This window comes from Lycium ferocissimum, chromosome 7 (assembly GCF_029784015.1).
Source record: "Lycium ferocissimum isolate CSIRO_LF1 chromosome 7, AGI_CSIRO_Lferr_CH_V1, whole genome shotgun sequence".
NCBI classification, from domain to species: domain Eukaryota; kingdom Viridiplantae; phylum Streptophyta; class Magnoliopsida; order Solanales; family Solanaceae; genus Lycium; species Lycium ferocissimum.
The window spans coordinates 54,951,284-55,020,150 of NC_081348.1; the positions used below are offsets into that span (position 1 = coordinate 54,951,284).

General features: G+C 37.7%; 4 protein-coding genes and 1 pseudogene across 4 annotated transcripts in view; all 5 read right to left on the reverse strand.

Moving 5' to 3' along the window:
* The window catches only part of LOC132062346 (uncharacterized), a 5,961-nt gene extending 2,703 nt beyond the window's left edge, over positions 1-3,258 (reverse strand). Inside the window, exon 1 of the mRNA XM_059454931.1 lies at positions 3,247-3,258. Coding sequence (XP_059310914.1) covers positions 3,247-3,258 — 12 coding nt within the window. The remainder of the gene's footprint in view (positions 1-3,246) is intronic.
* A 4,037-nt stretch (positions 3,259-7,295) lies between these two features.
* LOC132062347 (uncharacterized) lies at positions 7,296-10,739 on the reverse strand (annotated as a pseudogene).
* A 26,406-nt stretch (positions 10,740-37,145) lies between these two features.
* Positions 37,146-38,210, reverse strand: LOC132062994 (chitinase 2-like). The gene has a single exon (XM_059455446.1). It carries the CDS (start codon positions 38,167-38,169, stop codon positions 37,252-37,254), a length of 918 nt encoding a protein of 305 aa, XP_059311429.1. The 5' UTR covers positions 38,170-38,210; the 3' UTR covers positions 37,146-37,251.
* A 1,763-nt stretch (positions 38,211-39,973) lies between these two features.
* LOC132065689 (calcium-transporting ATPase 4, endoplasmic reticulum-type-like) lies at positions 39,974-47,698 on the reverse strand. The gene is made up of 9 exons (XM_059459196.1): positions 47,461-47,698; positions 44,663-46,146; positions 44,116-44,188; positions 43,902-44,023; positions 42,892-43,173; positions 42,405-42,782; positions 41,911-42,020; positions 40,919-41,147; positions 39,974-40,812 (listed from the first exon to the last, which is right to left on the reverse strand). The coding sequence occupies exons 2-9, from the start codon at positions 46,076-46,078 to the stop codon at positions 40,234-40,236; spliced, it is 3,189 nt and encodes a 1,062-aa protein (XP_059315179.1). The 5' UTR covers positions 46,079-46,146; positions 47,461-47,698; the 3' UTR covers positions 39,974-40,233.
* A 14,140-nt stretch (positions 47,699-61,838) lies between these two features.
* On the reverse strand, positions 61,839-63,521 carry LOC132062348 (uncharacterized). Its single transcript, XM_059454932.1, has one exon. It carries the CDS (start codon positions 63,519-63,521, stop codon positions 61,839-61,841), a length of 1,683 nt encoding a protein of 560 aa, XP_059310915.1.
* Positions 63,522-68,867: the final 5,346 nt, after the last annotated feature.

The following is a 68,867-nucleotide window of genomic DNA, read 5'->3' on the forward strand; positions in this document are numbered from 1 at the left end:
AGAAGAATGGTGATATCAACGTGCAAGAGATTTGTTCGAGCTGCTAATATGACCGATTTATTCTACTCAAGTCTATACCAACCGCAACCAAGTCTATAGCAACCGCAACTCTCAAGTGAAGATGTGAAGATTCAAGTTTTTGGATTGAAGTTCTCATCGTGGGGAGTTAATACGCGTTGTACTCTCTTTTTCCCTTTCAAGGTTTTTGTCCCACTCGGGTTTTTCCTTGTAAGTTTTAATGAGGCAACCAAATAGCGTATTATTAGAAATGTGTACTCTTTTTCCTTCACTAGATTTTTTCCCACTGGGTTTTTTCTAGTAAGGTTTTAATGAGGCATATTATCTATCGAAATAGACATCAAGGGGGAGTGTTATAAATATTATTATAATATTGTGATGTCTATCTTTAGGAGAAATTTTAGGGTTGGCTAGGTTTGTGACTTTGGCACCAAGTCAATTCTCTCCTATAAATAGAGAGGTTCTCTTCATTGTATTTCATCCCTCATAAGAAATAAGAACTCTCTTCTCTCTTCTTCTACAAATATTCTTGCTTTAGTTTATTATTTCATAACAGCATTATTATTATAGTATTAGTTAGTTCGCGATATTAAAATCAATTATATTAATATTTGCATAACTCATGCGAGTATTTGTGTAAGGATATTATATTTTAATGAGATTAAATATCAAACAAGAGTATAGCTAAGAAGTGAATTATAGAAACCGTTTGGATTAGTTGATTTGAAGTGGTTGATGTTTATTTGAAGTGGTTGATAAACATCTAAGTGATGAAAAACACTTATAGTTTTAGGTACTGAATTAATTTATTTATGAATAAGTAATTATGTGCTTGGATAAATATGATGAAACATTTAAATAAGCTATTAGTGTGTTTGGTATGACTAAAATATTCAAAAGTTAGTTACAAAAATATAAAAGTTAAAAGTATTTTTGTATAAAAAAGATAAATGAAGAAATAAAATATAGAGATAATTAAAAGTTAGTAGGCGTTTGGCCATAGAAATAAAAAAATAATTCACTTTTTTTGGAATTTTTTAAGTTGGAGTTGTGTTTGACCATAGTATTTGACAATAATATTTTGTTGTTGAAATGTACTTTTTCAACAAGGTTTGGTTGTGGAAAAAAGTGAAAAACAAGATTTTGGTTGTTTTTCAACCCCCAAATACAACTTGAAGTTGTATCCGGAATTTTATGGCCAAACACCGATTTCTTGAAAAAGAAAAAATATTGCAAAAAAAAGTAAATAATTCTTATGGTCAAACAGGTCCGTAACGTATGTTTTTGGAAGAGTATTTTGGAGATTACCAAAAATAATAGGGATAAAATCGTAAAAGATTTAGTAAATCAAAAGTGCTTATATAAGCGCTACTGTATAAGCACTTTTGGTGTTCAACGAAGGCGCAAATGAAATGAAAAGTGCTTATGACCAACTTATAAGTTATAACCTAGTATGATGCTAGGTATAATAACGTTACATTATTATTTTCTCTAGAACAGTTCTTATGTTATTATTTATCAATAATAATTTGTACATTATAATCGTGCACAAGTAGTTTATGAACCAAACAACTCAAAGATCGACAAATAGCTAGAAAGCTTCCCAATTTGAATGAAATGCTACTATTTTTACAAACCGTGATGCAACTCCAATTATGTTCAATGTCATTTTGATAGAATCTAATATTCACCTCTACCCGAGTTTAAAATGAAATACATACTAAATCGTATGCTCAGAAAATTTCGCTATTTGACGTCTCCAAATTTCGCCGACGAACTTAGGAATAACTTCTACATTACACAACTTGTCAAAAAATTGATGTAATTTTTTTTCTTTATAAAGATATGGTGTGCTTCAATCTGGTTGCTCGCGTATTTTTGTGAGATACAAAAGCTTCCACCGAACCGACGTTTTCAACAACGATGGAAATGAAACAGCAGACCACAGCGCTCCTCCAGAGTATCAATTTCATATCTTGCCTCCACTTGTGAGATCGAAAAAAAAGAGTGTTCAAATGTTTATAAAAACAAAAGAAAATATGTAACTACATCGCACCTAAGAAAACAGAAATAAATGCAAGTAGTTAGATCCTAGCACGCACAGAGCAACCAAGTGCATGAGGAGCACAAGGATTCAAAACCAGGCAGAGGCTAAACAAATAAAAAGAAGGTTATTTTCATCTGCCTAAACTTGATGGCAGAAAGTAGGAGATAGCAAGTACTTGGTGAAATAGTTGAGTTGTGCCCAAGCTGGCCCAGCCACCACTATGATTAAAAGAAAAGTCGTACCCAAAATCAAGAAGGGGCTGGTGTGTCCAAGCAGAACTGAAGAGAATCTGCTAAACAACCAGCTCTCGGGCTAGAGTCGAAAGGCAACACCTGTGAGAGTGTTGATTTGGTATTAATGATTAAGACTGAGATGTTGATTTGATATTGATGATTAAAGATTGATAGCTAATTTTTAGGAATATATTGTATCGATGTAAATGATTAGGAATTGATTGTGTAATATTGTCTCTTCCTTATTTAGTCTTAGAACCTCATGTATAAGTATCCATTCTTAGCGATCAGCATATTCATTGCAAATACAATTCTTCTTGCTAAAAATCTTCACAGATTCGCAGCCATTGTCGCCTTTTTGAGGTAAGTTTTCTCCTCGCAGCACTAGGGTTTCGTGTTTTATCAAAGAGGTCGAGTTTTCTCTCTTTGTGGCTGTCCGCACAAAAAAACTCCTCCCGTTCGCCCGTTTCCGGGATTATTTTTCTCCGGGGGTCGCCGGAACATTTTGAGCCTATCCCTATCGATTTTGATTTTTTTCGATCACCGGAATTAGATTCGGCGTGGCACCAACTTTCCTGCCGATTTTTTCTGGAATTTTTTTTCCAGTTCTCGGGTCGTAGGCCTATTCTAACCCTTCCCATCTAAATAATATGGGTGACACTACTTCTGGAGAGACTTTGTCTCAAGATGAAGTTCAACATCTTCGCCGTCTTCTCAACAAACTTCGACTCTTCTAGCGCGTTAGCCCCAATTATGCGCAATGTATTGCTTTTAATGCTCGCCTAATTGTTGGATTATTGATTCTCGCCGCGACAGACACATGATGTGCCTCTTCAAAGGCCTTCAAAATTACTCTCCTAATCCCAAAAATGATTACGTCGAATAGCCAATGGCTCCCTAACCCCCCTCTCGGGAACAAAGTTCAATCTTTTGTACTCCCGATATTACCTTATCATCCATTCTTCATGTGCTCGATTTTCCTATTAACCTATTATCGTTAGCGCTATCACCAAAGAACTAAATTGTAGTGTCGCATTCTTTCCGATTATCGTGTTTTTGAAGACCTCTCACACGGAAGAAGATTGCGTGGTAGATTGCATGATGGCTTATATTTGATCGATGCAACTCGAGAGACTGTAAGGCCTTTTTGTAGGAAATAAGGATGTCAACCGAGAAATAATACAAAGGGTATAGACTGTTGGGGACACCTATCTTTTTTAAGTTTTAAAAAAAGTTATATCCCGGTTTATTTTCTAGAACGAGTTTGAATCTTTGTCTTGTGATGCATGTGAATATGCCAAGCACACTAAAAACTCTTATCTCCGAGTGACAATAAAAGCACAATTCCCTTTTTCGACTATTCATTTTGATGCCCTGGGTCCTACTCAAACACTTTCTTTGTCCGGTAGTCGATGGTTTGTTACTTTTATCGATTGTTGCACTAGAATGACATGGGTATATCGTTAAAAAGCCAAAAGTGAAGTTTTCTCTGTTTTAAGTAATTTGATAAGATGATTTTGTACTCTAGTTTGAGGCTAAGATAAAGATATTTCGAATCGACAATGGCACGCAATACATGGATAAAACTTTTGGAGCTTACTTGGAGTCTTTTGGGATAATCCATCAAACTAGTTGTCCTTATACTAGTGCACCAAATGGGTTCTTCGAAAGAAAAATAGGCATTTGTTAAGTAGCAAGATCCTTTTGTTTACTCATGAATCTGTACTGCCCTTTATCGGGGGATGCCATTCTAGTAGCCGCCTATATCATCAATAGAATGCCACTTAAAACTCTTAATTTCCGGAGTCCTTTAGAAGCTTTAAAGGGTAAAAATGACTATACTGTTCCTCCAAAGATATTTGGGTGTGTTTGCTTTGTTCACGCTAGGAACTCTGGGAAACTTGAACCTAGAGCTCTTAAATGTGTCTTTATTGGGTATTCTCCAACACAGAAAGGGTACAAATGTTATCACCCTCCTTCTAGAGAGATTCTTTGTCGATATGGATGTTACCTTTCGGGGAATCGAGCCTATTTCGGTATTACACCATCATCTCTTCGGGGGGAGAATTATAAGGAAGAAGAGATGTTTTTTCCTAGTTCTATTGTTGAAACTACGCCGAGGAAAGTGAAATTGGAGAAAGAATTCGGGGAGACTATTGGAAACTACGCCGTAAGAGAAAGTGAAATTGGAAAAAGAATTAGAGACTGTGGGCGTTTGGATAGGCACGATTTGATAACTTACTCAAGGAAAAATAGAACAGAAGAAGCCATCATGCAACCTGCCGAAGCCGAACCTTCTTCTTCTGGTGAGTTATCTATACTTCTTAATGAGTTAGATTTGCCTATTGCTCACAGGAAAGAAGTCAGATCTTGCACTAAACACCCTTTATCTAACTTTGTTTCCTATAATTCTTTATCGCCCTCCTATAGAGCCTTTGCCTTGTCTATTTCTTCTGTGTCTATTCCCCAGAATTGGAGGGAAACTTTTGTAGATTCTAAGTGGAAGCAAGCTATGATGGAAGAAATGAAGGCCTTATCAAAGAATGAGACTTGGGAACTTGTCGCATCACCACCAGACAAAGAAGTTGGTTAGTTAGCGCAAATGGATCTTCACCGTAAAACATAAAGCCGATGGTTCCATTGAAAGGTTCAAAGCAAGATTGGTGGCTAAAGGATTCACTCGGACTTATGGAGTGGATTATCAAGGGACATTTGCTCCTCGTTGCAAAAATGAATACTATTAGAATTCTTATCTTGTGCGGCTAATCTTGGTCCGGGACTTGCAACGAGCTTTGATGTGAAGAATACATTTCTTCATGGAGACTTAGAAGAAGAGGTGTACATGGAGATTCCTCCTGATTTTGGTACTGAACAAAGTCAAGGAAAGGTATGCAGACTGAAGAAAGCCTTGTACGGATTGAAGCAATCTCCTAGAGCTTGGTTTGATAGATTCTATAAAGCAATGATCTCCTTTGGTTACCAACAAAGCAATGCGGATCACACCCTCTTTATAAGACATTTAAAGGGTAAACTCACTCTTCTCATAGTTTATGTTGATGACATAGTAATGACGGGGAGATGACAAAGAGGAGATGACCGATTGAAGAAGTTGTTGGCACGGGAATTTGAGATCGAGGATCTAGGAAAATTAAAAGTATTCTTGGGAATTGAAGTTGCTAGATCAAAAAGAGGAATCTTTATTTCTCAAAGAAAGTATATTCGGATCTCTTGAAAGAAACGTGTATGACAAAGTTGCAAACCCGAGAATCACCCATTGAAAGCAATCACAAACTACAAAGCAGAGTTGGAAAGTCAGTTGATAAAGAGAGATATCAGAGGCTGGTTGGAAGACTCATTTATCTCTCTCACACTAGACCAGACATAGCCTATTCAGTCAGCCTAGTGAGTCAGTTTATGCATGATCCTCGAGATCCTCATATGCAAGTCTGCTCTTCACATTTTGTCAGATGAAGTCCGCTCCGGGGAAAAGGTCTACTTTACTCCGGACATGGTCACCTCCAATAGAAGCCTTTACCGACGCGATTGGGATGGATCTTTAGATGACAGAAGGTCTACATCCGGTTACTGTACACTCGTAGGAGGAAACTTGGTCACTTGGAGAAGCAAGAAGCAAAGTGTAGTTGCTAGATCAAGTGCGGAGGCAGAATATAGAGCTATGGCCCAGGGTGTTTGTGAACTTTTGTGGTTACAAAAGATACTAGAAGAATTGAGATTGTCGAAAAAAAGGAAACTTTCCTTGTATTGTGACAACAAGGTGCAATCGCATAGCTCGAAATCCGGTCCAACATGACCGAACAAAGCACGTTGAAATTGATCGACACTTCATCAAAGAAAAAGTCACGGGTGATGTCTTGAATTTATTCCACGTGTCATCGAAAAACAACTAGGCGATGTGTTTACTAAAGGCCTCAACAAATGGACTTTTCATACCTTTGGTTTGCAAGTTGGGCATGTGCGACATCTTTGCACCAACTTGAGGGGAGTGTTGATTTGGTATTAATGATTAAGATTGAGATGTTGATTTGATATTGATGATTAAGATTGATAGCTTAACTTTAGGAATATATTGTATTGATGTAAATGATTAGGAATTGATTGTGTAATATTGTCTTTCCTTATTTAGTCTTAGAACTCATGTATAAGTATCCATTCTTATGGATTGTATATTCATTCGTAAATACAAAAGCTCTTTCTTCTTGCTAAAAATCTTCAAGGTCGGAATCGACATTAGCCCCTCAAGCTCTTGCTGCAGACAGAGTTTGGAGAAAGAAGAAGCCTCATAAGGAGCGGAAATTAATGTCATTCACATCTCGAATGCCTTCTTGTTTTTCTTGTGTAATTTTTGGAGTTAACGGGATAGGAGTGTAGATACTTAAAAGAGACAGTGGATAAACTAACAGTTCTATAGTCGTGACATGTAAACTTTGTTTACACCTTGTATAAGAGTATTTATTCCCTTACCACTGATATTTAATACTCCCCCAGTCCCAATTTACGCGAAGTCGTTTGACTGGGCACGGAGGACTTTTGAAACTTGTGGTCTAAAATAAGTCATAGATATTTGTGTGGCCATAAATCATCTCATTAAGGGTAAATTGAGAAGTTTAAACTTAAATTGTTACCTAAATTTAGAAAGGAATCATTATTATTGGGACTGACTAAAAAAAAAAAAAGAGAGTGTCACCTAAATTGGGCGGAGGGAGTATTACTTATCAAATAGAGGTTCTTTTACCTTCAAAATGAGAGCCAACAGGAAAATGCACCAATGGAAACATTAAAAACAAGCCATAGTTCACCCAGATATCAAGGCCCTCGACCTTTGTCATTTTATCATGCAGAGAATTCCAAAAATGTGTGAAAGGGCAGGAATCTTGTGGATCCTGTAGCATCATTCCTAATCAAACTTTGTTTTCTTCTAAATTGGTTTGGCAATAACCTAATAAGTTTAAACAGAAGAGCTTAGAAAGAGGCGGCAATTAACACTGACCTGAACATCCGAACTTGCTAGTGTTCGTCGTGCGTCTTGGCTGGACTGCCAAAGAGACATCTCTAATGTAGATTTTTTCAGAGTTTTTGCCAGAAAATGCTTTATACGCAGAATCAGTGTGTATCGTCTCCATGACTGAACCAAAAAATTTTGGTTTCAGAATAAAGATCACTACAGATAATTATCTCAGTCTACTTTTTCATGTCTTCTCTTTTCAATTTACCAGTTTCAAAAAAAAAAAATAAGATCACCACAGGCTAATTAGTTTGTTGGTGTATATATACATCAGTTTAGATTACCAAGATCAAATTCCCCCTCCCAAAAATTTGACTACAACAAATAGGTAATTGTTTTTCAGAAATACTATATCAGATAATCATCCAAATTAAAACAGCTTATCGAAATTTGTCAGTCTCGATTTCAATTTTGAACATAAAAAGGAATAAGCATTTGTAAAATTCTATGCTATTTGGACCAGTTTTTTAATACTTTATTTCTACATACTAAAGCAAGTTTTCTGACCCCAGTTAACCCTCACGGTAAGTAACTAAAAGAAATAAAGTGCACGGCATTTAGATGAAGAGGAAGCCCCTGTCAAACTCACTTTTTGCCAACTATGTTGGAAATTTCTTCTACTACTACTACAAAACCATCATACAAGTCACATTAACATATTAAACTTCTTACCCAATCAACTGTACATAAAATGGACCAAAGAAGTGCAAGTTTTCCTTTAATCTAGTTTATCCTATCTCCACTAAGTCCTTTACTTTTCTCTTTCTTTCTTTCTTTATTCCTTTTCGTTGAGTTTTCTTTCCATTTGTTTCCTTTTTTCTTCAGGGGAGGGATGGTAAGGTTGCATTGCATAGAAACAAACAAAAAAATATTAACTTTGTACCTCTTCTAGTCCGCGAGGGTATAGAACTGTTCGATAATAGGCAGTTGACATCAGCGTATTTGGACTATATGAACTGAAAAGACTGCACCAGGAAAAAATATAAGAGATTCTATCAAAAAGAATGCACATTGACAAACAGACAGTTTGGAACAACGTTCAAAACACATATCATCTTCTGAATAAGACAGGGCCAAGAGAGGGAAAAAACGGACGATAGGCATGCAGAAGTTCTAGAACCGATGAGGCATAATCAATGCAATAGCAGGTGTGACCAGCAGTCAAGCACCCAGTGAAAACTCCTTTTCAGACTAGACCAGGTTTTTTTTTTTTTTTGGGTCATTTGCACTTTTACCCTTATTTTGTGCTGGTCTTTAATTTTTACCCTTCAAATGGGCTGATCTTTAATTTTTGCCCTTCAAATCAAACTTATGCCCAAAGGGGCATAAGTTACGCATCATAATATTCACAAGTTATGCCAGCGCTCTTAAGGCATAAGTTCGATTTAAAGGGCAAAACTTAAAGTCCAGCCCATTTGAAGGGCAAAAATTAAAAACCAGAATTAGTTCTTTAGATACTTCAAAAATAATAATAGGACAATGGACCAACATTGGTACGTTACACTGAATTCTTGCTATGGTAACTGATATGGACTAACTATTTTGGGATGCTGCAAGAATATGTGGTAGCAAAGTGTCATTGAACATTTTGTTAGAATAGCATGACATTAGTGAAAAAAGGCAAAAGTTACCTGAGAGAAAAGAGTAGCAGCTTGGCAAGTATCAACCATTATTAGCAGCTCCTTGAATCTGAAATTGAACAATGAAGATATGATAAAGCATCATCATGGAGGACCAGCAAAGAAACAATCCATAAATATGATATAATCAACAAGGAGTCATTTGCATAAATGCCAGAGAACAAACAGAGTGCTAAGATTCACAGCAGACATCCAGCAGGTCCTTATCAGTTTCAAATGGGAGACGAAAATTCTATATGATTCCTAAGACAATGTTGCTTCATAATCAACGTTATTTTTCAACAAGACCACGTTAACAAACAACGTAAAATCAAGGCCAGTTTCTTTACCTACGCTTTTCTTTCATTTGTTTCACTGCATCGGCTAAATCATGACTTTGAAGCTCTTCCGAATCCTGAAACTTTAAAAACTCGTCTCCACCATGCCCTGTCATGTACAGCAGTACGTGGCTTCCTTCATCACTAAGAAGCCGTTTTGATCTTGGGACAGCTGTTTCATGACCACCAGTCAACACCCTCAAGAAGTTTTCAACTGTTACTTCATAACCTCGATAATCTACCTGACGTTTAGAAGCTTGTAAAATTAAACCACTACATTAAATAGATAACAAAACAACCTTAAGACAGTGAAATTCATATGCAAACCAGTCTGAAGATATATATTGAAGTGTACTTAGGAGAGTATTTAGCTCAAACATTTAATATACAAAGGTCCCAGGAAAGAGATATCAACTTAACCCGATTAAAAATTGTTTAAAATACTGACGCATCTCTTTTTCACAAGTCACAGAATTACATTGATAAACACCGCACTGGTCTCAAAAAATATGTACATGATGTGTATGTGACTCTGCTTGAGTCATTTAATATCTTCCACCAAATTTGACCAACTATCCATACAACATGGTATTTTCTCCTTACACCAAAACAAAAATTATTAGTCAAAAAAAAGATCTATTAATGTTTTTTACATCTTTCTCATTATTATGAAACATTCTCCTATTCGTTTCATTCCATATACGCCAGAAAAGATACGACAGTACGATCTTCCATGTTGCCTTCCTTTCACATTGTCAATCCTTATTTGATAATGCTAAATTAAAAGTCAATAAAACTGAATGTCTCACAGAACTAACATTTGATTCGCAGCACTATAGAAATCAGACGAAAGAGGAAGAAACTTTACACACCTCAACGTTATCTCCGTAAAGGTTTAGCCTGTGGTTTTCATTGTTGAAAACCTGTGCAGGGTATTTATTCCGAGCATTGCAAGCCATATCATCAGCCAACATCAGAATAATTCTTTCATCAGGTATGCCTATCGTTTTACGGTTCTAATTTCAAAGAACAAATAAAAAAGAAATTAGAGTACAGATAATGAATCTCAGAAATGGGAAACACATAAGGTAAAAACAAAGATAATCAATGATGATAATAGTGGTGCTTAAAAACAAGATTCCTACCTGTATAAAGACAAAGTGTTAGCCATGTATCTGTAGTTAAACCTGAAGAATACAAACAAATAAGTCAAGTAAAATTCATGATTAACATTACCACACATAATAAGAACTGACATGGCTCCATCATACACATATTTTCTTCTTTGAACATGCATACAAATTTACTCCTTTTTTTTATGTAGCAAGTAAGATATATCATAGAAAGCAACAAGAAGATTCTTGTTTAAAGATGCAATATTTGATGTGGATTTCATCCAATCCATTTTCAACCACCTTATTGTTCCATCTCACATTTTTCAAACTTTTTGGGGGAATTGTTGATTGGGAAAGAGGAAGGGACTGCCCATTTTTAAATAAATTTTTTCTAGTGTAAATTTAGTTTCTAATTTTTATGTGGAAACCCACTTTAAAATTTTAATAATTAAAATATCTAATTTGTTTTTTTAAAAAAAAAAAAATTACGTTTAATTTTATTGATAGGTTTAGATACTTTTTAATACATAGTCTGTCACTTAAACTTGTCACGATATTTCATTTAAACACTCGAACTAAATGTTATTTCATCTCAACTCCTAATAAAGTATTCCAATTAGACACTTTCGATTTAAATTTTGAAAAAACTTTTGCTCATATTTTATTTATTTATTAAGTAATTAAGTTAATCACAATGTAACAAATTAAAAGAAATTTGAAACTCTATTATTGAAGTGGATTCTTTTGTTCGAAAAAAAAAGGGTAGATTCTTTTGAATATTGGGTTTGTCTTGCTTGTTGAGAGTGGACAACCGATGCATATTAATTTTATTATTTTCATCTTATGTATTGTTCCTTTCTTAGAACCTAGGTATTTTGTTCACCACACGCTGCGATATCATCGTGTGAATCAGTGGCGGAGCCAGAAATTTTGGTAAGGTTGTTCAAATGTTGACGATTATATTATATAATTTTTTTTTCCTGATGAATGAGTGCAATGAAATTTTTTTTACATCATCACTGCACACCCGCATAAAAATTTATGGTCCATTTGAGTTCGCAAGTTGTTCTTGATAAATTTCATTGCTAGAAAACTCTTACGGTGATTACAGTATCAAATGACAGCAACAACAAACAACAACATACCCAATGTACGTAATCCCACGAGTGGAGAACAATGAGGGGCATTCCGAGAATGTTACAAAGCGAGAGATAACGACTAATCAATTTTCTTTGAAAAAAAAAAGAAAAGAAAAAAGAAAGAGAACAAACTTAGATAATTAAAATGTTTACAGAAGCAATTAAAAAAGAAAAGAGAACAAAATAAGTGGTAGCTAATTTGCTATTAGATCTCATTGTCTTCTTTTTAACAATACGTCTTCTTTTCTAGGAAATAGGATGGAAAGAAGAAAGACTAAAGGAGCTTCAACAAATGAGTCCAACGTAACTCCAAACAAACATAGTAATAAACTAAATGCAAATAATAACTCAAACACAAATAAGTTTAGTCGCAGCATGGAAGAAAATAAGTGCAAATACAAATCAATCAAGTAGCTTCAAACATTGTTTGTATGCTTTCTTTTAATGAAAGAAGATGATCAGCGTTTGACGCAAGTTTTAAACCGTAGCTTTTAGGTAAAATTGAACACCTTTTACCTCTAAGCTATCTATCGCAATTTATTTTAAGGTTGTTCAAAATTTAATTTAAATCCAGTTAAATATAATATCTAATCCATATACTAGTACCATTTTCCAGCCAAGGGTGTGCAGGTGACTACCCTTGGCCATGAGTGGCTCCGCCACTAATGTGAATAACTATGTACGCGGATCAAGGTACTTGGAAAATTCAAATAACCAACAACAACAACATACCCAGTGTAATTTCTCAAGTGGAGTTTGGGCAGGGTCAAGTGTACGCAGACCTTACTTGTTACACCTCCCGTTTTTGTCGCAAGAAAGTTTTTGGCTTATTGCTGGTATATGCCCTTAGTATGGAAATCTGCACCCGAGTTTTGAGCTACTAATTGCTTCACCTCGCGTGCACCAAAGTATTGGTAAGTGTCCTTCGCAACATAATAGGATTGAGAGTTAAACGGATCGAATCATTGCAGTTGGGGGACTCAGGGAACTGGCAGGAACCAGTCCCCTTCGACGGACCGTCGACGTGTCGACGGTGGCGTCAACCCACGCCGTCGACACGCTGCCGTATCTAAATCTCAGGTGGAGCAGGGACGGTGCAAGTTGACGGAATGTCAACGTGTCGACGGGACCGTCGACCTGCTCCTCGACCCGCTAGCGCTGGGGTTGTTTTGCCCCACCTATATATATGGAGCCCTCACATTTTATTTCATTACTTTCCACTCCCAAATCAGAGAAAGACCTAGAATATTTCCTCTGTATGATTTCTATCGTATTAGTGGGGATTTGGTAAGATCCGAGTCCCGTAAACCCTAGCTTGTGAAGAAGAAGGTGGTTCCTACGGTTTCATTAAAGTTGTGAAGCTTGGGAAGTTAGAGGTGAAGTTTATCCTTGGAAGCTTAGACCCCTCAAGGTATGTAAATGATTCCTACCTTTGTACTTAAGTTAATTACTAAGAGTTTTAGTGGTTTTAAGTAAAGAGAAGATAGCTATGAAAGTAGTAAGTTGATGAAGGATAAGACGGTGATTAGGGGCTGTTTTAAGAGATGATTGGGAATGGATTTGAGTATATCTTGATATGTAAATGTTTTCATTGTTGTTTTTGATATTGTGGTTGATGTTGGATTGAACTGGAAGTTGAAGGATTGTTAAGTTTACAAGGGGAATGTTGTCCACAATTCGTTAAGCTCTTTTTATATTTAAAATGGTTAGTAAGTGAGGTAAATAAGTCTAATTAAGGCCTATGTTATCTTGATTGTAGACTTACGAGTTCGAGAAGTAGAAGTTGGACGATTAGATACACTTCAAGGTATGTTAAGGCTATTCCTTCTTCATTTTGGCATGATCCTATGTTATGAGCCAATAAGCGATTGAACGAGCTTCCATATTATTCTACTCTTAGAAGCACTAGGAGTACTTCAGTCTTTGATGTTCTTATACCCCGTATGATTGTTCCATCTGTTCATGGGTCTTGAGATTTCTTATGTTGATGATGTTAGCTCAAAAGTTGTCCATCGGAGGTAATATGACCTCATGTCACTCTGAGAGTTCTATGTGTTCATTTCAGTTATGCACTGTATTCATATACATATGCATATTGACCCATGACCAGAAGGCGTTATATACGCGTATATTATATGTAGATGGGGTTATGGGAAAATGGACAGACGTTATACACGCGTTACTACCTGATCAGCTGGTGCACCTTGATGATGACATATGGATCGGGCCGTATATTTCTCGGCAATATTACATGATATATGGATCGGGACGTACGTTCCTCGGTACTATTATATGGGATATGGATCGGGCTGAACGTTCCTCAGCACTATGACCTATATTTATGTACATGAGCATGATTATCATTGAGAGCATGCATATTATACGCCCACAGAGGAAATGTCAGTTATACAGACTTATGCAAATACTTACAGATACTCGTTCATACAAATGCATGCAGAGTTGTATAGATATGATCAGATATTTGGTCATACAGATTCAGTCAGACAGTCATTTCAGCTTATGAGTTTCAGATTTCATTCATAATTCTTATGTTTATACTTACGTTATTCTTATGCTTTACATACTCAGTACATTATCCATACTGACTCCCCCATTGCTCGGGGGGCTTCGTTCATGCCTGCTGGTTCAGGTAGACAGAGAGGCGGTCCAGCTTAGTGGGACCTCTATCCAGCGGTGGTTAGTGTGCTCCATTTGATCCGGAGCTGCAGTCTATTTTGGTATGCCATTCTTTTGAGATGTATATGCACATAGGTATGAAGGGGTCCTGTCTCGTCCTTTCTACAGCTTTATTTTAGTAGAGGTCTGTAAACTGTTGTATGTATTTGTCAGATGATGTGGCCTTGTCGGCTTCTATTCTTTTGTGTACAGTATATGTAGCGGCCTAGTCGGCCTGCATTGTTCTTTCCAGTTCACATGTGTGTGTATATATATATATATATATATATATATATATATATATATATATATATATATATATATATATATAGTAGATCATGATGTCCTACTTTCTTGAGTCAGTATAGCCCAAGTTGAGTTATTTATGGGTCCTTGTTAGATAGTGTTGTTCAGATACGAGCGTAGGGGTGTTTGGTCACTAGAGATCAGGCACTCGTTGCGACTCATCGGTTTGGATCGTGACAGAAGTGGTATCAGAGCAGTTCTGTCCTAGGGTTGTCTACAGACCGTGTATAGTAGAGTCTTGTTTATGGGTGTGTTGTGCACCACACTCATAAACAGGAAGCTACAGGACATTTAGGATGATGTCATTCTTTCACTCCTAGATCGTGCGATAGGCCATGAGTTAAGAGTTTGCCTTCTGATGATTTGTTCTGATTTCAGTGATGCCCCGCAAGAAAGCTACAGCCGCCTAGAAGGGCAAGAGAGTGTCTGGTGAGGCCACTAGCCGTACCCAGCGGGCTACTAGGACTCGGGATGAGATTCAGAGTGAGAGCCTATCTCAGACTTCACATACCCCGCCTCCAGCACCTGTCCCAGTTCCTCAGCCAAATGCATCGAGCCAGGATGTGCGGGTGCTATACAGTTATTGACTAGATTGGTAGCCGCCCAGGCTCAACGGCAGGGGATTGGTGTTGAGCAGGCAGATAGGGCTGGTAGCTCGAGGGTTAAGGCTTTTCTCGAATTATACCCTCCAGAGTTTTCGGTGATAAAGTAAAATATGGACCCTCAGGATTTCATTGATGGTATACAGAGGACCTTGAGGGTTATGCACGCGGATCAGGTTGAGTCTGTGGAGTTGGCTTCGTATAGGTTTCATGATATTGCAGTACAGTGGTATCAGACTTGGGAGCTATCTAGGGGAGAGAATGCCCCTCCAGCTGTTTGGCGAGAGTTTTCAGATGCTTTTATTCACCATTATTTACCTCCAGAAGTCAAATGGGCCCGAGCAGATAGGTTTCTATGTATCGAGCAGGGCAGTATGAGTGTCCAGAAGTATTGTGTGTATTTTGATTCTATGGTTAGATATGCCCCAGCCATGGTGGCTGAGATGGAAGACAGAGTTCATCGTTTTGTGGCGGGATTAGGGACGCATTTGATGGATGCTTGTACGACTATAGCATTACAGCCGGGCATGGATATCTCTCATAAATAGGCATATGCACAGAATTTGGAGTACCGCAAGCGTCAGCGGAGGACAGAGCGTGACCGTTACCAGGGCCATGGCAAGAGGGTCAGATCTTTAGATATCGGGGGTGAGTCCATGAGAGGAAATAGATAGGAATATCCCCGATACCTATTCCATTTGGCAAGGAGTGCACCTCCGTGGTTTTCAGGTCCGAGATTTGATCGGTCTTTTTATTTCGGAGCGGGTCAGAGTTCTAGAGCTTCGGGTTCTCAGCATAGACCGGAGTCAGGCCAGATGAGACCCCCTTTGCCACGGTGTGCCCAGTGTGGCAAGTTACATATGAGTCGGTGTCGTGGGATCGGATGTTTGTTATCTTTTGTGGCGGCCAGTCATAGGATGCGGCAGTGTCCGATGAGAGAGAGTGGGAGTATGGTTCAGCCTACAGGGTCTGTAGCTGGTTCTTCTTTTGCAGTACGCCCTTTAAGGAACGTTTCTCCGATACTAGCAGGACGTGGTAGATAAAGGAGTGGAGCATCTAGCTCGAGTAGGCCTCAGCATCGCGTTTATACATTGGCTGGTAGACAGGATCGTGAGTCGTCTCCTGATGTCGTCACAGGTATATTATCAGTTTCCTCCTATGATGTGTATGCATTGATAGATCCAGGATCTACTTTATCATATGTTACTCCCTTTGTTGCTAGAAAGTTTGGGAAAGAGCCTGACTTGATTGAACCGTTTGAGGTGTCTACACCGGTTGGTGATCCAGTTATAGCTAGACGAGTATACCGAGGATGTGTAGTGATAGCTTGCAATCACCGTACCTTAGCAGATTTAATAGAGCTAGACATGATGGATTTCGATGTGATCATGGGTATGGATTGGTTGGCTTCCTGTTATGCTAATGTTGATTGCAGAACGAAGATAGTTTGATTCCAGTTTTTGGGCGAGCCAGTTCTTGAGTGGAAGGGCAAGGCTTTTTCGCCGAGGGGTAGGTTTATTTCCTACCTTAAGGCAAGGAATATGATTAGAAAGGGGTACATTTATCACTTGATTCGCGTTCAGGACGTACAAGCAGAGTCACCGACTCTTCAGTCTGTCCCTATGGTTAATGAGTTCCTAGAAGTGTTTCCAGATGAGCTTCCAGGCATTCTGCCTGAGCGAGAGATTGATTTCACTATCGATTTATTTCCAGATACTCAGCCAATATCTATTCCTCCTTATAGGATAGCACCTGCGGAGTTGAAAGAGTTGAATGAGCAGTTGAAGGATCTACTTGAAAAGGGCTTTGTTAGGCCCAGTGCATCGCCATGAGGAGCACCGGTATTGTTTATAAGGAAGAAGGATGGCTCCTTGCTAATGTGTATCGATTACCGGCAATTGAATAAAGTGACTGTGAAGAATAAATATCCACTCCGAGGATTGATGACTTGTTTGATCAACTACAAGGCGGTAAATACTTCTCGAAGATAGACTTGAGATCGGGGTACCACCAGGTTAGGGTGAAGGATGAAGACATTCCAAAGACGGCATTCCGGACTAGATATTGCCACTATGAATTTCATGTTACGCCGTTCGGGATAACTAATGCTCCAGCTGAGTTCATGGACTTGATGAATTGTGTATTCAGGCCATTCCTAAATCTGTTCATGATTGTGTTTATAGATGATATTCTGGTTTATTCACCGTCGGAGGTTGATCATGCAGAACATCTACGAGCAGTGCTTGGAGTTCTTCGAGGTAGAGAGTGGTATGCCAAGTTCTCTAAATGTGAGTTCTGGTTGAACTCTGTGGCTTTTCTGGGTCACATTATTTCAGATGAAGGCATTACAATGGATACTCAAACGATTGAGGCTGTGAAGAATTGGCCAAGACCCACGACACCAACAGAGATACATAGTTTCTTGGGTTTGGCTGGTTATTAAAGAAGGTTCGTAGAAGGATTTTCTTCTCTTTCAGCCCCATAGACTAAGCTAACTCAGAAATCAACTAAATTTCAGTGGATGGATGCGTGTGAGCAGAGTTTTCAGGTATTGAAAGACAAGTTGATGTCAGCACCCGTTTTGAGTCTTCCAGAGGGAACAGATGGCTATGTGGTATATTATTATGCTTCAGGTATTTGTTCGGGCTGTGTATTAATGCAACACGACAAGGTTGTTGCTTATGCTTCAAGACGTTCTGAAGCAGCATGAGAAGAATTATCCAACCCATGATCTTGAGTTAGCTGCAGTGATTCATGCCTTGAAAATGTGAAAGCACTATTTATACGGTGTTCATGTTGATATCTATACTGATCATAAGAGCCTCCAGTACATCTTTAAGTAGAAAGACCTGAATTTACGCCAGAGACGAGGGCTAGAGTTGCTGAAAGATTATAATGTTGACATTTTGTACCATCCTGGGAAGGCCAATGTAGTAGTCGACGCTCTTAGCCGTAAGTCTATGGGTAGCCTGTCATATTTGCAGCTAGAGAAGAGGGAGCTAGCTCGTGATGTTTGTCGGTTAGCTAGTCTGGGAGTCCGGTTGATAGACTCAGGTGATGCAGGAGTTACAGTTCAGAATACAGCGATGTCCTCTTTGGTAGCAGAGATAAAGGAGCATCAATACGAGGATCCTGTTTTAGTTCATTACTGAGATACGACACCTCAGAAGGAAAAGACACCCTTTGTGATTACCGGGGATGGAGTACTCAAGTATCGAGGTAGATTATGCATTTCTAATGTTGTAGGACTTTGTCAGCAGGTTATGGGAGAAGCACATTATTCATGGTATTCTATCTATCCGGGCACAACAAAGATGTATCATGATCTCAAGGAAGTGTATTGGTGGGATGGCATGAAGAATGATATAGCGGAGTTTGTCGCTCAGTGTCCAAATTGTCAGCAAGTTAAGATAGAGCACCAGAAGCCCGGAGGTTTATTGCAAGCTATTTAGATTCCGAGACATGGAAAAAGGAGATAATTAATATAGATTTTATTACAGGTTTGCCCCGTACTCAGCGAAAGTATGATTCAATCTGGGTCATAGTTGATAGGCTTATAAAGTCAGCCCATTTTCTGCCTGTTAGAACTATTTATGCAGTTGAGCATTATGCGAAGCTTTACCTTAAAGAGATTGTACGACTTCATGATGTTCCTATAGCCATTATTTCAGATAGAGAAGCGCAATTTACAACTAACTTCTGGAAATCTTTTCAGAATGGATTGGGGACTCAGGTGAGCCTTAGTACTGCATTTCACCGACAAACAGATGGACAAGCGGAGCGTACTATACAGACACATGAGAATATGTTAAGAGTTTGTGTACTTGATTTCCAAGGCAGTTAGGATGATCATTTACCTCTTATCGAGTTTGCCTATAATAACAATTATCATTGCAATATCCAGATGGCTCCTTATGAGGCTTTGTATGGGTGGAGATGTAGATCCCCTATAGGGTGGTTTGATATAGGAGAAAACTAGTTAGTGGGCCCAAATTTAATTCAGCAATCAGTTGATAAGGTGAAAATGATTCAGGAAAGATTACTAACAACACAGAGTTGACAAAAATCCTATGCAGATAATCGGCGACGCAGGTTAGAGTTTGAGGCAGGCGACTGGGTTTTCCTGAAGGTTTCACCTATGAAAGGGGTAATGAGATTTGGCAAAAAAGGTAAGTTGAGCCCTTGATACAGTGGACTATGTAAAATTATTCGTACAGTGGGTAAGGTGGCATATGAGTTAGAGCTACCTCCTGAGTTGAAGTCTGTACATCCGGTATTTCATGTGTCCATGCTCCTAAGTGTATAGGAGATCCTTCAAGAGTCGTACCGATAGATGATATACAGGTGACTGAGCAGATATCATATGAGAAAATACTAGTGGCTATATTGGAGAGACAAGTTCGTCGATTACGAACTAAAGATGTGGCTTTTGTTAAAGTACTCTGAAGAAATAATAATGTTGGGGAAATGACTTAGGAAGCGGAAGAAGAAATAGACGCTAAATATCCCCATTTATTTCCGTCATCTCAGGAGGCTCCGTCTGAGGCATCATCTCCTCCAGGTATTGGTTTCCTTTATAGTTATTGTGATTGGTCGTGTGAGGCCATGGTGTTGTATATTTTAGCATGTGGCCCTGTGTGGCATTATTTTGGGTTGCTGTGTGTAGGTTGGATTGGTATATTTACAGGGGAGACTCTGCCAAAATTTTTATAGCCCATGACTTGTATGAACATTCGAGGACGAATGTTTCTAAGGGGGGAAGAATGTTACACCTCCCGTTTTTGTGGCAAAAAAGTTTTTGGCTTATTGCTGGTATATGCCCTTAGTATGGAAATTCGCACCTGAGTTTTGAGATACTAAGTGCTTCACCTCGCGTGCACCAAAGTATAGGTAAGTGTCCTTCACAATATAATAGGATTGGGAGTTAAACGGATCGAATCGTCGCAGCTGGGGGACTCAGGGAACTGGCAGGAACCAGTCCCCTTCGACGGACCGTCGACGTATCGATGGTGGCATCAACCCATGCCGTCGACACGCCGCCATCTCTGAATCTCAGGTGGAGCAGGGACGGTGCAAGTCGACGGACCGTCGACCTGCTCGTCGACTCGCTACCGCTGGGGCTGTTTTTCCCCACCTATATATATGGATCCCTCACGTTTTATTTCATTATTTCTACTCTCAAATCAGATAAAGCCCTAGAATATTTCCTCTCTATGATTTCTATCATGTTAGTGGGGATTTGGTAAGATCCGAGTCCCGTAAACCCGAGCTTGTGAAGAAGAAGGTGATTCCTAGGGTTTCATTAAAGTTGTGAAGATTGAGAAGTTGGAGTTAAAGTTGATCCTTGGAATATTAGACCCCTCAAGGTATGCAAATTATTCCTACCTTTGTACTTAAGTTAATTACTAAGAGTTTTAGTAGTTTTAAGCAAAGAGAAGATAGCTATGAAACTGGTAAGTTGATGAAGGATAAGACAGTGATTAGGGGCTGTTTTAAAAAATGATTGGGAATGGATTTGAGTATATCTTGATATGTAAATGTTGTCATTGTTGTTGTTGATATTGTGGTTGATGTTTGATTGAATTGGAAGTTGAAGGATTGTTAAGTTCGGAAGGAGAATGTTGTTCACAATTCGTTAAGCTCTTTTTATATTTAAAATGGTTAGTAAGTGAAGTAAATAAGAATAATTAAGGCCTATGTTATCTTGATTGTAGACTTACGAGTTCGAGAAGTAGAAGTTGGACGATTAGATACACTTCAAGGTATGTTAAGGCTATTCCTTCTTCATTTTGGCATGATCCTATGTTATGAGCCAACAAGCGATTGAACGAGCTTCCATATTACTCTACTCTTAGAAGCACGAGGAGTACTTCAGTCTTTGATGTTCCTATACCCCATATGATTGTTCCTTCTGTTCATGGGTCATGAGATTTCTTATGTTGATGATGTTAGCTCAAAAGTTGTCCTTCGGAGTTAATACGACCTTATGTCACTTCGAGAGTTCTATGTGTTCATTTCAGTTATGCACTGTAATCATATACATATGCATATTGACCCATGACCAGAAGGAGTTATATACGCGTATATTATATGTACATGGGGTATAGGAAAATGGATAGGCGTTATATACGCATTACCACCTGATCAGCTGGTGCACCTTGATGATGACATATGGATCGGGCCGTAAGTTCTCGGCAATATTACATGATATATGGATCGGGCCATATGTTCCTCGGCACTATTATATGGGATATGGATCGAGCGGAGCATTCCTCAGCACTATGACCTATATTTATGTACATGAGGATGATTATCATTGAGAGCATGCATATTATACGCCTACAGAGGAAATTTCAGTTATACAGACTTACGCAAATACTTACAGATACTCATTCAGACAAATGCATGCAGAGTTGTATAGATATGATCAGATATTTGGTCATACGTATTCGATCGTACGCTCATTTCAGCTTATGAGTTTCAGATTTCATTCATGATTCTTATGTTTATACTTACGTTATTCTTATGCTTTACATACTCAATACATTATCCGTACTGACTCCCCTATTGCTCGGGAGGTTGCGCTCATGCCCGCAGGTTCAGGTAGACAGTGAGGCGGTCCAGCTTAGTAAGACCTCTATCCAGTGGTGGTTAGTGCGCTCCATTTGATCCGGAGTTACAGTCTATTTTGGTATGCCATTCTTTTGAGATATATATACACATGGGTATGACGGGGCCTTCGTCCGTCCTTTCTACAAAGCCTTTATTCCGCAGAAGTCTGTAGACAGTTGTATGTATTTGTCAGATTACGTGGCCTTGTCGGCTTGCATTGTTCTTTCCAGTTCACATGTGTATATATATATATATATATATATATATATATATATATGTATTTGTCGTATTACGTGGCCTTGTCGGCTTGCATTGTTCTTTCCAGTTCACATGTATATATATATATATATATATAGATTGCACAGAGATCATGATGTCCTACTTTCTTGAGTCAGTATAGCCCAAATTGAGTTATTTATGGGTCCTTGTTAGATAGTGTTGTTCAGATAAGAGCGTAGGGGTGTTTGGTCACCAAAGATCAGGCACTCATCGCGACTCATCGGTTTGGGTCGTGACATTACTCCTACTTTGGAAGGTAGGGAGGCTATTTCTGAAAGACCCTCAGCTCAAGAAAAAAGAATGACAAAAAAGTTAGACAAGGATTGAAGAAAGTAAAAAACTATGGCAAAATAGTATAGATAAGCATTATAGAAAATTCAAATAACCATCCATGAATTAGAGATTATTATTTTTTCGGTTTCCCACCCGGTGTTTGGTACCGCATTGGAGCCTAACTATATCTGGATTCGCGCCATGTAAGGTCCCATTCGGGGGAAGTGCACCCTATCAAAAAAAATTTCATACTCAAGACTCGAACCAGAGACATCTGATTAAGGGAGGAGCAGCCTCATCCGCTGCACCACGTCCTTTGATGGTGAATTAGAGAGTTATGATAATATTATTTGGCTGAACGTGAAATATAAATATTTGAAGCTGAAGTTGAAGTAGAGTACTAGAACATGAATTTCACTTTAAAAACAAATTTAAAGATTTATCATGAGTTAGAATTTTCATTAAAATACTCTGCAAATGAGTAACATTTCACTAGCATTTTAACTATTCAAGTTTAAAACTTCCGAGTACTGGTGGCGAAACAAATATCTGTTAATATGTAAGTCAATATTTACAAAATTATATTGAAATAATATTTATTGTCAAATGTACTGGCGAAACTCGTAGTTTTCACAAAGGGGAGTAAAAAATATAAATAAGTAAACACATTGTAAGGGGATTCAGTATGCAGTCAAGCCTCACTATAACAACATTGTTTGGTTCTGAAATTTTTTGGCTACTATAGCGAATGTTTGTTATATACATAACATTTGACATATATAAATAATATTTGCTTTGTTATAAGCAAAAAAGATGTCAAATCCTAAGCTTAATCACGCTTTGTATAAAGAAGAGAATTTTTTTAATGATGAAAATATATATTCATATTATATTCTTTGTCATAAATTGTGTATTACAATATCAAAATATTCGGTGAAAATCTTTAGATTTATATATTAGTTGTAATCTTAGAGATTATATTTCTATAAAGATGGTTGGTTGGGGGGGGGGGGGTGTGATAATGTTTCATGTCTACCAATTGACCGAGTATATCCGACATATGTTCACCACGGAGAGTTCAAAGGGAAACCTATTTATCCAGATGCAATTAATCCTTGCTTACGAATTACACAGTTTTTTCATGCATGGATGTTTTTCATCATATAACCATTCCCCATTCATGTTGGGGATTGTTGAAGCTAGCTAATAAATGAAGCTAGCTAAGTGGATGTGAATGAGAAATGGAGGGAAAATGAGATTTAAAGTAAAATCCCTTTTGGAAAGGAGTTTTGTCCCACATAGGTGGTGGAAAGGAAACTAAGTGTGCTTAAATAGACAAGCACTTCTTCTTGCTCTTAAAGAGTTGAGAAGAGGGACTCCCCTCGTGTCGTTGTCGTCGCTCGGCTCGGCTTCGGATTTGGATTTTGTCTGATTGATTGATAATCTTTTTAGACCAAATTTATTTTATTCATTTTTCCATTTCTAAAATTTTTTCGCGCTAAAATTAATTTAGAAATTCGCAGAATAATTCCCAACAGAAATTTTTATTTTCGGACAAGGTATGGCCTTACGAACAGGCACCATGCCTTTCCGAACAGACATCACACCTGTTTTGAACAAGTATTTCATGGCTATAAATACAGAGGCAATGCCTCATTTTTCAAAGATCTCGAAATTCGAAAATACTCTCGCATACTTGCCGTGATTGTATATTTTTTCAAAACAAAATCTGAGTCAGTGTCGTGTGAGATTTGTTTCAATCTTTGAGTTTGCATGAAGTCAAAAGCATTTGAGGTACCGCTACTCTTTTGATAGATTTATTCATTTTCTCCTAGGAGGAAGTAATCCTTAACCTCGAGTACTTGAGGGGATTAAATTCCTTAAGGACACACAGTGAATTCTGTGAACTCGGATATTTATTTTCTGAATTTTTTTATCGTTTGTAGTTTCTGGTTTACTCAGATTTTTCATTTCCAGTTTCTAGTTTTTGGTTTCTGATTTTGAACACAGGTTTGGATAACAATCTTAAGGTTGTTCATTTCTACTCCTAATTTACTGCTCAATATAAAGAATATAAAAACTTTGTCTAATTAATAAATTCAGTTTAAAGAATATCAAAACTTTGCCGAAGTTAGGAAATTGTGTTGGTTTGAACAAATAAAATCTTGACTGATTCTCATCGTTTGTAAGATAGAAAAGTATTTTCTTTCCGGAAATAAAAGTACTCTTTCCTAAGATAAAAAAAAGCTACTTTTTCAGAAATAAAAGTACTCTTTTCTAGAGGAAACAAAAAACCTACTTTTTTAGTAATAAAAAGTTACTTTTTTGGAGATTAAAATCTTTAGATTTTCTACTCCATTATTGAGATTAAAGTTTTCGTAACTTTCTACTCATTTGGAGACTAAAATCTTCGGATTTTCTACTCCGGTATTGAGATTAAAGTTTTCGTAACTTTCTACTCAATTGTTTACTTGATTCGAAGATATAAAAACTCCATCGAGTATATATAAGTTTGTGCATTCGGTTTGAAGGTATAAAAACTTCACTGATTTTTTTAATCCTGTTTATATTTTCTCAAATAGACATGGGAGACCAAACTGCAAATGTGACTGCCACTGGTACTGGCACAACAGCCCCTGTCATTGGCTCTACTAGCAATGTTGCTAGTTCTAGCTGTTCTGCTCCGGCACCGCAACCGGCGGAGAAACCCGAAAATATTGCTGGAATTAATTTTAAAGGATGGCAACAAAGAATGTTTTTCTATTTGACCACCCCAAGTTTGCAAAGGTTCATAAGGGAAGATGCTCCAGTTCATGAAGAAGGAGTATCAGACAATGAGCGATTCGTGGTTATCGAGCCTTGGAAGCATTCTGACTTTTTGTGCAACAATTACATCTTTAGTGATTTAGAGGATGATTTGTAGAATTTCAACAGTACTTCAAATGCTTCAAAAGAGTTATGGGATGTTCTTGAGAAGAAGTATAAAATTGAAGACATGTGTTTGAAGAAATTTGCAGTTGCAAAATTTTTGGACTATAAAATGACGGACAATAAATCTGTCGGAACCCAAGTCCAAGAGCTTAAAGTCCTTATCCATGATCTCCTTGCCGAAGGTTTGATTATCAATGAGGCGTTTCAGGTGGCTTCTATGATTGAAAAATTGCCTCTTTCGTGGAGAGATTTTAAAAACTAACTGAAACACAAACGCAAGGAAATGATCCTAGAAGATCTTGTGATTCGTCTAAAGATCGAGGAAGATAACAAATCTGCAGAGAGGAAGGTTCGTAGTAATTCAACAATATCAGGTGCAAATATTGTTGAGACTGCTCAACCAAAGTCCAGCAGGAGGAAGAAATCATCCAGGCCGGCGAACAATTCTAAGAAGAAAAATTTCAAAGGAGACTGCTACAATTGTTGCAAGACAGGACATAAATCTGTAGATTGTCATACCCCCAAGAACCAGAAGAAGAAAATCAAGCAAACATAATTAAGTAGAATGAAGAAGAGGAGGAATTGTGTGCAATGTTCTCCGAATGTAGTTTGGTTGGAAATCCAATAGATTGGTGGATTGATTCTGGCGCCACACGCCATGTCTGCTCCAACAAAAAGATATTTATCTCATATGCTCCCGTAGGGCTCGAAGAGACGATCTTTATGGAAAACTCCGCAACAGCTAAGGTTGAAGGTGTTGGGATTATTACTCTCAAAATGACTTCGGGCAAAACATTGACTTTGAAGAATGTTCTTCATGTTCCAGAAATAAGGAAGAACTTGTGTGGAATGCAACAAATCAAAATTCAAATTTGTGTTGAGTCTAAATATTCTAAGCATCCTTACAACTCCGTTGAAAGGGATACTAATCCATTAGACTTAATTCATACGGACATTTGTGATATGAAGTCAATACCATCTCGCGGTGGAAAGAAGTATTTCATAACTTTTATTGACGATTGTACGCGATATTGCTTTGTTTATTTATTTAATAGCAAAGATGAAGCAATAGATGCATTCAAGCAATATAAAATCGAGGTTGAAACACAATAACTCGACATAAGATCAAAATGATACGAAGTAATAGGGGCAATGAATATGAATCTCCTTTCGAAGAAGTGTGTTTGGAATATGGCATCATTCATCAAACAACTGCTCCCTACACGCCACAATCCAATGGGATTACGGAAAGAAAGAATTGAAATTTAAAGGAGATGATGAATGCTTTATTGATAAGTTCTGGATTACCGCAGAACTTGTGGGCGGAAGCTTTACTTACAGCTAACCAAATACTTAATTGAGTACCCCATAGCAAAACACAGTCCATTCCATATGAAGTATGGAAAAGAAGAAAAACCAACTTGAAATACTTTAAAGTGTGGGGTGTTTGTTAAAGGTGTAGGACCCAAAACTGTTAACTGTGTTTTCATTGGATATGCCAAAAATAGTAAAGCATATCGATTTTTGGTGTACAAATCAGAAAATCCCAACATTCATACCAATACGGCAATAGAATTAGATAATACCGCATTTTTTGAAAATATTTATTCGTACAAAGGTAAATGTGATTCATTTGGTGAAGGATCTAAATGACCTCGGGAAGAATCAAAGGAAAATACACCAAGTAGTGAAAATCCAAGGCATAGTAAACGTCAAAGGACGTCTACTTCCTTTGGATCAGATTTCCTGACATTTTTGTTAGAAAATAAACCTCAAAATTTTTAAAAAGCTATGTCTTCTTCGGAAGCTCAATATTGGAAAGAGGCAGTCAATAATGAAATTGAATCCATATTAAACAACCATACATGGAAGTTGGTTGATCTTCCACCTGTGACCAAACTTTTAGGTTCTAAATAGATATTCAAAAGGAAGATGCAAGATGATGGCACTATTGACAAATATAAGGCAAGACTTATTATCAAAGGATTCAGACAACGAGGAGGTCTTGATTATTTTGACACATCCTCACCGGTAGTAAGAATAACATCTATTCGGGTGTTAATAGTTTTAGCCGTTGTGTATGATCTTGAAATCCATCAAATGGACGTTAAGACAGCTTTCTTAAATGGGGATTTAGATGAAGAAATCTACATGGAACAACCCGAAGGGTTTGAAGTTTCCGGGAAAGAAAAAAAAGTATGTCGACTTGTTAAGTCTCTGTACGGACTAAAACAAGCACCCAAACAATGGCATGCAAAATTTGATCAAACGATGTTGGCCAATGGATTCAAGATTAATGAGTGTGATAAATGTGTTTACATTAAGAACACTTCATATCATATAGTCATTGATTATTTGTATGTTGATGACATGTTGATAATGAGTAAAGACATTGCTAACATAAATGCCACTAAGCGTATGCTAGCTAGCAAATTTGATATGAAAGACTTAGGAGTTGTTGACTTAATTTTAGGAATTAAGATCCACAAGACTCCTCAAGGTCTAGCTTAGTCTCAGTCACATTACATTGAAAGATTACTTGAGAAGTTCAAGTATTTAGATTTCAAAACTGCAAAAACTTCAATTGACGTAAACCTTGCTCTTGCAAATCACAAAGGTGAAAGTGAGTGTCAATTGGACTATACTAGGGTATTGGGAAGTTTAATGTACATCATGAACTGTACGCGACCAGATATAGCTTGTGTTATAAGTAAACTAAGTCGGTACACGAGTAATCCCAATCAAACGCATTGGATGGCAATGAAATGAGTTCTTGGATATTTAAAACATACCCAAAACTTTGCCTTACATTATAATAAATATCCCGAAGTTATTGAAGGATACAGTGATGCAAATTGGATCACCGGATCAACAGAATATAAATCAACAAGTGGATATATATTCATGATTGGTGGAGGAGCGGTGTCATAGAAGTCGTCCAAATAAATGTGTATTGCTCGCTCTACAATGGAGTCTACAAAGCCAGTGAAGAAGCTGAATAGCTCCAGAATTTCTTAGAAGATATTCCTTTCTGGCCCAAACCTGTGGCACCTATATGTATACATTGTGATAGCCAAGCATCAGTAGGGCAGGGAGCGTTATGTATAACGGGAAATCTCGTCACATAAGACGGAGACACAAAACCATTCGATAACTACTCTCTAGTGGAATTATCACAATTAACTATGTAAAGTCAAGAGATAACGTGTCGGATCCATTTACAAAAGGCTTAAATAGAGAGACGATTGAAAGATTATTGAGGGGAATGGGTTTAAGGCCTAGGACAAGTTATCATGGCGGCAACTCTATCTAGTAGACTGGAGATCCCAAGAGCTAGGTTCAAAGAGATCAAACAAAGTTATGAATAATGGTTCAACATTGTCAAATAACTCAACCCATTCTCATGATGAAGACAATGTTCAGAAATAAGGATAAAACATTAAGGCTTTTTGACGAGTTAATAAAGCTTAAGCTTTTGAATGGTTTCTGAGTTTGGCAGGTATGACCAGATAGTGTATCTACGAGATGACACATTTAGGAAACACCTATGTGAGTGTGAAGTGTAAGTCGCTTCAAGGTATGTTAGGTAAAGGCCCATGCTCTACACACTCATGAAACCGGGCGGTGTTCATGGCTGAAATGAACACAACAGTGAAAACCAAAGACCGTTAAAGGGTTAATTGTGTGACATGTGGTTGTCTAGGTATATACTAAAGTTCGACAGTTCAAAGATATCAAATCTACTGATTGACCAAGTATATCCGACATATGTTCACTACGGAGAGTTCAAAGGGAAACCTACTTATCTAGATGCAATTAATCCTTGCTCACGAATCACACAGTTTTTTCATGCATGCATATTTTTTGTCATATAACCATTCCCCATTCATGTAGGGATTGTTGAAGCTAGCTAATCAATGAAGCTAGCTAAGTGGGTGTGAATGAGAAATGAAGGGAAATGAGATTTAAAGCAAAGTCCATTTTGGAAAGGAGCTTTGTTCCACATAGGTGGTGGAAAAGAAAGTAAGTGTGCTTAAATAGAGAAGTACTTATTCTGGCTTTTAAAGAGTTGAGAAGAGGGACTTTACTCGCTCCATCATCGTCGCTCGGCTCAGATTTAGATTCGGATTCGGATTCGTATTTGGTCAAATGATCTGATTGATTGATAATCTTTTTAGACCAAATTTATTTTATCCATTTTTCTATTTCTGAAATTTTTCGGCGCTAAAATTAATTTAGAAATTCGCGGAATAATTCCCAACAGACATTTCTATTTTTGGATATTTTTATTTTCGGAAAAGGCATGACCTTACCGAACAGACACCACGCCTTTCCGAACAGACACCACACTTTTTTTGAACAGGTATTTCATGGCTATAAATACAGAGAAAATGCCTCATTTTTTTGCATTCTGAAATTCTGAAAATACTCTTTGCATATTTTCTGCATTCGTTACATTTTTTCAAAACAAAATCTGAGTCAGTGTCGTATATAACTTGTTGCAAACTTTGAGTTCGCGTGAAGTCAAAGGCGTTTGAGGCACCGCTACTCTTTTGATAGGTTAATCCATTTTATCTTGGGAGGAAGTAATCCTTAAAATCCAGTACTTGAGGGGATTAAATTCCTTAAGGACACACAATGAATTATATGGACTTATATATTTACTTTCTGAATTTTTTTATCGTTTTCAGTTTCTGGTTTACTCTGATTTTTCGTTTCCAGTTTCTGGTTTTGGTTTTCTGATTTTGAACAAAAGTTTGGATAACAGTAACACATGATGAAACCCACAAGATGATTCAATACACAGTGTAATTTTTCCAACGAATGGGTCTCAATTGGCTCTGCCAATGTCTAACGTTGAATCCACATCACAAAAATTCACACAATTTGTCTTAGATATCATAACATTAAAAACAATGGTTTTATGATACATGTTTCCGCTATAAATAGTTCACTCGGTGGACCTTCTTTTTACATCAATCTAAATAACAAGATCATATTATATAACTCGCTCACTTTCTATATAGTGCAAACTCTCCCTATGGCATTCAAAGTTGTAGAGTTTCGCCTTGTCTTTCATTTGAAATGCAGTCGTGTTTTCTCTGTTCTGGTCATTGTTCAATCCCATATCCAAAATGAGGACATGAGTTGTTGCAAATTTTGCAGGTTAAAAATAACAACAGCGATGGTGCCACTTCTGTTTCCTCTCCCAAACCACTCGATGCACCTGGTTTCGTCACAGGAAGGAGCAGAGAGCTGCACAGTTGGGAGTTGAAAAATAGTGGTAGTTGAGAGATTTAAGAGGAGGGTGTCGATTAGAATTGTTGATGGTGTGAATTCCCACAGCCTTCTTGAATGGGGTTTGCTTTTTTGGGTATTATGCTCACATTAGTTCTGATTCGAAGCTACATCCCTTGAGCACCTCAATTTCTTCCCGTCTAGTATCTTACACCACCATGGCTTTGGATCCAATTCGCTTGAGAACATCGACTCCAAACAAGCATGAAGCAGTGACGGAGCCAAGATTTCCACTTAGGGTATTCAAAATATAACTAAGTAGACATACAAAGAAGTAAATGGTATTCAACGTACTATATAAACATAAATAATTTGAACCTTATATTTATAATGTAATTTTTGTTCGGTTTTAAGTGTAGATGAATGGGAAATGGAGGGAAGCAAATACGGATGGAAAGTGAAAATTTTGAATTGTTCCTTTATTGCTTTTTGGATGAAGCATTTCTCTCACATTGGTTGTAGAAAGGAAAGCTCTTGTGCTTATATGTAGAATCACATCTTCTAGCATATAAAGAGTTGAGAAGAGGACCTCCCCTCACGCTGTCGTCATCGCTCGGCTTGGCTTCGGTAATTAATTATCCAAAATTTGACCTGATTTTCCGGATCCGTTTCTGACCCGTTGACCCATTTCTCCTTCCCGGATTAATTTAAACATTCCCGCTCATCTGAAAGGATGCAACCTTTGAGTTGCACCTTTCTGAACCAACACTTGCATGGCTATATATATCCTGATGATCTAAAGATTATTCCTTAGAAATTTTCTGATCTTCTCTTCTCTTCTTCTTCTTGCACTTCATAAAATATTCGTGTGATTTACTGTCGTCGAGTGAGTTTGCTGTCACCGGAGTTTGTTGTACCGCTACAACGGTGAGTATATCGTTCTATCCTGGAAGGATATATTGCAACACCTCGGGTACATTGCGGGAAATAATTTCCTTAAGGACACACTGTGAATTCAGTGGGCTCGATTAATTCTTACATATTTTTGATACAGTTTTCAGATTCTAGTTTATGTTCATTTTAGAATATAGTTTGCTATCAATCTTAAGGAAATTAATTTTTTATATTTTTTAATCTGTACTCTGTTTCTGGAGATTAAAACCTTCTGGTTTTCTACACCTTTCCGATTGAAGAACATAAAAACTTCATTGGATTATTAAAGTTAATAAGAGTGAAATGATTTGAAGAACATAAAAAATTTATCGTTAACTTGTGAAACAGTTTGAATATATAAATCTTCACTGTTTACAGTTCTGTTTTTGTTTGCCATTGATTAAACTATTTGTCAACTATTGACAGATAAAAGAAAAATGGCAATAGAAAAGGATGTCAATGTTTCTATTGGAACATAGACTGTTGCGGTGACGACTGTTGCGGCAACTACTGTTGCATCGTCAAGCCGTTCAACTGCTGCACATGTTATGGCACCTACACAGAAACTAGGAAATTTTTTTGGAATTAACTTCAAAGGATGGCAGCAACGAATGTTGTCTTGGTTGACCACTCTTGGTATGCAAAAGTTCACAAACGAAGATCCTCTAGTTCCTGAAGAAGGAATGTGAGAAAATCAGTGCTTCATGGTTGTTGAGGCTTGGAAGCATTCGGTTTCTTGTGCAAGGGTTACATTCTTAGTGTTTTAGAGGATGATCTGTACAACGTTTACAGTTCTACGAAAACATTAAAAGAATTGTGGATTGCACTTGAAAAGAAGTATAAAACTGAAGACGCATGCTTGAAAATTTTTATGGTTTTCAAGTTTCTAGACTACAAAATGGTAGACAGTAAGACTGTTGGAACCCAAGTTCAAGAACTCTAAGTGCTTATCCATGACCTTATTGCTGAAAATATGGTAATTAATGAGGCATATCAAGTGGCTGCTGTGATTGAGAAGTTGCCTCCTTTGTGGAGAGACTTCAAAAACTATCTGAAACACAAGCGCAAGGAAATGTCGCTGGAAGATCTTGTGATTCGCTTAAAGATCGAGGAGGATAATAAAGCTGCTAAAAGGCAGTCGCGTGGAAATTCAACGATTATAGGAGCAAACATCGTTGAGGAAGCTGATCTAAATAATAAGAAAAGGAAGAAGCCTTCACGATAGAGGAAGGAACAAAACAAGAAAAAATTCAAAGGCGACTGCTATAATTGTGGGAAAGCTGGACCTAAGGCTCCAGATTGTCGGTCCCCTAAGAAAAATAAGAAAAAAGATCATGCAAACATGGTGGGAAAGAATGATGACATTGATGATCTATGTGCTATGCTCATGAAATGCAATTTAGTTGGAAACCTAAAAGAGTGGTGGATTGACTCTGGAGCCACTCGACATGTTTGTCTTTGTCAAAGAAGCATTTGCTACATATACTCCAGCAGGACTCGAAGAAGAGCTTTCCATTGGAAATACTGCAACAACCAAGGTTGAAGGATATGGAAAGATATTCCTAAAGATGACTTCCAGCAAGGTGTTGACGCTTACAATGTTCTTCATGCTCCTACAATTAGGAAGAACTTAGTTTCAACTTCTTTGTTAGTTAAGAATGGATTCAAATGTGTTTTTGCTTCTGATAAGGTTGTTGTTAGCAAAAATGATATGTATGCTGGAAAGGGCTACCTCACAGAGAGCCTTTTCAAACTGAATGTAATGGTTGTTGGCAGTATTAATAAAACTCCAGCTTCATCTTATTTGTTAGAGTCAAATGATTTATGGCATGTTCGTTTAGGACACGTCAACTACAAAACCTTGCGGCAATTGATTAATTTAGAAGTATTGCCTAAATTCAAGTGTAATAAATTAAAATGTCAAATATGTGTTGAATCTAAGTTTGTTAAACATCCTTATAAGTCTATTGAGAGGAATTCTAATCCTTTAGACTTAATTCATATAGATATTTGTGATATGAAGTCAATACCATCTCACGGTGGGAAAAAGTATTTCATAACTTTTATTGACGATTGCACTCAATATTGCTATGTTTATTTGCTTAATAGTAAGGATGAAGCATTTAAGCAATATAAAAATAAAGTTGAAAATCAATTGAATAAAAAGATAAAATGATAAGACGTGATAGGGGTGGAGAGTATGATCTCCTTTAGCAAAGATATGTTAATATGAAATTATTCATCAAATCACTGCCCCTCACACACAACAATCTAATGGAATTGAGGAAAGGAAAAATCGAACATTAAGAAAATGATGAATGCTTTATTAATAAGTTCCGGTTTGCCGCAGAGCTTGTGGGGGAAAGCTATCCTTACAGATAATCGAATACTCAACAGAGTGCCCCACATCAAAACACAATCTATTCCATATGAAAAATGGAAAGGAAGAAAACCCAACTTGAAATATTTCAAAGTGTGGGGGGTGCTTAGCTAAAGTACGAGTTCCTATACCCAAAAGGATCAAAATAGGACTGAAAACTGTGGATTGTGTTTTCATTAGATATGCTACCAACAACAAAGCATGTCGATTTTTTGGTTCACAAATCCAAAAATCCCGACATCCATGTTAATACGGTAATTGAATCAGATAATGCTGAATTCTTTGAAAACATTTATCCGTATAAACATGAATGTGAGTTTTCGTTGAAAGATCTAAATGACCACAGGAAGAACCAAAGGAAAATATACCAAGTAAAGAAGATCCAAGGCATAGCAAACGTCAAAGGACATCTACTTCCTTTGGACCGGATTTTGTGACGTTTTTGCTTGAAAATGAGCCTCAAACGTTTAAAGAAGCCATGTCTTCTTCGGATTCACCATTTTGGAAAGAGGCAATCAATAGTGATATTGAATCAATCTTGAACAACCATACATGGGAATTGGTTGATCTTTCTCCCGTAAATAAACCCTTAGGTTCGAAATGGATCTTTAAAAGGAAAATGAAAGTTGATGGTACCATTGACAAATATAAGGCAAGACTTGTTGTTAAAGGTTGTAGACAAAAAGAAGGTCTTGATTATTTTGACACATACTCACCGGTAACAAGGATAACATCCATTCGGGTGTTAATAGCACTAGCGGCCATGTATAGTCTTGAATTCATCAAATGAATGTTAAGACAACTTTCTTATATGGAGATTTGGAGGAAGAAATTTACATGGAACAACTTGAAGGTTTCGTGGTTCCTGGTAAATAAAGGAAAGTGTGCAAACTTGTTAAGTCGCTTTATGGACTAAACAAGCACCCAAACAATGGCATGCAAAATTTGACCAAACAATGTTGGCAAATGGATTTAAGATCAATGAGTGTGACAAATGTGTTTACATTAAAAATAGTCCAAATCATGAAGTCATTATTTGTTTATATGTTGATGACATATTGATAATCAGTAGAGATATTGCCGACGTAAATGTTACGAAGCGTTTGCTGGCTAGCAAATTTGACATGAAAGACTTTGGAGTTACTGATTTAATCTTAGGAATTAGGATCCATAAAACTCCACAAAGGTCATTATCACAGTCTTATTATATTGAAAGAGTATTTGGCAAGTTCAAGTATTTGAATTTCAATGCTGCAAAGACTCCAATTGATGTACTGCACTTCAAAAAAATGAAGGTGAAAGTGATTCACAATTGGACTATGCACGAGTATTGAGAAGTTTGATATATATCATGAATTGTACATGACCAGATATAGCATGTGCTATCAGTAAGCTGAGTCGGTTCACAAGTAATCCCAATCAAACTCGTTTGATGGCAATGAAACGAGTTTTGGGGTATTTAAAACACATCCAAAACTATGCTTTGCACCATAATGAATATCCCGCAGTAATTGAGGGATATAGTGATGCAAATTAGATCACCGAATCATCTAAAGTTAAATCCACAAGTGGATATGTTTCTACCATTGGAGGAGGCGATTTGTCTTGAAAATCATCCAAACAGACATGCATCGCTCGCTCTACAATGGAATCTGAATTTATAGCTTTAGACAAGGCCGGTGAAGAAGCAGTATGGCTCCGAAATTTTTTGGAAGATGTTCCATTTTGGCCCAAACCTTTAGCACCTATATGTATACATTGTGATAGCGAAGCGGCAACAGGTAGAGTAGGGAGCGTTAAGTATAACAAAAAATCTCGTCACATACGATGGAGACACAATAACTTTAGGCAATTACTCTCTAGTGGTGTTATCACTATTGACTACGTAAAGTCGAGAGATAACGTGTCAGATTCACTTATCAAAGACCTAACTAGAGAGGCAGTTGAAAGATCATCAAAGGGAATGGGGTTAAGGCCTAGGACAAGTCATCATGGCGATAAATCTACCCAGTAGACTGGAGATCCCAAGAGTTAGGTTGAAAGAGATCAAACAAAATTATGAATGACGGTTTAACATTGTCAAATAACTCAACCCATTCTCGTGATGAAGTCAATGTTCAGAAACAAGGATAATACGTTAAGGTTTAAAATGAGTTAATAAAGCATTAAAGTTTTTTAATGGTTTCTAAGTTTTGCAGGATATGATCAGATAGTGTATCTATAGGACTACATGTTTAGAAATCACCTATGTGAGTGTGAAGTGTAAGCCGCTTCAAGGAGAATGATAGTAAAGGCTCATTCTCTATGCACTTATGAAATCAGGCGGTGTTCATGGCTGAAACAAACACAACCGTGAGAACCATAGACGGTTAAGGGTTAATTGTGTGACTTATGTTGTCTAGGTGTACAACAAAGCTCAACGATTCAAAGATATCATATCTATCAATTGACCGAGTACATCCGATATAAGTTCACTACGGAGAGTTCAAAGGGAAACCTACTTATCCAGATGCAATTAATCTTTACTTGTAAATCACACACTTGTTTGTGCATTCCTTTATCTTATAGCCATTCCCCATTCATTTAGGGGATTGTTGGGTTTTTAGTGTAGATGAATGGAAAATGTAGGGAAGAAAATATGGAGGGAAAATGAAAATTTTGAATTGTTCCTTTATTGCTTTTTGGATGAAGCATTTCTCCCACATTGGTTGTGAAAGGAAAAGTTCTTGCGCTTATATGTAGAAGCACATCTTCTAGCTCATAAAGAGTTGAGAAAAGGACCTCCCCCGCGCCGTAATCGTCGCACGGCTTCGGCTTTGGATTTGGTCAAATGATTTGATTGATAATCTGTTTGGACTAAATTTAATTAATTTTAATTATTAATTAATTATCATTCCCGCTCAGAAAGGATGCAACCTTAGTGTGATTTATTGCCGTCGAGTGAGTTTGTTGTACCGCTACAACAGTGAGTAGATCGTTCTATCCTGGGAGGATATATTCCAACACCTCGGGTACATTGAAGGGAATAATTTCCTTAAGGACACGCTATGAATTCAATGGGCTCGATTTAATTCTTACAAATTTTTGATACAGTTTTCAAATTCTGGTTTATGTTCATTTTCGAATACAGTTTGCTAACAATTTTTTGACAACACTAGCTCTGCCTATGGCACGGAAGCCATTATGTACTTGCATATTATTGTCTGTCATTGAAACACCTGCAGCTGGGAGGCTGTAAATGGACCTTTCCCAAAGAGCGTAATACCTTTTGATTAATTCTTATGGCTGTCTTATTAATTTGCTTATTGCTGAAAAGTCTTAAATGCAGTGGCAAAAAGATGAACAGAACAATGATTTCCTTTTCTGAATAATGCATAACATAATCATAAACCCACTAGTAGTATATTGATTCAAATCCTCATAATTTTGTACAAAGAGGTGCATAGCTTTGGATTTGTATCACTACAACTGTATTACAACATTGTGAAATCACTTGTGGGGTATGGCCAGTAATGCTTGTGATTGCTTCTCATATTTGAAACCATTTGATTTTGAATCATCAGCACTCCACACAAATATTCCACCCAACTCTCCTTTACTTTTAAGCTTACTACAAGCTGTGAAAAATCCATTTTCTGGAGATAATCCTCCACTTCCATCAGTGCTAAAGCTAGCCAAGATCCTTCCCCCTTCATAATTGGATCTCTGAGTAGAAAAATAGTCCATGAATTGAGACACAGTGGTCCCCTCATCGTACGCGTAAAATTGGAAGTTGACATAGTCTATAAGGTGACCATAGCTTTTCCATAGCGCCTTGTAATGACTCTGAACTTCATCATCATCAAACGGAGCTATGGAAGCGAATGAAATAACTCCGTTGTTCTTGAGAGTTGTAATTAGTTTCCCAATGCACTCTGTAAAGGTATCAGGGTCAGCTTGAAAATGTTCATAGTCGATATCGATGCCATCCAAATTGTATTGCTTAATTATATTTGTAAGAGAAGAGACAGCATTTGAAACCCAAGAATCGACCGAAGTAGGGTTGAAATACGCACTGGTTCCTCCAACACTGTCACCTCCTAAGCTCAATGCTACTTTGACATTCGAATGTTGGTTTTTAATCGCGGAAACAGAAGAAGGGGTGAGGTTATCTGTGTCCCAGAAAATGTTGAATTGACCGTTTGTGGGAGATGCAGAAGAAGAAGTGGTGTAATCAATGGCAAAAGAGAGAATGAAGTGAAATTCGACACCAGAGTGAATGGGAACATCAGTGAACTTGACATTCTTGAACTCTGCTCCAATGTATTCCCTGAAAATATTGGAATTTCCAGGTGCTGCATGGATTGGTGATAGAAAAATTAAGAATTGAAGAGCAAAAAATGAAAGTAAAATCTTGGAGAGCTCCATGAAGTTGAGATATATTGTTAGAATTACTCTGTAGTCTGCTAGAATGGCTTGAAGATAAGCAGTTTAAATAGTGGTTCCTTAGTAGATTTATGGATAAATGTTGAAGTATTAGTCACAACTCACAAGAGAAAGTTAAAAAATTGTTTGCTTTAGTTTGCCGTTTCATGCTAGTTGGTCAATTTGAGATATAAGTATAGAACAAGTGTATATCTTAATAGTTATTTTACTTGGCAGAAATGGCACGATGATTAGATCTGCACCTTGACTCCTAAAATGTTTTGAATAAATCTTTGGATATTTATGTCAAAATTCTAGTCCTTCTAAGCCAATTTTAAATTGTATTTAAGGAACCTGATAATCTTATTCATTTCGTTTCCTTTCCTCAAAACAAGGAATTTTCCAATGACCCAATGATATTTTGTCTTTCCTCAAAACAAGGAATTTTGCACCTTAGGTTAAACAAGACTTCTAAGGCGGATGAGGCGAAATTGATCATATATCACAATATTGGGGCAAATATTGAATCATACGCAGTGTAAGGTAAATCTGGACCACTTTGATTTAATTAGGACAAGTGGCAAAAAATTTGGACTGAATATTCTAATTACACATAAAAAATTCAGATAATTAGGTCCAATGGTCCAAAAGGGAAATTTTGAGCTATTTTGGTAACGATATGGATAATTTCATGACCAATTTCTAATGTAGGGTAAAGTTATTCCATTTCGCATAGTTTAGGAGGAATTTTGACCCTTTTTTCGCAGTTCTAATGTATTTTTGCTCTACTATTTTTGTAGTTTTGAAATCATGGCGATCAAACATGTTTTGTGAGTAACCCGACACTACAGTTAGGTTGAATATAGTTTGAAGTCCTACTGATTTGTCATGATTCATCTTACAATTATGAAATGCATTCTCCCTCTGATGTGTTTGTAACTTTGAAATTGGGCAAATTAATATTTTGTTAGTAATCCAACAAGACAATTAGATTGAATATAACATGAAGTCCTGCTCATATGTGTCACAACTTGCATGTTGCAACTCTGAAATGTACTTTTTTTGTCTCAAATTTTGTAGCTTTGATTTCTTACTGCATGTCTAATTACCTCAGATATTTTGTTTAATGTATCAAATTTATAGTTTTACTAAATCCGTTTTGAGAAAATGATTGTTGATGTGTTCTAGTCACAGTGTGCCGCGTTTTATTGAAAAATTGGGCGGCAGTGAGGAGGAAGCAGCATGTATTTTTTTCATTTTTGGAACACTTTTTATTCTTTAAAACTTTCGGACTGCCTTGCCTCTTAACTTGTCCATTTTATTACTTCATGGTGAAAATTCATTATCACCAATCCTAAAAGGGGTCTATGTACTGAAATTATTACTACTTGAAGTCTAGTTCCCCAATTGAGTCTTCGTCGAAGGCCTTTAATTAACGGACCCGAAAAACTTGAAGGCAACAATCAAAACAAAGTGTACTCTGTTCCCTTTCAGACTATTAATGAATACCACTGCAAATCTGCAATAAGTGGAGATAAATATTATCGAGTAGAATTAACTAACCGGATACAAGAGCATTAACGCAAACAAAGTTATCGTTAGACCTTGAAAGCTTGAACAAGAATGTTACATGCTTTGAAATTTGTTTGGTATTTAAGATGGGTGTTTTCCATTCTGAATTTTACACCTCTCAGTGCAATTTGGTTATACTATGTTAAGTCCAAAATCAACCATACGCGCCCCAACAACTTGGGCAACAGGAAACCAGATATCAAGATCGGAGAGGACGGGTATAACAAGAGAAAAATTGTTCATGAGGAAAAAACTTCAATATCAAAACTAATTCTATCATCAGAGTATTAGAAAATGACTAATGAATCTAATTAAATCTGCAAGGTCCACACCAACCCTAACATCGACTGGGCTGGGTTAAAGAGGAAGGACCAAGAGAATAGGCTAATCAAACCCCACTTGCGGGTATGAATAACATAACCTCTGTTAATAATTAGTCCAACACATTTATGGTATTCTGAGCAGCTCCAACTGAAAGTCCCATTGCTTTTGCTTCTACTCTTCCTTCTGCTTTGTAGGACTCCTTGCACCTGTTCGAATACCACTTGTGCACCTTCCAATCAACTTCAAAATCTCATCGATCAATATGACGGGTAATGCAACAGCCAATACTAACAGCCACTCGTTCAGGCTCAGTGGAACGATTCCAAATACTTGAGCAAGGAATGGCACGTAGAGGATCAAGAAGTGCAACCCAAATGAGACCGACATGGCCAAAAGAAGCCATGGGTTGACCCATGGTGGCATTGTCAAGAGGCTTCCATCTTCCGAAAGGGCATTAAGTGAGTTAAACATTTCAATTGCAACCAATACAGAGAGGGAAAGGGTCATGGCTTTGACCTTGCCTTCCACGAAGTAATCACACGGGTTATCAAAACTAATCACTTGTGACCCAGCAGTGAAAGGTGAGGCGGTGAAATTATTCCAGGTTTTGCACTGACCCCAATTAGCAAGCTGGGAATAGGTGACAAGACTATGGCCATCTCCACTTAAATCAATGCCAAGGAAAGAGTCATGGGTGAACCAGATGATGAAAACTCCCACAGTTGCTAAACCAACATACAACCCAATAACCTGCATGAAGCATTTAAAAATGATAAGCACAAGGATTTCATTCTCATAAACAAAAGCAGGAAATGGAAATTAAAGTGAAAACAAAATATATAATTAGAGTGCAAACCAGATAGCGAAACAAAATCCATGCACTGATCAATGAATCATCACTTCTCCTAGGTTTTTTCTTCATTATATCCTTGTCTGGTGGATTAAATCCCAATGCAGTAGCAGGAGGTCCATCAGTGACCAGGTTGACCCACAGAAGCTGAACTGGGATAAGACCTTCGGGAATGCCTAGCGCAGCAGTAAGGAAAATAGAGGCAACCTCACCAATGTTTGAGGAGATCATGTACCTACAACATGGTAAAGCCTCAATGTATGCACTTTCAAATGATGCACTATCAGTTGTGGCATCATGCATTACACGGACTAAAGCTATTAATTCAAAAAGTTCACGAAAATGATGGAAGGATGGCATCCTAACAAACCAATAGAAGAGGAGTTACTCCCTTTTTAAATTAAAAAAGAAAAAAAATGGAAATCGACAGCCAACTTATCCAAATCGCTTAACTCAAGGATCCGGTCGAACAAGAACTAAAGCTTAATCCAAGTTTTCCGCAACTCATACAGTAGCATATATCTCATTCTTAGAACATTCAAACTGTTGAATGCATGTCAAACCCAAAGGACTTAAAAAAGTTCATGTGTAAGCATAAGCAGCAGGTGTTATCTTTCCCCGCTAAGTAACTTTTTACATACTTCCAGTGTTCTTAAAAGCAAGCGCAAAAAAGCAACAAGTACAAAATGAAAATCTTTCCAATAGATTGATAAACACGCTAAAGGTAATTGCTATCAACTATGCTACCCAGATGGTTTGCGGTTTGCAGAAAGCCGGAATTACCACAAGTCTGAATGGGACTAGTTATACCTAGTTCAGCAAAGTTTAACTCACTCTTGTACATATAAGCTGAAATGCAATGCACAAAAGTAGAATATATATTGGACAGACAAGTACCGAATTACCCAACCCAAAATGATAGAAATACAATAGTATCCAATCAAGAGTACCATCGATAGAAATATTGCCAACTGAAGGAGATGTGGAAGAAAATAAACCTGATGAAAGCCTTCATATTGTTATAAATGGACCTGCCTTCACCAACAGCAGCTACAATTGTACTAAAATTATCATCTGCCAAAACCATGTCAGATGCTTCCTTTGCCACCTGGGGGAAAAATCAAACCATAAGTAACATGACAAGAAGTCCATAAGTAACATGACAAAAAGAATGTGGCTTGGAAATTCTTCAGGATCTCATTAATGAGAATAAAGAACCTGACGATAGATATACACTCAGCAGACCCGAATTTTGTGCATTGAAAATAAGATGAGCATATACAATCACACATCATTATACGATCATCCATCAGGTGACTGCAAACTGGGTATATATAGATTCGCAGGGCAGACAAAAAATTATACTTTATGCCTACCAGTGATAATATATCATTACCATTCACTGTTACGTACTGCAGGAAATAAATCCTTCTAGATATATGCCTCCATTGACATTAGTCACAGATTCTAGCACTAGTATCATCATTTTTACCTCAGTTCCAGCGATTCCCATTGCAATTCCAATATCAGCCAATTTTAGAGCAGGTGCATCATTCACTCCATCCCCAGTCATCGCAACCACCTCACCATCATCTTTAAGCAATCTCACTATATCTTGTTTATGCCTTGGCTCAGCCCTGGAGAATAGGAGACCTCCACTTTGCCTTATATGTGCTTTGGGGTCTGCAAGCTCCATAAATTCTTTTCCAGTTAAGCTCCTCGAACTGATATCTTCATGGCTTCCAAAGACACCTATCTCACGGCAGATAGCTTCTGCTGTATTCTTGTTATCTCCTGTAATTACCATAACTCGGATGCCAGCTTCTCTGCAATCCTCAATTGCAGCACGTACCTCTTTTCTAGGAGGATCCTTTGACAAGATGAAAAGTATTTGTTCAATATCTTGAGGCTCCCAATAGAGGAAGGTTGTAAGACAAAAATAAACTGACAGAAGAGAGAAAGCAAGTTAACTAACTTACCCTTATCCCAGCCAAGCCAACAAATATGAGTTTACTCTCAATGGAAGAGTAATTAGCAGGATTAAGTAAAAGCTGATGAGCTGGATGGTCTTCATCACCGTTATAGGTTGCAAATTCATGTAGATCCTCCTTGTATGCAAAACCGAGGACACGCAATGCTTTGGAGGACATTTCATGAAGGCTTTGCAATATATGATTCTTTGAAGAATGATCTAATTCTACAACAGAACCGTCTTGCAGTTGCACATAGGAGCTTCTTTCCAACAGACTTTCAACCGCACCCTGAAAATGAAAAAACATATGTTAGATAACTAAATCCCAAACAGCACACAAAGCAAATATCCCAAAAAAATCAATCAGGGCCAAAACATGTAAAACTAAGCACCACACACGAACAGTATGAGAAGGAAAAGTTTGCAATTTTTTCATCACATGTACAATTAAAAGCTATGAGCAAAGCACAAGTAAGTAGAAACAACGCACATCACCCTTAATTACCACACATAAGAACCTGGTACCATTCATTCTAAAATTACTATTGCAGTAATTCAAATATCCTATAATGATCGGGTCCATTAGTGAGCTTATGAAGATACAATACTAATATACATCAAACTAAGATTAGTAACTTTTGACAACTGTGGACCTCGATCAAGACGACACTAACCACATGGAGGTTCTTAAACTGCTATTTGATAATGTACATCCTCCGCATACAGGATGCTACCATGAGAATCCTCTGAAGTGAAAAATCACACAGATCCAAAGTAGCAGTTCCATCCGTTTGCACAGTAAAAGTCCTAACGCTAGAAAGAATAAGTCAAAAGGGAACACAGAATATGCAAAGTGCCACAATATATAAATTGCAACAACAGAAGCAGCCATATCAGAATTTATATAGAACCAAAAATATACGTGTTGATACATTGAGCTTCTAAAACGTCAAGAACAATTAAAAGGTGTAGGAAACCCAATATGAAGTAGAAAATCCAAGGAAATAAAGAGCACACCTTCACAAGTAACAACTTTGTTCCAGAGGTGGAAGTCGTGATGACACCCATGGATTTCCTATCACGATCAAATTCAAGAGTACCAATACGCTGTTCAATTTTGTTCCATGTGTAAGAGCAACCTACATTCAGCTAAGTGAAGTCAGGCCATGTTGCAGAGCAAACAAAGACCCATTATGTACAAAACAACAGCAGACCAGAAACCACAACTTACGGAGGCCATTTTTGTCACTTGAAGAGGAAATGGAACTGACGCCATCAGGAAGTCCCATTTTCTCGACCAGAACCTTAAATCACAATAACAAACTCTAAATAAAGTCACCCAAAGATTTAAGAAAGCGAATAAAAAAAAGTTTTTTAAAGCATATAAATATATTAAGCAATGTACTACGGAGTAATTTACTTAATTAACTTATGTTTGTGTCTGGAAAGGAGGGGGTGGCGGCCAGCAGAAAGTAAGTAGTGATAGATACTAAACAATGTCAAGGTTAGAAATCTGATGTTCTATAAATGTCATTGATAAATCACGAATCCATTCTAGACGGGGATAAATGACCAACATCAACAACAACAACATACCCAGTGAGTCCCACAATGTGGGGTCTGGGGAGGGTAGATTGTACACAGACCTTATCTAATAATAAAGCTTAGAGTAACTGAATACTAATCTAGCATAATACACTCACACAGTGGATAGAGAGCAGAGATACTAATCTGGCAAGATAAAGAGAAGCAATCCAATTCAATTATAAAATCAATACCTTTAGTGCTGCTTCAGTGGGCAGTCCGCTGGCAACATAGTGCTGACCAGCTTTTTCAACTCCAGAATCATTGCAGACAGCAGCAATTTTCGCTATCATTTGTAGGTTAGAGTCCATCCGACCCATTGGCCAATCTTGTATCTTTCCATCAAAGGGATCATATGAGGTCCCTTCAACATTGAAGGACCGCACTGTGTTAGCCTTGGCACCCATAGCAACAAGCTTGGACACAGCCATATTATTAGTAGTCAATGTTCCTGTTTTGTCCGAGCAAATAACAGTTGTACAACCAAGAGTTTCTACACTAGGCAATTTTCGAACAAGTGCGTTCTTAGCAGCCATCTTGCGTGTGCCAAGTGCCAAACAAGTTGTAATAACTGCTGGCAGACCTTCTGGAATGGCAGCAACTGCCAATGCCACTGCAATTTCAAAATAATAAGTGCACTTCTCGAATGAAAACTTGAAATTCCTAGGCCACCCATCAACAATCTCCCAAGAGAGGAAGTATTTCACGTTAATCAGCCAAACCAAAATGCAGATGACACCAATAATGGCAGTCAAAGCTTCTCCAAACTCATTTAGCTTTTTCTTCAACGGGGTATCTTCCTCTTCTTGTGATGCTTCATGAATCTGTGAGTGCACCTTCCCTAGCTCGGTATCCATCCCAATTTGAGTAACCAAAGAAATACAATTTCCATTCACCACAGTGGTTCCAGCAAATACCATACATTTCTTCCCTTGTATATCAACATCCTCCGGTACAACTTTAGCGGTCTTACTAACTGCTTCACTTTCACCAGTCAGTGATCCCTGTTCAAGCCGAAGAGTCGAACTGATCAAACTCAAAACCCTCATATCAGCCGGTACTTTATCTCCAACTTTCAACTCAACAATATCCCCCGGTACAAGCTCTTTAGCTGGCAAAGACGAAATTCTTTTACCATCACGGATCACACACGCAGTCTCTGACTGAATTTCCTTTAATGCCTCCAAAGCCTTTTCGGCATTAGTCTCTTGCCAAACACCGACCGCGGCATTGACAATTAAGATCAAGAAAATCACTAAAGGCTCCACGAAAGCCGTGATCTCCTTCTCACCGCCTTCTTCTCCATCTAACCAAGCCAAAACAAACGAAATCACCGCAGCACCAAGCAAAATCCTAACTAACGTATCGTTAAACTGATCTAAAATCAACTTTAAAATCGACTGCCCTTCGTGCTTCTCCAATTCATTAAAACCATAGATCTGCCTCCTTTTACCAACCTCATCCTCAGACAATCCATAATTTCTCTTCACCTCGAACTTCTCCTCACACTCTTTCACATCTTTCGACCACGCCGGAAACACGTCCTTGTCCGATACACTTTTACCACCAAAATTCTCCCTTTTCCCATAATCTTCACCTCCTTTTCCCATTTATAACCTCCAGAGTCGCAAAATCTACTAAAAATCCTGACAAAATCCCCTAAAATGATAAAATTCTCCTGAAATTCAAACAAAATCGAAAATCAGAAGCATAATCTCATGATAATTCATCATTTCAAAGTTCAAATTAGGTAAACTAGATTTTGAAAAAAAAAAACACACACAAAAGTGATTTTTTTTTTTTAAAACGCACATCCTTTTCCCATTTATGACCTCCAGAATCAACAAAATACTAAAAACCCAGCCAAATTCCCCTAAAATGATAAAATTCTCCTGAAATTCAAACTAAATCGAAATTCAGAAGCAAAATCTCATGATCGGAGCAATTCTTCATTTCAAAGTTCAAATTAGGTCAAAAAATTAAACTTAACAGAGATCTAGAACAATGACAACTCCAACAGAAGCTTCTAGATTAAAAAAACACAAAATGATATAAAATTTCACCTCATTTGCCCATTTATAACCTCCAGAATCAACAAATTTACTAAAAACCCACCCAAAATCTCCTAAAATGGTAAAATTCTCCTGAAATTCAAACAAAATCGAAAATAAAAAAGCAACCTCTCATGATTGGAACACTTCACCGTTTCAAAGTTAAAATTAGGTCAAAAATTTAACCTAAACAAAGATCTAGAACAATTGCAACTACAATAAAAGCTTCTAGAATGTTAAAATTCTCTTGAAATTCAAACAAAATCGAAAATGAAAAGCAAAATCTCGTGATAGCAAGAAATCACCGTTTCAAAGTTCAAATTAGGTCAAAAAATTAAACTTAACAAAGATCTAGAACAATGACAACTCCAATAGAAGCTTCTAGATTCAAAAAACACAAAATGATATAAAATTTCACCTCATTTTCCCATTTATAACCTCCAGAATCAACAAATTTACTAAAAACCCACCCAAACTCCCCTAAAATGGTAAAATTCTCCTGAAATTCAAACAAAATCGAAAATAAAAAAGCAAACTCTCATGATTGGAACACTTCACCGTTTCAAAGTTAAAAATTAGGTCAAAAATTAACCTAAACAAAGATCTAGAACAATTGCAACTACAATAAAAGCTTATAGACTATTAAAATTGCAAAATCTCGTGACAGTAAGAATTCACCGTTTCAAAGTTCAAATTAGGTCAAAAACATTTAACCTAATCAAAGATCTACAATAATCGCAACTACAATAGAAGCTTCTAGATTAAAAAAAAAAAACATACAAATGCATACAATCGCAGCTACAATCGATCAGGAAAAAAGCAAATACATCAATCGAAGCTTCTAGATCAGAAAAAAAAAAAAAACATAAATACATACAATTGCAACTACAATCGAAGCTTTTAGATTTAAAAATAACACAAATACGTAATCAAATAGTTACCAGAAAAGTGGAGAAGATGAGAGGGCAGAGAACTGTTACTCTGCAGCGCGGACGTAGGATAGTTATTGTGCGAATCTCCCTCTTATCTCTCTCTCTCTCGGGAAACTGTAGAGTGAGAGAATCGAAAAAATAAGAGATCTCTGCCTCTTTAATTTATACAAACAAAGCAAAAACACAAATATAATAATAATAAAATAAATAACGATAATAATTGGAAGAAAGGTGAAATAAGCGGAGTGTTTATTTATATAGATCGGCTTTTGCTTATTAGCTTCTGCGTAGTTTCTTACTTTTAATGGACTCTGTATTATTTTAATTTTAATTTTTTACTTTTCAGCTTTTGGTATATATACATTGTCTGGAAAGATCCATGGTGAAGAAATTGACTCATTTACCCTTTTCTGATTGGTAATTGTTTGCAAAAAAATAAAAAAAAATACAAGAATGTTTAAAGCAAAAATTATATAAAATAAAAAGAAAATAGAAAAGTCAATTCTTGTAAATTGAATGAATGTCTCTTTATTAGCATGACAATATTTTAGAAATAGACAGGTCCTACAAGAACTAAATTCACACAACATACTTGTTCTTAAGATTCTTTTTTGTTTAGCTAATCATCTTAGGCTTGCACGATTTGTATACTACTTGATAGTTCATGTAGGAAAAAAATAACTAATAGTTGAAGTGTGTTTTGATAAATAGTTGATGATAATTTATGTAGGAGACTCGCATACCCGATATTCAGGTAGGAAACTCACAAAACAATGATAGTTCAGATGTGTTTTTTCTTTACCATTATTTCAACAAAAAAAAGTTATATATATTTTTACAACAATGAAATATATTACAACAACAACAACATACCTGGTGTGTCTACACAAGTGGGGTTTGAAGAGTCGAGTGTCTACATACTGCATCTTACCCCTATCTTGTAGGAGAGAGGTTGTTTCGAGTAGATTAAACAAAATAAAACAATAACAAAGTAGATCAAATAGAAAATAATGTACTAATATATTAGTTTCAACGAAAATATAATAATATAATTAATCAGTTACTCCACCAATTCAATTTTATTATGGTGGACTTTTCACATTACATATTATATACTAGTACTAACAATAATCTCAACAAGTTAAGTGCTTGGTTGCATACAGATTTTATTTTTTGAATTCTCTTCCAATAACTTAACCAACAAACAAAGGGACAAAAACAAAAGGAAACAAATGAAAAAGTCAAAAAAATCAACAAAAAGGGAAATGATTAATCATCACTTTCAAATGCTCAAGGATTATTTCGTCATTTGTGTACCCATAAATGCTTTGACTCGTTACCAAATCGTTTTAGGGGAGAAGTGGGTAGCCATCATAAGCTCCACCAATAATAATTTGCCACGTAATCAAACTGTTGAAATCTTCTGATGCTTACAACCTTTAAGATGACGTGGCAAGACCCTAGTGGATACACATATATGAAAGGACTTCGTGGGTCAGTGTATCAACTACTCCATGTTTAAGTTTCAATTTAAATTAATTAGATAAAATTAATTAATCTAATTATTATTAATCATATTTAATGAAAAGAGAAATTTCCAGGTGCTTACCTTGTGCTAAAGAAAAGGGTTTAGAATAATACGAAGAGTGATGACTAGGGATGCCTCGGGATACAGCATATTCCTACTTTCTATACTTTTACTAATTGTGTTTTATTTTATTTTATTTTATTTTGAATCTATGTCAGGTCTCCTTTTTTGTAGGAGTTTAAGATTATTCATTAATTAATGAAATAAAATTTACAGTAAGATCTTTTAAATTTCGGGTAAAAGTAATTATATCTATGCTAAGTTGCTGTTGGTAACTTGTTGGATCAAGGACTAATTACACCAATCTATCGGTAAGGTCATCTAACAATATAGTCATAGAATACCGGATTAATGCAAGTACATACGGTTGACTTTTGAATAACCAAATAATATTAAAATGGTTATAATGTAAGTATATAGACATTATTCACTAATAAATAGTCCCTTCATTCCGATTTATGTTACGGTATTTGACTGGTAGTGAAATTTCAAAAAAAAAATTGAAATTTGTGATTTAAAACAAGCTATACATGCATGACTATAGATTACTCCCTCATTTTCCTTTTAATAGCCAAGTATTGATTTTGGGTTCCCCTTAATAAACCATATATTAAGCCTTTATTTTACAAGTTGTCATATTAACTATACTTTGAAAATCTAAATTTGATTATTAGTACTTGAATAATTACTTAATGGTAAAGGTAACATTGAAATAAATAAATAAATCTCTCTTATTTTTTTAACGGACAAGTAAAAGAAAAACATTATTCTTGGTATATTGAACTAGTAAAAAAGAGAGAAGTATTTGTTAAGGTAAAATAAAAAATTAATATCAAATTACTAAAAAAAAACATAAATTAAAAGATAGGGAGTATAAGTTAGGAAATAAAGTTATGCAAACTACATTAGAACCCACATTGTTTTTAAAGAAACTATCTTATAACACTAGGAAATAAAGAGAGTAAAAATTGAAAATACATCTATTCCAACTCATACTAATAACTATATTTGATGGTAAGATGGTAAAATCCGAATAATTGAGTTTCTCAATTATACCATCAAAACATTAGGAATGGGGTGTGGGGTCCATTTGTACATGTAGATCGTACAGATGCTGTAACAAGCACAAGACGAATAAATAATTTATAGAAGTTTGAAAAGCATATTGTCCGTTGGGAAAAATAACAAAAGGGGGTATTATTATTGCTACAAACAGTACAAACAAAGAAGTGTGCATGGAGTACAGCTCATGAGATCATTGTTTCAAGGCTCGAGCTGTATGTATAACTAAACTCATGTTTATTTAATTGGCCATGGATTAAGCTAATCACTTTTTTATTATAAAAATAGATAAACAGATTAAGAATAATTAGTCTTTATAGGAAATTAGAGTTTTAAATTATTATTTTAAATATTATATTTTACCCCTTTAATATTTAAGGATTGAGAAACAATATCCTCTTCATCATTTTGAATGACAACGATAATCCTTTTGACCAATTTATTCCTATGAGATTTAGAATTTGTCAACAAAGAAGAGTTTCATACTTCTTAAAACTTTTTTTCTTTGGTGAGATTGTATTTTCTTTGTTTACCCCCAAATAGTGGATAATAATTAAATTTGTAAGTGGTGGTGGATAGGATATGTGCATAGATTTAGTTATACTATAAGGGGATAGCGAATAAGTAATGATATGTATTAGCAAATAATAGTAATGGAAACTAGAAAAGAAGAGCTGACAATTCTTTGTGAATTGGTCCGATCCGGAAAAACACGTTATCGAAGCCAAAATACTTGAGGAAATATTTATGCCACTTTTCTGATTACAATCTGTTGAATAGTAAAAGCTAACCTAAAAAAGGAAGGGATAGCCCTCTATTTATAGGTAACAATAAATGGGCCCTAGTACAATGTAGAAAAAGCCTTTCTAGAAAAACCCTAAAATGGATAAGGCTGGTCCGTACGGTCTGACACCCGTACTGTTGTCAGCGCAAGTGGCGGAATGATTGGATGATGCGTGGCCTGCTCCATAATTGATTATCCGGACCCATATTGAGCGTGCTTTTAGGCACGGATTTACCGTGTCCAATAAAATACTCTCGGTGTTGAAGCAGAGTTAAACGTGTCCGTGCTCCCTCGGCTCCATCTTTTACTCCGGTTCCCATCGGACACAAGTTTATCCGATTTTTACCGTATACAGATAGTCCCACACTTTCCGGATCAAAGTTGCACCGAAGTGACGGGAAGTGGGAAAAAGGAAAAATTCTTCTGGTGTGACTTCCCCAGTAAGTTTATTTATTCAATCCTCGAAAATAAGCGGGAACTAAAACGCCTCCTCACGTCACGTCCTTCTGACTTCGGCCACGTGTCGTCTTTCGGTTGGCCAGCTTCAATAACTGCCTCAGGGTCACGTCTCTTCAAGTCACTTCTCATTAAATTTCGGACACGTGTCCTTTCTCGGTTGGTCGGCTTCGGTAACCGTCGCAGAGGTTCGCCTATATAAAGAGAGTCACGGTCATTTCTTCACTTTTCACCTTTCACTTTCTCTAGCTCTTACTCTTTGCTTTATTTGCTTCGAGATCTTCATATTTTCGTGAAGTTGTTTAAGGAAATTCCTTCGGGATCTCAAAGTCTTCTTCTTTTTCCGACAAATCTTCTTGAATTTCTGCTAACTCCATTTGTTTATCTTGAAATCTTCATACCTTCATACTACTGGGCATCAAATCTTCATACCTTCAACTCAAGCCTTCATATCTTCATCTTAAATCTTTCGAATTTTCATATTTGATCTTTTAAATTCAAAATGTCGACGAATACCGACACTGCTTCCCAGAACGTGCCATCGGTTTCTTCTCCGACTGTCGAACCTGCTACCAATCCCAGGGGTAAAACACCTTTCCAGCCGACTGCCAAAGACATAATACCCTCGAAACCCAACTTTAACCATGAATTCACCGTCGAAAAAGCCGTGCAGACTTTTGACCGAGGTTACAATGTAAGACGTTACCCCTCGTCGATCAAAGAAGAGCATTTTCCCCGAGTACGGGCTGAGTATGGTTGAGACAACCGCCCCGTATAAGTTTTTGCTCCCGGTGATGACGAATTGATCACCGACTTCAAAGAAGGATTTCTATACTGATGTGCTGCGGATTTGTGGCACATTCGACGCCTTTTTACTATGAATTTTGGTTGTTTCCAAGTAAGTCTGGGTCATTTTAATGTGTTTTTGTTGTGTTTTAGGAAGACAATGGCCCAAAAGCAAAAACAAAGAAAAAAGGAAAAATTTGCCCAGAAATAAAGATTCGACGGTCCGTTGATCAATCGACGGATCGACCTTTAAAGCGTCGTTAAGTTCAATTTTCCAATGATGGCCTAAGTTGAAGAGGACAAAGGACGGAGCCATCGACGAAGCGTCGACCTGATCGATGTTTCGTCGTTTGTATCGTCAAACAGATTTGTCTACCAGAAGAGAGAAAGACAAAAGAATCAACGGAGGGTCGAACTGGTCGACGGCACCGTCGAATGGACCATAGAATTGAAGAAACAAAAGACGAAGGCATCGACGGTCCGTTGATCATGCTACCAGGGGCAGTTTTGGCAATTGCTGATGTACGTTTTTGGAGCCTATTTAAAGAACATTTTAGGTCTTTGTACACATCAGATTTTTCTCCAACATTTAACACTTTTTCCATTGGTGGGTGAGCATTGAATACTCCACTTTTGGAGCTTAGTGAAGACAAAAAGATTTCATTTCCACCATCTTTATTACACTTTGTAAGCTTTATGTCGAGATAATAGTCAAAATACCCCCCAACGTTTGACCAAAATGCCAACTACACACCGAACCTTGCGGGGGGTCCTATTACCCTCCTGGACAAATTTTTTCGAGCAAAATGGCCCTTTTTTCGATGTATAAATCAATCTCGCCAACCCCCCAAATATTAAATGGCGGTTGTCCACACGAGCCTGGCCCACGTGCCACGTGTTTAATTTTGCCCCATTTTTTATTAATTTCCCCTTCCTCCATCCATCTACTCTTCTTCTTCAAAAAAAAAAAAAATCTCTCAATTTTCCATACTCCATTTTTATTAAGGATCTGAAAACCCATACCCAATTCTCCTTCATCTTCATCAACATTATCATCATCATCATCATCATCATCTTCACTAGGAGTTGAAAAAAAAAATCACACCAACTTGCTCAAATCTAATCCAAACAAACCCAAATGTGAAAGGAAGCTTCCTAACACCAAATAGAACAAAGTTCATCCATTAATTTGATTAAACAATCAAGAATTTAGAGAAACCCATTTGGTGTTCTTCATAGCTTTCTCCAAATTCTTAGCAATGGAGTTTAATTTTCTCCCCAAATCAACTCAAAGAATTAGTGCTTAAATAACTCCAACCAAGCAACAAGTAGCAACTCCAAACAAGCAACTTCCAATCAGATTTTCTTTAACAAGATTAGATTTTTCATCCTTATTTTTTTTCCGCATTTTTCCTTTTTCTTTCTTGATTTTTCATTTTTTTCTTGATTTTCGTTTATGGTGGAAAGTTGTTCTTTAACAAGTTGTTCGGAATCATATGTGGATTTTCTTCAGTTGAGATTTTCGTTTATAATGGATATTATTTTGACAACAAAAAATGGGGATGGATATTAAATAGGGTGAAGATGAAGATGAAGTAGCCTAAAAATGGAGGAAATTCAAATTTTATCTACTTGGCATCATATGTGGCGGCTTAGTTGGCGTCCAAAACAAAAGTCGATGCAGATTTTTAAAGGCCGTCACGCGCCCTTCGGGCGGTGTATTCACGCTCTCGCACATCGGCAAAAAAGGGCCATTTTGCTACCGAAAAAATTTGTCCGGGGGTAATAGGACCCCGCAAAGGTTCGGTGTGTAGTTGGCATTTTGGTCAAACGTTGGGGGTATTTTGACTATTATCCCCTTTATGTCTCTATTATTACTTACTACTTTTGTGACCAAGATATGTGAGTAGTTTCTTTAATCAAAGTTGTGGACCCAAATGATGGGTGTTATGTAATGGGTGTCTAACATTGTATATATATATATATATAATGGGTTGTGATGTGTTTTATTATTTCTCATATTCATTGTTAGTTAGTGGTTGCAAACACTTACTTATGCACAAACCCTAGTTTTGTTTGGAAAGACGAACTAGGGTTTGAGTTGAAATAATATAACAAGGACTCGGGCGCTAACCTCATTTAATGAACTCACTTAGGGATAAGATGAGTTCTACTTGGCATATTTAATCGGTTTTACTTGCAACTTTTCTATATTTGGGAAAATCATGAAAAGAAATACTTTCTAACTATTGAAAAATATTAGGAAGTGCATTAGAGATTAAGTGCATACGAAACCTCGACCCATTAGAAATATATCATATTGATACCCATAGCATAACATCTAATCACAGCGGGGACACAACTTTGGTTCTTTTAATCCAAACAAATTCCAAATACCTCAAAATAGCGAATACAAACCAAAACCCTTTTTCTATACTAGTCGGAATAGAACTAAAGTCTTTAGAGATTAGTAACATATATAATTAGTACTTATTTCACACTGTATTCCCTGTGGGATTCGACCCTAACCTAGTTGGGTTACTATATTTGACACCGACCGCCTTACGCCATAATTTAGGTGTAATTTGAGCGTATCATATACGTTTACACGTATCCATTTACTCTCAAGCTCAATCCTCCGATTGATCCGGTCATTCTTGAAATATGCCGGACGTATAACGTGTGCCTTGCCCAGATTGGCCCAAATATCTGGAGAATCGTTGCCTGCCTTCGTCTTTTGGCGAATAACGTCAACAAAGATTTTACGTTGGCTCACTTCATCCGGTTGTATTGCCTGAGGATCTTCCGCGGGGGTGTGATAAAGGTCTCAAAATGAGGCAAAAATCCTATTCTTTCCAGCGTTGATGAAGACAGGGACCGAGGATGGCTCGAGAGTTATGTCCGGGTTAGGACCGCGGATATGATACCGGCCGAATATATGCCTTTTCCCAAAAAATGGAATGACAAACATAAGTTTCTTGAATTTGCCTCATTTACGTATCTCCGAGCATTTCTTCCCTTCTCTCTTTTTTTCCTTTGAATGACAAAAGTTTCTTAACTTTTCCAATATTACAGCCGAAGCATGGATTCCTAGTGCAATTCCGAGTTTTGCCGATTGGATTGAAGCAATTGTCGGCCAACATTTGCACGAAGACCGGACATGGGCAGACTTGTCTTGTGATCGATGGGTTGCGCGTTAATCACGATAACCTTTCCTTTCCTTTAATCCTTGTCCCACCTTTTTCGTTCTAATTTACGTTCATTTAATCTTCCGATACCTAGGTTTGGGCAAAGGTTTTGTGACCCCATGACCCGCACCAGCAGATGAGCCCGCAACACCGGGCTCGAATTTTGACATGTTAGGGTCAGCTCGGCTTATTGCTGCGGCTGAAAAGAAAACGAAAAAACCCTCGACCAAGGGCCAGAAGAAAAATAAAAGGTAGAGGGATGATGTTTTGGCGCCTGAGAGATGAACCCGAGGCCAATATTTTGATCGCAAGAGTATCGAGACTCTCCGGTTCCATAGCTATCGGGGTCGAGACAGCTTCAATAGAGGTTCCGACCCCAATCACAGGTGGGGAGGATGAGGTTCTTTTTCCTCCAATAACCGAGTATATTCAAGCTCCGATTCCACTAAGGTCTGTTGACTTTATTGATATTACAGGTGACACTTCTCCCGAGGTGGCGCCCTTGGTAAAGAAGCCTAGAAGGGCCGGCCCAACTTCAGGGGCCGAGACGGCTCAAAGGGTTGAAACGACTCGAGGGGTCAAAACAACAACGGCTACCGACCCGCCCCCAAGCGTCGAACTAGCTCCTACAGCCGAGGTACTGCCAACGGTCGATGCAACCCCAACTTCTCCTCCTGCTCCTTCTTCGGAACAGGAGAACCTTGATGATATGTTTGCTAATACCCCTCCTGCTACGGCGGAAGCTTCGGGGTTCGGCCATCTCCAAATTCCTCGAGCAACGAGGATTGCCAGCCGGTCTACTGAGTCAGGTTCGCGAACTAGACTTGTAGATATTTTCCCGGCCTCAAGCGTAGAGCCGAGGAGGACAAGGTCGACCATGGTCACCGTCCCTGAGGACTGCAGCTTTTTATCTCACCCCGTGGGGGTTGCCAATTATCTAAGACCTTTTGTTTTAGAATCGGACAAGGAGAAGATAGAAGGACTCTCGTGGCAATGTCTTATGAACGAGGGCATGCATGCAGGAAATCGAGTAAGCATTCTTTCGTATCTTTAAAGCATCCGATGTATGATTCTTTGTCTTCGTTTATTGATTTTTTATCTTCGTTTGTTGATTCTTTATCTTCGTTTATTTCACTTTTGCAAAGCGTCGTGCTTGTGAATGAAGCCTTCGTTCGAGCCTAGCACCAGATAGATGACTTGCGGGCCCAGCTAGATGCTCAAGGCCGAGAGACCGAGAAGTTCAAACTTCTTTTGCAAGAAAAAGAGGATCAACTGAGCCGGGTCATCGCTCCCCCAAATCTTCAATCCGAGCTTGAGGCAGCAAAAAGGGAGAACCTTCATTTAAAGGCTGAACTCGACGATGTAGTCGAAAAGAACAAGCTCCTGGACGGGGATAACAAAAACCTCAGCTGAGAGAATGCTGACTTTGCCACCAAACTTGGTGAGTTTGAAGCTACTATCGCCCAACTAAGGGAAGGGCTTGATTCTGTCAAGGTCGATGCTGAAAAAAGAGAAGAGAAGATCAGGCAGCTCGAGGCTGAGAAGGCCGCCGAGAAAGACAAGTTGAGGATAATTGAAGAAAAGGCCGAGACACGAGCTCAAAGAAAAGCTCGAGGCCACTATTCTAGCCAATGATGCCCTTCAGATCGAATTGGCATCTGTCAACGAGGTTCGAGTCACTTTGAGTGACATGATGTCCGAGCTAGAGGAGAAATTAAAAAAAGCTCAGGCCGACTTGGAGGAAGCTTGTAAAGATATGGAGGCCACCGAGGCTCGTTCTACACTCTTAGTTGAACATGAATGGTGGAAATCCCGGAGAGTTACACTCGAGCAGGTTGAACGGGGTATGAAAGATATCTCGACTCGCATACTCGATGCGAGGATGATCGAGGATAAGGATAATAAAGCTCTCGAGGATAATTCTGAAGAGACCATTTCTGAGAACTCGGATTCTCCTCATATCGAGTAAAATAGGGCATGTACGAGCCTTTTTTTTTTTTTTTGATCTATGATATTTTTGTTTTTGATCTATGTAAAAATCATAAGTGTAAAGCTTCGGTTTATTATGCCATATATGAAATGCGTATTTCTTTTTTGCCATCATTTTCTTCGATATTTGAGTCGAATACATTGTATGATATTTGCTTTTAACGTTTGTTTCGTAAAAGAGTGACTGAGGTTCGGCCCTAAGCCTTTTAACCGTTTCTCTTAGAGAGTCGAGCCAATCTTAACTCATTGGTTGTGGGCTTTATTTTGTTCGGTTTCGTATTGACCGAAGACTTATAGATGGCTTGCCCGCGGGGCTTTTTTATGCTTTGTGAATTCAGACGTCTCCGAATCACCTTGGGCATTTAAGTCGAGGTCTTTAATTATTTGACCTTCACCCGACTGTTTGTATTTAGTGAATTGGGTTCGGCTTACCATAACCTTTATGTCTTTGTCAATTTTATGACGGCAGTCCACAGTCGAGTGTTAAAAGATAATTAGGCTCGGTTAACTTTAATCTCTTTGCCTTTGTCGATTATATGACGACAATCCCCAGTCGAGGGCTATATTAATAAAAGAACGTATTTAAGACATACTTTTCAGAAGTATTTCTCTTCATATCTCAAATGTTTTTCTCATACAAAACTAAGGATTTCATCCGAACCCTTCTGCTCTTGCCGTAGCAACACTATCCGGCACGATTCATTCAATCGTTTGGCCTTTACATTGAAACCTAATATAGAAGGTTCGGGTAATTACAAAAAAAAAAAAATTGTTCGGATCTTGACTTCGTTTCTTATTTTGCTTCGGTGAGCTCTTTTTCGGTCTTGTCGGGGATATAATAGTCCCCTAGTGTTTGTTCGAGAAGTATGAACGGGGAAACACTATTCAGTCCCCAGTACTTAACTGGTCTTCGAGCTTATGGGCCTTTAGCCTCGTCTTCTGAGGGTAACACGTTGTACTTGTTGCCTCGTTAAAAACCTTGCCGGAAAACCCACGTTCGAGACAAAATCGGGCGAAGGAAAAGAGTGCAACACGTGTTTTCAGACCTAATCCTAACACCTTCGTAATTTACTCGCTCCGGTACGACACTGTAAAAAAGATAGGTGTGAACTTTAGAATAATCAAAAGGGTTAGCGGGTCATACCTTAGCAATAGTATTTCTTCAGGTGTGCCACGTTCCAGTTGTTATGCAGCTATTAGCCATCTCCAATTTCCAACTGGTACGATCCTTTGCCAGTTATTCCGGTAACCTTATACGGTCTTTCCCAGTTTGGTCCCAACTTTCCATCATCGGGGCTCTTAGTGTGCAGGGTAATCTTCCGAAGCACTAAGTCCCCAACTTAGAAATGTCGAAGGTTCGTCCTTCGATTGTAGTATCTTCTCATTCGTTGCTTTTAAGCTGCTAAACGGACCAGCGAATTCTCGCGTAGTTCGTCCGTTAAGTCAAGCTTTACGGCCAGAGCCTCTTTGTTTGACTCGTTCGTGGCATACCGGAACCTTAGACTTAGCTCTGTAACTTCTACGGGGATTAAAGCCTCGGCCTCGCAGACCAGGGAAAATGGTGTTTCTCCCCGATTTTGATGTTGTTCTGTAGGCCCATAATACCTCCGGTAGAACTTCCCTCCATTTGTGTTTTGATGTCTCTAACCGTTTCCTCAGATTTTGAATTATGGTCTTGTTCGTTGATTCTGCCTGTCCGTTTGCACTTGGGTGATACGGAGTTGACATAATCTTTTGATCTTCAACCCTTCAAGGAAATTATTAACTTTTTTGCCAATGAATTGTCGACTGTTATCGCAGGTTATCTCGGCTGGGATGCCGAACCGACAAACGATGTGGTCCCATATGAAGTTAATAACCTTCTTCTCTCTCATTTTCTCAAAATCCTATGCTTCGACCCATTTTGAAAAGTAATCAGTCATAAATAAGATAAATCAAGCTTTACCTGGGGCCCATGGTAAAGGTCCGACGATAGCCGTTCCCCATTTCATAAAAGGCCAAAGGGACAGGACCGGATGCAGTAACTCCCCCGGTTGATGTATCATTGGAGCATGCTTTTGGCACCCATCACATCTACGGACAAAGCCTTTTGCGTCTTCTTCCATTTGGTTCCAGTAATATCCTGCTCTGATAATCTTCCGAACCAAGGCTTTGGCACTGGAGTGGTTACCGCAGGTTCCTTCGTGGACTTCTCTCATCACATAATCCGTTTCTCCGGGTCCTAAGCACTTAGCCAAGGGTTCGTAGAAAGACCGGCGATATAATTGATCATCTATCAAGCAGAATCAGGCCACTTTGGTTCGAAGAGACCTTGATTCTTTTGGGTTGTTTGGTAGTTTTCCATCACGCAAGTAGTCGATGTATTTGTTGCACCAATCCCATGTCAGACCCATTGCATTTATCTCGGCTTGACCATTTTCCACTGCCGAGTTCATCAATTGGACAACCGTGCCAGAATTGAATTCTTTTGCTTCAACCAATGAGCCTAAGTTTGCCAATGCATCTGCCTCGTTGTTCTGCTCCCTCGGTACATGTTGCATGGTCCATTCTTTAAACCGATGCAATACTACTTGAGCTTTTTCTAAGTATCTTTGCATTCGTTCATCCTTGACCTCGTAGACACCATTGACTTGATTCACGACTAGAAGAGAGTCGCACTTCGCTTTGATGACTTCAGCCCCTAAGCTCCGAGCCAATTCTAGACCTGCAATCATAGCCTTATACTCGGCTTCATTGTTAGTTAATTTCACGGTTCTGATTGATTGTCTAATAACGTCACATGCGGGGGCCTTAAGAACAATGCCCAACCCGATCCCTTTTAGGTTCGATGCCCTATCCGTATATAGGGTCCAAATACCCAAAGTTAACAAGAGCTCTTTCTCTACCTCGGGAATCATGGCGGGGGTAAAATTCGCTACAAAATCAGCTAAGATTTGAGATTTAATAGCCGTTCTAGGCTTATACTCGATATCATAACCCTTAATTTCTACGGCCCATTTGGTCAATCTACCCGATAGTTCCGATTTGTGCATGACATTTTTTAACGGGTAAGTAGTTACTACACATATGGGGTGGCACTGAAAATAAGGTTTTAGCTTTCTTGAAGCACTTACCAGTGCCAAAGCTAATTTTTTGAGGTGCGGATAACGGGTCTCCGCATCTCATAATGTTCTACTCACATAATAGATTGGAAATTGTGTACCTCCTTCTTTTCTGACCAGGACGCCGCTTACCGTCACCTCGGATACCGATAGATATAGAAACACTTGCTCATCTGCCTTCGGTGTGTGCAGCAAGGGCGGGCTCGACAAGTATCGTTTCAATTCTTGCAAGGCTTTTTGACATTCCGGTGTCCAAATGAAGTCATTCTTTTTCCTCATCAGAGAGAAGAAACAGTGACTTTTATCGGATGACCTCGAGATGAATTGACTCAGAGCCGCTATCCTTCCGATCAGCCTTTGCACTGCCTTCACATTGTTCACCACTTCAATATCCTCAATAGCTTTGATTTTGTCCGGGTTAATTTGATCCCCCAATTTGATTCCATAAAGGAAAATTTGGGATCGGACCCCGAAGGCACACTTCTCCGGGTTCAGCTTCATGTTGTATTTGCGAAGTACATCGAAGGTATCCTGCAAATGTTTTAAATAGTCCTCTGTTTCCAAGGACTTGACTAACATATCATCAATGTAAACCTCCATTGTTTTACCTATCTGTTCTTCGAACATTCGATTAACTAGGCATTGGTAAGTTGCTCCGACATTTTTTAATCCGAATGGAATGACATTGTAACAATAAGTCCCATATCGGGTAATAAAAGAAGTTTTCTCTTGATCCTCCGGGTGCATCCGGATCTGGTTGTACCCGGAGTAGGCATCGAGAAAACTTAACATCTCATGCCCAGCCGTCGCATCAATCATTCGATCGATGTGAGGCATAGGGAACGAATCCTTCGGGCATGCTTTGTTTAGATCTTTATAATCAACGCACACTTTAAATTTGTTACCTTTCTTCGGCACCACGACGACATTAGCTAGCCAATCCAGGTATTTTACCTCCCGGATTGAACCTATTTTCAAGAGCTTTGTTACCTCATCTTTGACGAAGGCATGTTTTGACTCGGCCATCGGTCTTCTTTTCTACTTGACCGGAGTGTATTTTCTATCGAGGCTGAGCTTATGCGTTGTCACCTCCGGTGGCACACCTGTCATGTCTATATGGGACCATGCAAAACAATCGGCATTAGCTTGAAGAAATTTAATTAACTTGTTCCTGAGCTCCGAGGTTAACCCCGTGCCCAGGTATACCTTTCTATCCAGTAAATACAAAAACAAGATGATCTGCTCCAGCTCCTCCCGGTCATATTTGGTTGCATCCGAATTATCCGATAATATTAATGATCTGGGCACATCGAAATTATCTTCTTCGCAATTCGGGCTCATCTCCTTCTGTTCTTCATTCGAGCCCGCATTCTTAAATTGCTATTTGGTGTCTTTGCCTTTGATTGACTCATCAACCTTTTGAATCGGTTTCTTCAGAACGGGGAGGGGGGGGGGGCTTGCTCGACCGCTAACATGTCCCTTTCTGCGGGTTGTTCACCACAGACAGTTTTTATCCTCTCCGGAGTTGGGAACTTCAATATCTGATGTAATATCGACGGCACCTCCCTCATGCTATGAATCCATGGTCTGCCGAGTAAAGCATTATACTTCATCTCCCCCTCGATGACATAAAACACGGTCTGCTGAATGGTCCCGTTGATGTTGACCGGCAAAGAAATTTCTCCCTTTGTAGTTTCGCTTGCCATATTGAATCCGCTGAGCACACGAGCTACCGGGATGATTTGATCCAGCAACTTCAGTTGTTCTACCACTCTCCATCTGATAATGTTGGCTGAACTACCTGGGTCAATCAAAATACGTTTAACTTGAGATTTAAAGATAAGAATAGAGATTACCAACGCATCGTTGTGCGGTTGCATGATGCCTTCTGCATCCTCATCATTGAAGGAAATAGTCCCTTCGGGCATGTAATCCCTGGCCTGTTTTTCTGGTGTAATCGACTCTCGTGTAATCAAAACCTTTGTTCTTTTCATCATCGGCCCTTGAGAGGTATCTGTTCCTCCGATTATCATATTGATCACATGCTGTGGTTCCACGGGCTCGGCCTTTTTGTGATTTTCCCTTCCTTTATAGTGGCTTTTGGCTCGCTCACTCAGGAATTCTCGAAGGTGACCATTTTTCAACAACCGAGCCACCTCTTCCCTTAATTGGCGACAGTCCTCGATTCTATGACCATGAGTCTCATGATATTCACACATCACGCTCGGATCCTTTTGAGCCGGATCGGATCTCAATGGTCTTGGCCACCTGGCTTCCGTGATACGACCGATAGCCGAGACAAGGTCTGATGTATTGATGTTGAAGTTGTACTCTGATAACCTCGGTATGTCTCCAATGCTGGCTGAACTACCGGCATCGCTTCTAAATAACAACCCTCGGCTGTTTGACCCACGATCAGCTCGCTTATCGCCTTTACTCGAGAAATGGCTGGGGCCACTTCTTCCTTTATCCGACCTAAAGTTGGATTTCTCCGGTTGAGAATATGGTCGATACCTTTCCCTCGATGGCCTTGTCTCCGGTTCATAATTTCTCCTCGACCTTTCAGAGTTCTTGCTTCCATTTACTGGACCCGGGGAGAGTTCAAGTTGGTCATCCTCTATGCGAATCTTCGACTCGTACCTGTTATGGACATCTGCCCAAGTTACTGCCTCATATTCCAACAAGTTCTCCTTTAATTTGAATGAGGCAGTTGAGCTTCGGAGATTGAGCCCCTTGGTGAAAGCTTGTGCCGCCCATTCTTCCGGGATCGGGGAAAGTTCCATCCGTTCCCTTTGGAACCGATTCACGAATTCACGTAGCAGCTCATTATCTCTTTGGGTGATTCTAAAAATATCCGCCTTTCTGGCCTGTACCTTCTTGCCTCCGGCATAGGCTTTGATAAACGCATCTGCGAGCATCTCGAAAGAAGTGATGGAATGCTCGGGCAGATGGTCGTACCAAGTCAATGCCCCTTTGGACAATGTTTCACCAAACTTTTTCAGCAATACCGACTCTATTTCATCCTCTTCGACATCGTTGACTTTCATGGCACAAATGTATGAGGTCATGTGCTCCTGTGGGTCTGTTGTCCCATCATACTTTGAAATATCCGGCATCTTAAACCTCTTCGGGATCAACTTTGAGGCCGCACTCGGAGGGAAGGCCTTTGAATGTATCTCTTCGAATCCGGTCCCTTCAAGATCGAGGGTGCTCCCGGGATCTGATCCACCGAGAGTTATATGTTTCCACCCTTTTCTCCGTTGAATTAACCCGTTTTGCCAAAGTTTCGAGCATTTTCAAAACCTCGGTAGACGAACCGGCTCCGGATCCGTTGCTCTCGACTATCCGTGCTTCCTCTCGCCTTGGTTCGGTAACCCCTTTTGGCTTTGTCGAAGCTACTTTGTCTTTCTTTGAAGGCTAAGCTATAGCAACCCCTTGTTCGGTAATTGAATAGCAATCCCTTTTACAAATTTCAAATATTAAACGTAAGTTAATCTCATCGGTATATGGTGTTTTTACGGGTTTGTGCCGGGCAAAAGTAGTTGAGTTATGGCTATTCAAAGGGTCTGTGGCCGGAAGGGCGGCATTCTTCTGGTTGACGGTATTCTGCCGGTTAAGGCCTTCTCTTGAGTTGACCGCATTTGGGTCGGCTGGATCAGCAGGTGGGTTTCGTAACCCGCTGTTGTTTTCGTTTTCAGCAACTATCTCGTTGTTGTTCACATGCCCGGAATGACCGTTGTTTTCCATTTCGAACGTAATATTTTCTACAAATCTGCAAACTTTCAAACAACAAGTGAAAAAAGAAATAGCAAAGATTAAACCACCACTATTATCCTAAGCCCCACGGTGGGCGCCAAACTGTTTACCCCCAAATAGTGGATAACAATTAAATTTGTAAGTGGTGGATAGGATATGTGGATAGATTTAGTTATAATATAAGGGGATAGCGAATAAGTAATGATAAATAGTAATGGAAACTAGAAAAGAAGAGTTGACAATTGCTGTGAATTGGTCCGGTCCAGAAGAAGCTTATGTTATCCGAGCCAAAATACTTGAGGAAATATTTATGCCACTTTTCTGATTACAATTTGTTGAATAGTAAAAGCTAACCTAAAAAAGGAAGGGATAGCCCTCTATTTATAGGTAACGATAAATGGGCCATAGTACGATGTAGAAAAATCCTTTCTAGAAAAATCCTAAAATGGATAAGGCTTGTTCGTACGGTATGACACCCGTACTGTTGTCAGCGCAAGTGGCGGAATGATTGGATGACGCGTGACCTGCTCCATAACTGATTATCCGGACCCATATTGAGCGTGCTCTTTAGGCTCGGATTTACTGTGTCCGGTAAAATACTCTCGGTGTTGAAGCAGAGTTGAACGTGTTCGTGACCCCTCGGCTCCATCCTTTACTCCGGTTCCTATCGGATACAATTCGATTTTTACCGTATACATTCTTTTTTTTTTTTTTGGTAGTAAACTGTGAATGCTACCATATCAACCAAAGATTTACAACCTAAAGAGCACCTAGGACCACAACTACCTTCCTACAGCCTCTAAGTCTCTCACAGGAAGCCAAAAACAAACAATCTAGCTACAACTTGTAAGACTACATCTGCTAAACTATGTAAAGAAAACTAAATACATAATCTTTGTATCAAGTGTTGAATCTTGTGAGCTCTCATCAGAGTTTGTAATATCTCTATCCTAATTTTGGTTTCCATCTGTATCTGTGCTATGACAAAATTGGTCTTTACACTTATGCTTCTCGACAGCTTCCAATTTCTGGCTTTTCATGTATAGTACTTCTTCTATTCCAATTTATGTGGCATTTTTTGCTTCCCGAGATTTAAACTTCATGAACTTTGATCAACATTTTAAGATGTATTTTTTCACCAAATTGATATGGAAAAAGTTGCAACTTATAGTACTTTTCATTTAGTTTTCAAAAATATCAATTTTAATCTTAAAATATTGAGTTAATCTAATCCAATTTAGCTTCAAAGTTTAGTCAAACTGACTCTCGAAAACAAAAATTGACACATAAATTGGGACGGAGAGATTAGATCATTGCTCCCCAAATTGCTGCAACCAGCTCCTTCTTGATTTGCCTCCAATATCTTCTTCTCATCCATTGTATATTCTGTTTGACATCCTTCAGAGCAATTTGGATGCCTAGCCATGTAGAGAGCTTATTCCTAACCTCAGTGATCCATAAATATATGCAAACAAATGCTTATGAGTTTCAGTAACATCTGCATCACATAAACAACAAGTACCATCATCCATCTGCAATCTCTCTCGTCTGACCTGATTAGAATTTAATTAATACAAAGAAAAAAATATTTTCTCTTAAAGTTTTCCCCCTTTTTTTGGGTATAATTAAAGTTTTCTCTTTTGCTTGTAACATAATGAAAATATTGATAGTAGTTTTTGTACTAATGCATGATTAAAATTTCTGTCATCTTATTAATTTGTCATGAAATGATCAAAAAAGTCGGAACGCCTTGCAACAGGTTTTACTTGCAAAAACTATATTTCAACCGAACACCAAGAAAGACAATTTTAAAATAAAAATCTACTTTGAGTTTTGAAAATTTGAGGAAAAAAAACTGAATTTTGTTTTTCAGTCTCTTCTGCAAAGTTCTTTAAGCAAACAATTAGAATTGAAAAGTATGAGAGCATATAATTAGGTCATTTTGGAATAAAATTATCAAACGTGTACAAATTAAATTAATCCTATAAACCTTAGTTGACATTGGCAATAATGTGTCGGCCAATAAAACTGAGTAGATCCTTAATTCCAACATATTATTATGTTCTACGTATTTTTATATCATGGGGATGTGTCGATGTGATGCAGATTTGTTAATTAACTATGTTGTCGTCAGGGGCGTATGTAGCACATTGGGTGGGGGTTCAATTGAACCCCAAACTTTCGACACGGAGTATAAATTTATGTGTAAAAATCTATTAAATTGCAATAATAGTAGACATGAACCCCATAACTTTTAAATAAATGGTTTATACGCTAAGAATGTTAAAAGGTTGAACCTCTAAAGTTTAAATCCTAGATCCGCCTCTGGTTGTCGTGAAACAAATCTACAAGTGGTGGGGTATGTATTTGTGTTATTTATAAAGTCTTGATGTAAAATAGTGGAGGTAAATTCTTACGATATTAAAAGAAGTTGATTACTCAAATAGTCACTCAGTAATAGTCAATTTTAATAGTAATTATTTGTTAAAATTAACTCACTTTTCTGTAGACATTATATACCAAAAATCTTTCTGATAAATTGTTGAATTTTCGATTACTCAACTTCTGATTTGACATTTTAAAGCAATCCACAAAGACTTAATAATTTGTACCAAAGAAAACAAGGACTTAATAATTCTATAAAGAAAAAAAAAAACTTGATTTACTCCAAACCTGCTAACGTTAATGTTAGTATTCTTTAAGAGTTTATGGAGATGAGGGTGCATGATATTGATCATTGTGATCGGATTAAATTTTATTTTTAGCGTTGAGATTAATTAAATCCTCGTCGACTATTATAAATGCCTAATCCTAAGTTGGGCGGTCAAAAAATCTCAAATCCAATCTTAAATTGGTTTCCACATTTGTAATTGAAATTACCAAACATATTTTCGAAACAACAAAAAAGTGTCATTTGATCATTGTGACTTTCTAGCACGCATTTTGACCCCTAATCTTACTCGAGAATTTCTGAACCAAGTATCCAAAAAGCTTGTTTGGTTGTTCTTCAATAGTGAATAATATTTAAATTTTGTTTTTCTTTTGCTTATTTATTTTTGATAGTTTTCATAGCTTAGTATTTTGAGAGGAGGTTTGTTTTTCGTGTTGCACAACTTTTTTTTCCGATTTAATCATCCGACATTCAAAGCTCATAAGCCCGACTAATTTGAGTTCGTACAGGATATATGCCATTTAGTGCGTTAAAATGCTTCGTACCAAAATAAAGTTATCTATTTCAGGAAATCAAATTTGAGAATTTTGATTAAGGATATAGAAGGAATCCAACTATCCTACCACATCTCTTGATAACATGCTACTCAATAATTATAATTTGAACTTCTTTTTGGTTTCATTTTTTGCTCCAAATCATGTGAACTTATGACTTTTAGGGAAGCAAGGAACTTGAGGTTCTTAAGCTTGTCGTTTGCAAAAGGAATAACCTTAAGCAAGAAGCAATGTCTTTGAGTACCAAATTTACTAATTTTTTAATTTCATTATTGTATTTGGTTCTTTTTATTTTCTTTTTTGCAACTCTTGAGTACTCTATATGTATTTGCTAGCTGTAGCCTGTAAGAACACTTCTTGCCAAGAAATTTCAGAGTACAGTTGGTGAATTATTTTACTGAATATTTTTATGGCCTATATAAGCAGTTAATTTCCAAATACGTTTAATAAAAAAGGGTTTGGCAACGTACTTAATGAAATAGGCAAATTGTTTGCATCACGGCAATTTTGATGTGGACAACTAACGAACTATATTCAGAATTCTAAATTATAAAAGCATCTTGCAGAGAGCATTTAATTTTGATGTGGACAACTAACAAACTATATTCAGAATTCTAAATGATAAAAGCATCTTGCAGAGAGCATTTAATTTCCTTCTACTTTAATCTATTTTGAATTATTAAAAAGGATGTAAATATAGACGTTAAATGGTGAAAATTGTTGGTAATAAGTAATGATATCTTGGATTGTGAAAAGCAGAATTACATCTTCACTAGATGATGCTTGCTTAAGTTACTTTTAATGATATGATGAGTGATTTAAGCCACTGTGCGCTCCTTGAAAATTGAGATCTTAGTAGTTATAGTTTAATGATTATGAAAATTGCAGCTAAACAAATAATTATGAAATCTCATTATAATAAAAATTGCACGGAGTAAAAACAAAAGGAAAAGGATTGCTTAATCAAAGTTTGGTGCTTATTGTATGAGACAACTACGCATATATCATATACTATATGATGTTCTATGTTATTAAATGATGCTTTGAACTAGCAATTGAAGTTGTCTTGTTTTATGTAGCTATACGTACGATATAAGAGGGGTATATTGGGTCGGTACTATTTTAATTTCTTTTTACAAAAGTACTGCCAAATCTACAATATTTAGATGATGAACAGACTCTCAATGTGTTTCTGCCTAGTTATTGTAAGTAGAAATGATATGGAAATAATGAACAAAAAAAATATTATGTGGAAAATCACCTAGGCTCAAAAGTGTAAAAAATCACGACCTACGCTTGAAAGATTTAACTCAAAACAGACTTCACTAAATTAAATAACGAGTCAATGTGCATATTACAACACAATAACCTAAGAGGTTAAGTCTAGTACCTTCAAAACAAACCGGACTAATAAACCAAAAGGGTCGGGGGGGCCCAAAGGAAGAAAAGGAAAAAGTTTTTAACATTTTTTGGAAAGGGAA

Bases quoted from the DNA above. Each gene is read 5' to 3' on its own strand.
- LOC132062994 (XM_059455446.1), bottom strand. From the start codon at position 38,169: ATGGAGCTCTCCAAGATTTTACTTTCATTTTTTGCTCTTCAATTCTTA.
- LOC132065689 (XM_059459196.1), bottom strand. From the start codon at position 46,078: ATGGGAAAAGGAGGTGAAGATTATGGGAAAAGGGAGAATTTTGGTGGT. The intron at 44,024-44,115 runs GTAAGTTGTGGT...AGCTGAATGTAG, and splicing joins AAGTGACAAAAATGGCCTCC to GTTGCTCTTACACATGGAAC. The intron at 43,174-43,901 runs GTGTGCTCTTTA...TTTCATTTTCAG, and splicing joins CAAAGTTGTTACTTGTGAAG to GGTGCGGTTGAAAGTCTGTT.
- LOC132062348 (XM_059454932.1), bottom strand. From the start codon at position 63,521: ATGCCGGATATTTCAAAGTATGATGGGACAACAGACCCACAGGAGCAC.